At 55.4% G+C, this 67558-nt stretch overlaps 5 protein-coding genes and 1 pseudogene across 7 annotated transcripts; 4 read left to right on the top strand and 2 right to left on the bottom strand.

The window, feature by feature from the left end:
- The first annotated feature begins 1713 nt into the window (after positions 1 to 1713).
- Positions 1714 to 6651, top strand: ALDH3B2 (aldehyde dehydrogenase 3 family member B2). 3 transcript variants are annotated; one of them, XM_035722891.1, is made up of 10 exons: positions 1714 to 1828; positions 2353 to 2516; positions 3128 to 3238; positions 3439 to 3559; positions 3728 to 3813; positions 3935 to 4016; positions 4261 to 4647; positions 4985 to 5151; positions 5690 to 5789; positions 6062 to 6651. In XM_035722891.1, exons 3-10 carry the CDS (start codon positions 3209 to 3211, stop codon positions 6244 to 6246), a joined length of 1158 nt encoding a protein of 385 aa, XP_035578784.1. In that variant the 5' UTR covers positions 1714 to 1828; positions 2353 to 2516; positions 3128 to 3208; the 3' UTR covers positions 6247 to 6651. The 3 variants fall into 3 exon arrangements, with proteins under 3 accessions (XP_035578784.1, XP_035578782.1, XP_035578783.1); XM_035722889.1 differs by lacking the exon at positions 1714 to 1828 and having other exon boundaries at positions 2182 to 2516; XM_035722890.1 differs by lacking the exons at positions 1714 to 1828; positions 5690 to 5789 and having other exon boundaries at positions 2182 to 2516.
- Positions 6652 to 20652: 14001 nt separating this feature from the next.
- TBX10 (T-box transcription factor 10) lies at positions 20653 to 27166 on the top strand. The gene is given in 11 exon segments (XM_035723150.1): positions 20653 to 20659; positions 23242 to 23509; positions 23616 to 23680; positions 23683 to 23716; positions 24138 to 24309; positions 25577 to 25620; positions 25622 to 25697; positions 25699 to 25731; positions 26041 to 26138; positions 26338 to 26418; positions 26839 to 27166. Coding segments are annotated over 11 exon segments (1206 nt in total).
- Positions 27167 to 28776: 1610 nt separating this feature from the next.
- On the top strand, positions 28777 to 30833 carry NUDT8 (nudix hydrolase 8). The gene is made up of 4 exons (XM_027579921.1): positions 28777 to 29065; positions 29700 to 29832; positions 30365 to 30442; positions 30532 to 30833. The coding sequence occupies exons 1-4, from the start codon at positions 28872 to 28874 to the stop codon at positions 30757 to 30759; spliced, it is 633 nt and encodes a 210-aa protein (XP_027435722.1). The 5' UTR covers positions 28777 to 28871; the 3' UTR covers positions 30760 to 30833.
- A 1710-nt stretch (positions 30834 to 32543) lies between these two features.
- On the top strand, positions 32544 to 36776 carry LOC113915205 (annotated as a pseudogene).
- A 414-nt stretch (positions 36777 to 37190) lies between these two features.
- Positions 37191 to 42554, bottom strand: NDUFV1 (NADH:ubiquinone oxidoreductase core subunit V1). Its single transcript, XM_027581022.1, has 10 exons — positions 42355 to 42554; positions 41194 to 41276; positions 40949 to 41119; positions 40048 to 40231; positions 39135 to 39324; positions 38524 to 38736; positions 38175 to 38341; positions 37826 to 37907; positions 37452 to 37597; positions 37191 to 37350 (listed from the first exon to the last, which is right to left on the bottom strand). Exons 1-10 carry the CDS (start codon positions 42424 to 42426, stop codon positions 37264 to 37266), a joined length of 1395 nt encoding a protein of 464 aa, XP_027436823.1. The 5' UTR covers positions 42427 to 42554; the 3' UTR covers positions 37191 to 37263.
- Positions 42555 to 55083: 12529 nt separating this feature from the next.
- LOC113914398 (glutathione S-transferase P) lies at positions 55084 to 58306 on the bottom strand. Its single transcript, XM_027579557.2, has 7 exons — positions 58183 to 58306; positions 57804 to 57839; positions 57409 to 57515; positions 57202 to 57289; positions 56725 to 56828; positions 55533 to 55640; positions 55084 to 55354 (listed from the first exon to the last, which is right to left on the bottom strand). Coding segments are annotated over exons 1-7 (633 nt in total). The 5' UTR covers positions 58184 to 58306; the 3' UTR covers positions 55084 to 55165.
- Between the last annotated feature and the right edge of the window lie 9252 nt (positions 58307 to 67558).

Below are 67558 nucleotides of genomic sequence, written 5' to 3'. Positions count from 1 at the left end.
CGCACCCAGGCTCTCTGCAGTGGCAATGGCCCCTTCCTCTGCCCCAAGGATGTCTGTCGGACATATTCAGAGAGGGGAAATAAAGGACCCCTTGTGGTGTGCGGATGGAGGGGGTGGTGGACATGAAGAGCTGGTGCAGGGACCTGGGTGGGCCATAAAACTCTGCTGGCTGAGGGCTTCCTGGACAAGGCAGCATTTGCTGCCAGGATCTCACTGATATTTTATCGTGTAACCCCCTGGGGATTTTTCTCCTCAGATAACTCCCTGCCAGCCCCTGTCAGCACATCCAGAACAGCCTGGAATTCCCAGGCCTGTTCTCTGTCCGGCTGCAGCCAACCCCTGGCCCCGCCTGGGGAATGTTTTAGAGCCTTGAAGTAGGAGGCAGCTTCTGCTAAGTCGCCCCCCCCCGCCCAGGGCCACTCCACTGCCAGGCATGGGCCTGGGGGTCTGGTGGGCGCCGGGGGGACTGGCAGTGAGACGGGGGATAGGAGCAGAGTCAGTGCCTCTGGAAGCAGAATGTCAGGCAAAGAAGGCAAAAGGTGCAGCAAGGGATCCAGGGTCCGAGCCCACACTCGGGGTCTGTGGGGCCCGGGAGTCTCCGGAGTGAAATGGGCAGGGGGGGCGCAGGGCCAGGAGCCAGGCACCGGGGGCTGCCTCTGCTCAGGGAGGTAGGCACTGCCCTACTCTGGATGTGCCTGGATTTCACGTTCCACCTGTGACACACAGATCCTGGGAGCACCCTTGGAGGAACCCTCCCTCTGGGCCTGGGGGTGGGGGTGGGGACAGACCCCATCCTCTCTCAAGGAGCTCCTAGGCTGGGGAAGGAGGCAGCATGTGGACAGACTAGGACCAGCCAGGTGTCACCAGGGCTGTGATGGGGACGGCTGGGGAGTCGGGAGAGGAAAAGAGGGAGCTGCTTGGGAGGCAAAGCCGGAGCTGAGTCTTTGGTTTATGGTTGTAAAAGAGACACTTACTATTTTCTGCTTCTGAAAGTATTGCAGTCTCACTGTGGAACCTCTGGAAGCTAGAGAAAGACGCTACCAAGTCACTTAAAGAAGCACAGGGTACACACACTGGTGCAGGGCTCACCGCTGGTGGGGCGAGCAGCTGTGGGCCACATGGACTGGGACCCAAGCCACCATACAGCAGCCCCCCCGAGGAGGGTAAATCAGGTCCCCTCCCCCAGCACCGGGGGTAATAATCAGACCAGCTGGGTTTCCTGTCTAGCTTATGCTCCCTGGTGTGCCCACCGCCCACGGACTGAGCCCCAGTGCCCTGTGTGAAAGCTCTGCCTAGCTGTGCCTCGTTTCTCAAAACCTGGCTACATGCCAGCCCCAGCCCCTCTGTCCAGAACCCCGGCCCTCCAAGAGCCTGCCCCTGCCCCTCTCCCGCCGCAGCTGGAGCCTGCTGGTGGGGTCCTCACTGACCTCGAAGAGCCTGTGACCCACCGATCCGTTTGTGAATTGTTTTCAGTGTCATTGTTCCTCCATGTTTAGACCGCGAGGTCCGGGGGCGACTGGCCAAGTTGGCCATGTCACCTACATGGCCCAGGCCCAGCTGAAGCCTGCCCTGGTAAACAACCAGATCAGCAAGCCCTGGGTCTTTGCTCACCTGCAGTGGGCAGGCAAGGAGGCACCTTGGATGAGAAGCAGGAACCAGCTGGCCAGCTCCATCCCCTCTGGGCACGCCCCCGCCCAGCTCTGCTTTCCCTTTTATTGGGCAAGAGTGGGGCTGGGCCTGGGGATCTGGCCGTGGAAAAGCTGAGTCTGAGGTTGTCCCCAGACACTACCAGTGTGTGCACACTGAGGACACACCTCACCTGGGAAAGGTATGACTGAGCTGGGGCCAGGGTCTTGGGATGGACATCAGGACACCTGGGTGCCATAACTCATCCCAGACTCTTCCATTCTGGGCCTTATTCAGGGCTGAGGCCTTTGGCCCTAGAGAGGTACTAGGGAGCCACGGACAAAGTTAGAGCAGGGCTGATAGGACCGGGAGCTGTTTGAACCCCAGGCAGGGAGAGCTGGATGAAGGAGGGTGATGCTGGCCTTCCAGGCAGAGCTTCAGGGCAGTGCTCCGGGTGCTCCGGGTCAACTCTGGGGCTGAGGATGGGTGGTGCCAGTGGCCCACTCAGGCCTCCTCCTCCAGGAAGTGCTCAGAAGGAAATGGGAGGGACCCATGTGTTGGAGGGGTGCAGGGCCAGCTGTCCCCCGGCACTCTGGGGTTACACTCTGGGTTTACACGCGAGTCCTTGTAGCAGTGTCCGTGAGCCCATAGCAGTACAGCCAGGGGCGCGGGGGAGAATGCCCATGAAGGTGGAGAGCCCCGGCCCACGCTGCCCTCTCCCTGCAGGATGGACCCCCTTCGCGGACACCCTGCGGCGGCTGCGGGAGGCCTTCGGCTCAGGGCGGACGAGGCCAGCTGAGTTCCGGGCGGAGCAGCTCAAGGGCCTGGGCCGCTTCCTGCGGGACAACAAGCAGCTTCTGCAGGAGGCGCTGTGGCAGGACCTGCACAAGGTGGGCGGAGCTGAGGGGGCTGGGGAGGCGGGGGGGAGAGGACGGGGCTGGGGGCGGGGGCCGGAGGAGGGCGGAGCTGAGGGGGCTGGGGAGGCGGGGGGCGGGGCGGGGCTGGGGGCGGGCGGCGGGTGGAGGGCGGGTTGGGGGGGCTGGGGAGGCGGGGCTGGGGGGGACACGCGGAATGGGGGCCACAGCTTCCTCCCTGAGGGGGGCACCAAGCACCCGGCAAACCCCAGCCCCTGGGGGTGCCCCTAATTCATTCCTGTTTATTTCACAGACCCTTCCCTGGCATGCAGTGTGTGCCAGCCTTAACCCATCCAAACCTGTGAGGCACGGCCCCCATGTTACTGAGGGGGAAACTGAGGTGCATGGGGGTTAAGACACTTGCCCGAGGTCCCGCAGCTAGGAAGTGGCAGAGCGGGAGCTGGAGCCCAGGTCACCTGTCCTGGGGCCCTCCGCACTGCTCACTGTGCTGTTCCCAGGGGCCTGGCTGTGCTGCCTCTGGAGGCTGTCTCCATAACCCCGGGGCTGGGACTCTTGGGGATCCCAAGCACTAGATCCCCTCCCTGCCAGGGCCCAGGCCTGACCCCTGAATTCTCTCTCCGCTGCAGTCAGTCTTTGAGGCAGAGCTGTCCGAGCTCATCATATGCCAGAACGAGGTTGACCTGGCGCTCAAGAACCTACACACTTGGATGAAGGATGAGCCCGTGGCCAAGAGCCTGGTGAGCGGCTGCCGGGGGCGGGGGCAGGGCCCAGCAGCAGCTCCAGCCCAGGCCTCTTCACCACCTCCGACCCACCGCCAGTCTCTGACTTCCTTGGGACCCATTTCCTCATGAGGACTCCAGTCCTCCCCTCGAGGACCCTGGGGGTCAGCTTTGGGGTGATTCCCCCGCCACGCCTTACCACGCGTCCTGCACTACAGTTGGTGAAGCTGGACTCGATCTTCGTCCGGAAGGAGCCCTTGGGCCTCGTGCTCATCATCGCCCCCTGGAACTACCCTGTGTACCTGACCCTGGTGCCGCTAGTGGGTGCCCTTGCTGCAGGTGAGGAGAGAGTTCTGAGTCCCATGCCCAATAGCCCTTCCCAAAGGGGGCCCCCAGAATTCCATTTATGTGGTACCCCCAGTCTCTGGCACGTTCCTTGCATCTCTGCCCTGGGTGTGTGTGGGGGCACTGGCATCTCCCCCATGACATCCCCATCTGTCCCTGCAGGGAACTGCGTGGTGCTGAAGCCATCAGAATTAAGTAAGGGCACAGAGAAGGTCCTGGCTGAGGTCCTGCCCCAATACTTGGACCAGGTGAGGATGGCCCCACCCCATGAGCCCCCAGTGTCCCCCACCCCCCACCCCTGTCAGCTGGGGAGGGCCAGCTGTCCCCTGGGCCTGCAGTGTCCCTTGAACCACCTGCCCCGCCTTGCAGAGCTGCTTTGCCGTGGTCCTGGGAGGGCCCCAGGAAACCCAGCAGCTGCTGGAGCACAAGTTCGACTATGTCTTCTTCACTGGTGAGAGTCGCTTCAACCAGGGTGTGTGTTGGGGGGGGGAAAGGCTGTGGAGAGAGGAGCTGGTGACCAGCAGTGGTGAGCATCCCAGATGGCAGTCAGCCCCTGGGCCTTAGAGGGTGGAATGCTGGGGCAGCCGGGCCTGGGACAGATCCCGGCAGACAACGTACAATGGGCCAGAAGAGGTGGTGCCTGGACCATCCCACCAGGGCTGGTTGAACATGGGCAGTCAACTCCCATACCCCAGGGAACCCCCGAGTGGGCAGGATCGTCATGGCTGCCGCCGCCAAGCACCTGACACCCGTCACGCTGGAGCTGGGGGGCAAGAACCCCTGCTACGTGGACGACGACTGCGACCCCCAGACCGTGGCCAACCGCGTGGCCTGGTTCCGCTACTTCAACAGCGGCCAGACCTGCGTGGCCCCCGACTACGTCCTGTGCAGCCCGGACACGCAGGAGCGGCTGCTGCCCGCCCTGCAGAGGGCCATCACCCGCTTCTACGGCGAGGACCCCCGGAGCTCCCCGAGCCTGGGCCGCATCATCAGCGAGAAGCACTTCCGGCGGCTCCGGGGCCTGCTGGGCTGCGGCCGCGTGGTCATCGGCGGCCAGAGCGACGAGAGCGACCGCTACATCGGTGAGTCCGCCCTGCCGCCACCGTGGCCGCCCTGCCAAGGCCCTTCCGGGACGCGGGGCCCGCCTGGGCCGCGAGCCTGGGCCCCGCCCCCTCGGCGCCCCGCCCCCGCCCCTCGGCGCCCCGCCCCGAGGCTCCCTGAGCTGGACCACCGAGCCCAGCCTGGGCCCCTGCCTCCCTGACCTCCGCTCCACCTCGGCCCCCGCCGGGGCTGGAGAGCCCCTCACCGGCCTTCCCGGGGGCTGCGGGGATGCTCCCTTCCCCAGAAGGCCCCTGAGCCCTGCCCGTGCCCCCCCTCCCCTGCCCGGCCCCAGGGCTGAGCCGTCCCCTGTGCCCGCAGCCCCCACGGTGCTGGTGGACGTGCAGGAGACCGAGCCGGTGATGCAGGAGGAGATCTTCGGCCCCATCCTGCCCATCGTGAACGTGAGGAGCCTGGACGAGGCCATCGACTTCATCAACCGTCGGGAGAAGCCCCTGGCCCTGTATGCCTTCTCCAACAGCAATCAGGTGGGGGTGCTCCGGCAGGGCTGGGACAAGAGAGGGGCTGAAAAAGGTGCAGACCTGCGACCTTCCCTTTGACAGCCCACGGTGGGAGGGTTAGGGCAACATCATCCAGACAGCGGTTCCCTGAACAAGGACTCCTGCCAGAGGGGGCTTGGGCAAGGCCAAAAGACTGTCAGATGTGTGGCCGTGGCAGCTTCCACCAAGAGAAAAGGTGCCTTTTTCTACCCAGAGAGCCCGGTCTTCCTAAACCAAGCAAAGGCCCTGTATGGGCAAGCAGATGCCCCGGAGGGGGGAGGGGGCAGAGCCAAGCCAGGACCCGACAGGCAGAGCCAGGCTGGCCACGGTGGGGCCTGTGCCCTGCTGGTGCTGTCTCCCCTTCCTGCCACGGGCTCCTCTCTGTGTGGAAAGTGCTCACAGGGGAGACATCTCAGTAGAGGATGGGAACAGGGGAGGCTCCTCTGCTCCCCATGGAATGGGTGGGGACCCAAGTTCTCTTTACTGATGACCAGCCCACCACCGGGCCTCTCCCACCTCCCCCCAGGTAGTGACCCAGATGCTGGATCGGACCAGCAGCGGCATTTTTGGAGGCAACCAGGGCTTCATTCACCTGATTCTGCCGTCCCTGCCGCTGGGGGGAGTCGGTGAGCCCTGCCCTCCTCCACTCTCCAGCCCCCACCCCCGGGGTTGGTACTGCCACCCTGGAAGGGCCCAGTTTTGCCTTCACCCTCTGTTCTACCTTGATCCAGGCCCTGGGCCTCTAAAGGCCTCAGTTTACCTATCTGCAAAATGGCTTTTAGAGTGGCTTGGCTTTCCCTGAGCACCGCGCCAGCTGTGGGCTCCCGCCTGGGCAGTGAGCTGCTGCGAAGGCTGGCTGGGCTGCCAGCCTCAGGCCCTCACCTCCGTGCCCATGCAGGTAACAGTGGCATGGGAAGATACCGTGGCAAGTTCTCCTTCGACACCTTCTCCCACCACCGTGCCAGTCTGCTCTCTCCCTCCGGCCTGGAGAAGCTCAGTGAATTCTACTACCCGCCCTACACTGACAGCAGGCAGCAGCTGATAGGCTGGGCCTTGGGCTCCCACAGCTGCACCCTTCTCTGAGCTCCCCCTGCACCTGCAGCGTCCTAACGCCACCACCCCTTTGTCCTGCTACTGCCCAGGTGTTCAGTGGTCCCTGAAAGGTGGGGGTCCTGTCCGGGAGTGCAAAGATCCTGCTCTTGGGGCTTTGTCTCAACAGCTCCTGGCTGGGCAGGACCTCTGGGCCGCTGGTCCCGCCACTTTCAGGGCCAAAGTCCCCTCTGCAGCCCCCTGACAGACTCACTGACCCGACCCTCTGTTTGGATATGTCTGATGATGGAGCTCTTGTGGTTAGAAAGGACCCCTTGTGGGGCGCCTGGGTGGCTCAGTTGGTTAAGTGACTGCCTTCGGCTCACTCAGGTCATGATCCTGGAGTCCCGGGATCGAGTCCCGCATCGGGCTCCCTGCTCAGCGGGGAGTCTGCTTCTCCCTCTGAACCTCTTCCCTCTCATGCTCTCTACCTCTCATTCTCTCTCTCTCAGATAAATAAATAAAATCTTTAAAAAAAAAAAGAAAGGACCCCTTGTATCAGATCTATAATTAGGTTCCCAGAATACAGTGCCATGTCTTTTCTTTTTTTAATAGCAAGGGAGGGGATGGGGAGCCTGGGTGGGGAGGCAGCCCATGGGTGGGGGGCTGCTGGGGAGGGACCTAAGGTCGGGCTTGGGCCAAAACTGTAGTGCTGCCTGTGGCCACCGCCAACTCCAACTCCCTGACCTGGGCTGCTGTCAGGAGGACCCCCAAAATACAGAGCGATTTCTAGCAGCTCCATTCACACCTGGTTTGGGGAGCTGGGTTTGTCTGATCTGAAGTGATCTGATCTTGAGCCTGGATCTGGCTAATGGCTGATGTCACCCTAACGGGTGTCACTGGCAAGGACTCTGATGCCGTGGGTGGGTGGAATCAATAGGAGAGAGTGCAAAGTTTGATTAGTCATGTCTGCTATGGGCACAGGACGGGTCGTGCACACTGTGGACACGTCTTTTATCCTGCCGTGGGCTCCCAGAAGGAGGTCGTGGTGGGCAGAGTCTAAATCTAGCCACTTCACCTGACATATGGGGAAACTGAGGTCTAGAGACAGCACAGGGCTGAACTGAGTTTATACAGGAAAACAGAGCAGAGCTGAATGATGGGGGCTTTTCTGAGAAATAGGGAGGAGGAGGGATCAGTTAACAGATCTAGTCCACTACTCTTTCCCTAGTCCTCATTCTGAGAGCCCACTTCCAACCTCCCCTGCTCTTACTTCACGGAGAGCCTTGGGAAGACTCGGTTTGTGGCCTGAGATTGAGGAAAGAGGGGCAGTATGATGGTCCTGCTTCCCCGGGAACTGTGGGGGATGGTTGTCTCCAAAAGGGCACGGGGTGCACTCGAAGGACGTAGATAATAGGGACTTGCTGAGAGGCGCGAACACAGGATGCTCCATCTGGGTAATGGCACAGGCGCCTCCTCATAAGGCAGTACTAACGTCTAAGGCCATTTTTTTTCGGAGGACAGCTCTTCTCAGCGGAGACCTGTCAGCGTTCAGGAAGGACAGGCTCTGTTGATTATCACAAGGCTTGCTGATTGAATTTGGTAGAGGTTTCTACGTGTGCTACAATTCCTCTAAGTCAATGAAGGGGACAGAGACAGAGGCCAGCTGATCAGACTAGTGGAAAACAGAATGTGCACGGGCCCGGAGGAGAGGGAGGTTGGCAGCTTTAGAAACTCGACCCAGTTGTGCATTCCATACATGCTGGCTGCGGAAGGCAGCACAGTCGGGCGTGGGAGATGGACCGGGGGCGGCTATGCCAGACGGGGACCCCCACCTTCTCCCCTGTCTCGGTGGTGTGCGTTCCAATCCAGGTGTAGTGCGTTTCCGTGGGTCCGGCTTGCAGCAGGACAAGGGGATCCTGGGGGAGACTGAGTGGGTCCCCTTCACGCAGGGTGTGAACTAACTCACCCATTCCGACGGGGGCGTCCCACTCTAAACCCCAGCAGATAATTCCTCTCCCAGGCGCGATGCGGCTGGGTGCTCTCAGCAGCAGGGCACGTCGATCTTCGGTGACAGTCGGGGTGATGGCTGTCCCCCACTGCTTCTCTAGCTCCGCCGTGTTGGGGGCCTCACTGGGGGTTCCCAGTCTGGCATATGGGGCGATAGGCCCTACTGGTAGGTTATTTCAGTGCATCAAGACCTGGGACAGTACTTTAGTTCACCCAGCCGAGGTGGTTTCACCTGTTAATAATTTAATTTGCTGCTTTCAGGGGAGCCGCTGCCCCCCACTTTGGGCCGGAGGCACATCCACACCTTTGGGAGGCGCTGGGCAGTGCCCTCCGCCCCAGACACGCTGCTGACACAGTGTTAGTGCGTCGGCCGATTAAGGCCGGTGCCAAGTGCCAGCCCGGAGCCCCTTCTCTGCAAGCCTGGTGTTCCCACTTCCAGTCCTTTGCAGAAAAGGACCCCTGTGCCTTAGCGGTCCTGTGAATGAGTAATTACAAGGCAGTGAGGTTAGGGTCTAAGGAGATGCCGCCCAGAACCCAAGCACCCATCATCATCCTTATTATCAGGTATCATTGTTAACTTTTATTGAGGTGTAACACTCAATAAAATTGAGGGGCACCTGGGTGGCTCAGTCTGTTGAGCCTTTGCCTTCGGCTCAGGTCACGATCCCAGGACCCTGAGATCATGACCTGAGCCGAAAGCAGACGCTTCACTGACTGAGCCACCCAGGCGCCCTCCAGTAGTCTGTATTTTAAAAACCTACTTTCCTCCTTGCCTTCAGTCTCTGTGGCTGATGTTTTGGTTCTCTCCTGGGGTGTTCACATTTCAAGCCTGGCCGTTTTCCCAGCACACAGGGGACAGAGAAAGAATGCCAAGTTTTCTCCTAGGATTTTTGGGGCCACTGGGGTCATTTAAAAATTTTCTTGATGTGAGGGCTCAGACAAGCGGCACAACATTCTCCTCCTCATCTTCCTCCCTTTTGCAGAGATTCCACCTCTTAGCATCCGAGGCAGGCCGTCAGGGGGCCGGGTCTTCCCCTGGGGCAGCCTGCACCCTCCCAGCTCTGCAAACAGCATGCTGAGCTCCGCCCCCCACCCCAGCTCGTCTACTGGCCTAAGGCCCGCTGAGCAGGGGATGCCGCAGGTCCTTCTCCAACCTCAGCAAGTCCCGCTTCCCCACCGGACCTGCAGGCTCTGGCCCCGGCCCCGGACTTACAAACCTTACAAACGAGACGTGTCTTGGGTAGCAGCAAGACGGGTGGGTCCCCCCGCTGCCCGCCAAATCTTCAAAGTTTATAGAGAAAGAGGCCTTAACTGGGCACAGTCAAGAAGACCGTGCTGGTTTTCAACATCACGCCATCGTCCATCTCACAGCTATGTCCTCGGGGCAGCCTCTGGGAGCGGGAAAGGCAGGCCGAACCCACATTCCAAGGAGGGGGGGGCGGGGGGGCGGGGGGGGGTGAGGAGCCTCGGAGTGCCCGGGGCCGGTGCATGGCTCAGCCCGCAATCCCATTTTCCCATGACCTTCCCCAATAATGGATGGATGAGGTGATGGGCAGTTGGGTGACAGATGGGTGAACTGATGAGTGGGTAGGTGGCCCAGGTAGAAGGGCCTGGGTCTAAGAGATGCCTTCCCTCCCCACCCTTGCCCCAGGAAGTCATTTCCTCAAAATAAGCCCTGGACTGAGAAGGGAGGCCGAGGGATCGAGAAGCATCAGCGGGTCTCCGGGCCACAGTCCGGGCAGTGGGGCCGCCGAGCAGAGAACAGAAGAACCTGCTCGTTGAAGACTCTCAGGGGATTTTGCTGCCCTCACCACACAAATCTCATCCCCTTTGCCCTCTCGGCCATCGGTTGTTGGGGTTCAGATCGGGCACAAAGCCTCCAAGGGAAATGTGGCTCTGGGGGGCCGCTCTGGGGCGAGAGCAGCCCCAGAATGAGACTCTCGCTCGCCTCTAACTGGTGGAGCAGGGTCGCATGACTGCCTCCTGTCTGCCAAGAGTCTGCCTCCCACCTTCCACTTCTAACCTGGGGAGGTGGGTCCGAGAGAGGCCACAAGCACCCCCTATTCGCTCCACCCTTCCCAGGCCCCCCGTGTTCCTCTCTCGGGCATGGCTGCGCAGGCCCAGGCCAGAGACAGTGCCATCCAGACATGGAAAAAGTTTCGTCCTGCTGCTTATGACCCAGCAACGCAGAGCTGTTCAGAGAGCCCGGGACTTGTCCAGGCCTCAGCTCAGCTGTTCCCTCTGCCCAGGGCGCCCTTCCTCTACCTCAGCCCCACTGCCAGCTCCACTTGGGGTCTGCATCTCCCACCCTCTTGCAGCCGCTCCTCCACCTAGAGGGCCGGGTCCACATCGCTCCGGGCCACAGCGGTACCGGGTGCCCTGGGGCCTGTCCCTCGACTTCTCGGGGTCTACGTTCCTTTCTCTTCTACAACGGGGTCCCCACTTCCCTCTTAGAATTGGCGTGAGGGTTAAATGGGACCCCCACTCTGGGGCACAGTGGAACCCAGACTCCCGGGAGCTGCACCAGAGTCCTGTTGCGCCGAGGCTGAGCTGTGGTCCCAGGAGTAAGAGTACCCAAAACACTGAGCCATCCTTGGCCTCCGTCTCGTTCGCATCCGCTCGATGACCTCTCTTGGGGGCACGTGTTCTGGGCCCCTCGGAGGTCAGTACCCCTACCTTAGAAATACCCGCCAAGGCTCGGATCGGGGCAGGCTGGCTTTGGCCTCCCATGAATCTGTTAGAGACAACGTGGTGTTTTCCCCTCCCGAGGCACAGGTGGCACCACATGATCTCGTTAAAGGTCAGCTGTCAGGTGCACACGAGCCCTTTGCGGGCACTACGGTGTCCTCCTGGGCCCGCCCTCGCTGTGTGAAATCCGCGGACTAAGGTCCAGACCTCGCGGAAAGTAACCGCACGGCAGGACCATCGTCCGCTCGACGGCCCGTCAGGGAGTCACCCTGAGCAAACCGTGTGGGGTGGCCGGCTTCGCTTTCTGGCCTCAAAGTGCCTTCTCAGTTTGGGGGACACTTTACTGCTCCTCCCCCCGCCTCCAGCACCTGGGTCCCTTCAGGCTCAGGGGGCAACGTCAGGCCTCGGGGCTGGATCCGCGGTGGTAACAGGTCAGTCCAGAGTAGGTCGTTGAGAGAAGCCACACCGCGTCGTTCTCCCCCCGACAGGTTCTGACTCCTCTCTGGGCCTCTCTTTCCCCAGCTGTAGTGAAGAAGTGGGACCTGTTACCGCTCCCAGCGCCCCTGCCTTTGGCCAGGCCGAGGTCTGCGGTGCCCGTGCGGTGCCCGTGCGTTTGCCCAGCTCGCGACTGCCTCTTCATTCCCTCGCTCCTCCTAGGCCGGGAGAGAGCCTCACTCCCGTTCCACGGGCAGGAGCCAAGGCCCAGAGAAGGCACTGGATCTCCCCAAGTCACACAGCTCGTCAGGGATGGGTGTCAGAGCCAACCAGGGCCGGGGGCCCCCCCTCTGGCTCCTGGGGCTCAGAGGTGTGACCCAGCGCTGGCTGCAGGCTCCGGGGGAGCTGCAGAGACTCAGCGTCTGCACCATGCCCGTGCTGGCCAAGCCGGCGGCCCAAGCGGCCCGCCGCCACTACAAGGGCCGTGACCTCAACCTTCACCAGCACCTTCCTCACCTGGAGCGTCCTCGCTGCTGGGCGGCCCTGCCCAGGACTGAAGTCCGCGCCTCAGACCGGCCCCGTCAGCCACCAGCAGGCCACATCCTCTGCCCGAGATGCCCATTCTTCCCTTTCCGGTTCAGAAAAATCCAGACTGATGGCACCTTTTCCAGGAAGCCCGCTCTGACCTCAGCTGGTCAGGGGCTCCTGAGTTCCCCAGACCCAAGGTTCACCTCCGATCAGCCCCACAGGCTGTGTTTGCCTGTCTTGTACCCCCACCACCGTTCACACCTTCCTCTGGTAGGTATTCGCTGAGCCCCACCTCTGAGCCAGGCTTTGTCCAGCTCAGGTGAAAAAATGGGGAATAAGACAGAAGTGTTGTCCCCAGCCTGCTGGGGGAGATAGAGGAAGAACCCAGCAACCACAACCCAGGAGGCTAAATGTAGGGGTGGGGACAACATGAAGCATCTAACGTGGCCACGGGTAGCCAGGGAAGGCTTCTTGGAGGAGGTAGCATCTCAGCCAAGCCCCAAAGGGTGAGTAGAAGTTAACTAGGTAAAGAGAGGAGAGGAGATTCCAGGAAAGGGCCCAGCATGTGCGAAGGCCTTGAAGTGCGGCTGGAGTGAAAGCTGATGGGGCAGGCGGGCAGGCAGGTAGGGCTGGGCTGAGGATTTGGACTTGATGGGGCCAGTGGGGAGCCAGCGAGGGCCCTAAGCAGGGTAGGAACGGCCCTGGTAGAAGAGCCCTCGAGCTGCTCTGTCTCTCCTGCAGGGTCTTGGGGACGTCACTCCTGCGCGCAGCATGAGGCTGCCCTCTCATTAAACCCCTGTTCCCTAACTGAGACTGTGAAAGGGTTGATACCCCCTTCCTGTTCCTGCAGTGCCAGGGCCAACGTGGCCGATCCATACCAGGTGACAGGGGCTGGAGAGCTGAACCAGCTGCTGCGGCCCAAGGCTTCAGGCCAGCCTTCAACTTTGTCTTTGACCTGCACAACACCATGGCCAACACGGGCACCTGTCTTATCACGGAAGCCGCTCACAACATCTCTGTCAAGCACCTGGGCTACCACCTACAGGTGGCCCTGCCCCCCCAGAAGGCAGAGGGAGGGAGGGTGGGGAAGGGGTCATTTGAAATGGTGCCACTGCCTCTTGGATCCCCTTCTCTGGGCGTCAGTCCCTGGGGGGCCTGCCACCTGCAAGTCCACCAGGCTCTCTGGTCCCTTCCTTCCCTGCTTTCTGTCAGAGGGTGGAGAAGGCTGGGCTGGGGTGGGTGGTGCCCTGTGCGCCCTCCATGCTCTCCCCATGCCTCCCAGGTAGGCGTGGGGCTCTGCCCCACTCCTTCCAACCCCAGCAGAAGGTTTACTTACACCCTGGCCTCCATGGCCAAGGACAGAATGCGTGGGTTGTGACCTCAGGAAAAACGGATGAGGGGGCGGGGCCTAGAAGGGCGGGGCCGGGGCCTGGGGCCCTCTGGGGGCGCCAGCCTGACCCCTCCCCTCCCAGTCCCCAGTCCTGGAGCTGGGACCCCAGCCTCAGGGCGTGCTGCGGGCAGACCTATTCACCAGGATGAGGACCCTGTGGCCAAAGTCCTGGACTTTATCGAACTCTTCAGCCAGGCTGAGAGCTGTGGGGACTTGGGGCAAACTGAGGCCCAGAGAGGCGAGGGCCTGGCCCAGGGGCCATGGAGCCAGGTTCACGGGTGGGCTGGGAACCAGGCCTGCGTGGCCCCCACGGCCCACTCTGCCCTGGGCCTGGAGCCAGGGACAGGCTCACACACCCAGCCTTTGGCACAGGTGCGGCCTTTCCTGCTTGGGAGCTGGAAGCCAATAGAACCGTGGGCAGCGTGGACTTCCCACGTGCACTGAGGCTGGGGACCCGGCAGGCACCGTGCACCCTCAGCTGCCAGTGTGTGTGTTATGGTGGGGAGACTCCTGGGTCACAGCTTTGTTATCAGGGGAGACTGAGACCCAGAGGGAGGGACCTCAGGTGCCTCCCACAGAGTCATCAGGACCTGAGAATCAGGATCAGACAGGAGGCTGCCCCCCACACCCTGCCCCTACTGCCTCCCTGGAACCCCACAAGCAGGCCTGGCACTGAGGGTCACGGAGATCTGCACAGCACCTGCAAAGGGCAGGAGGGGGCCCCTCAGCAGCCTGGACAAGCCTCCCCCGGCCGCAGACGGAGGAGGGCAGGGATCTGGGGCAGCCACTGCCCAATTCACCTGCCTGGAGGCACAAATATGGAACCCTCTCTTTGTTTTCCAGTTAATTCCTCGAGCATCCCTCTGCACGTTAGGGAACCCAGCAAATCCTTCTTTCTGCAGGCCTCCTCTTCCTGAATGTTACAGGAATCCTGCTTCTACATCTGGCAGGGAGGAGATGGAGAAGAACGGGCAGCCCACCAGCTACCGCTCTGCCTGCTGCCACGTGGGGTCGCTGTCGAACAAGGTGCATACCCTCCGTGGCCTGTGTGTCCCGCAGTGTCCCCGCGGCGGGGCTGCCCACGCCGGGTGCCCAGCCCTAGCCTCCTTAATAACTGTTCCCCAAGACTCCCAACTGGCCTTGGGGTACGGGAGAGGCCTCAGAGGGGGCCACATGCTCTGTTGGCTCCAGCCCTCCCGCGTCCACCGCAGCAATCTGCTCCTGAGCCCCGTGAGCCGCCACAGCCCCCTCCTTCTAAGATGAGTTCTTGTGGGCCACGGGGTCCTCTCCTGCCGGCGGAACTCAAGTGGGGACCCCCGAGTATGAGAGATGAGCAAATGTAATACTGAGCTTCTGCAAAGATGGTTTTCTGTCCCAGGGCCCTCCACCTCCTTCCTCCATCAGCCCTGTCCGTCCCTGCGGGGACAGCAGGGTGGGCTCCGGCTCCCCGCCCCCCGCAGCAGAACACCCCCCACCCCCGCCATCGGAATGGCCAAGCCTAGGAGTGACCCAGCAGACAGACCTGCCACGTGCTGAGGGCACCGCAGAGCACTGGCCCAAAAGAAAAAGAAATATTGGAAAGGCTTTGACATTTCAAAAATTGTTTAAAGAACCAAAGTAACACTTGTAGGAAAAATCAGAACTTGGTTGGATTTTTTTGCTCTTCTTACAGCTTGTGTTTTATCTTGAGGTGTTCTCTGACTTGTAACAACATTGTGGTGGAGGGGGCACCATCTTTCTAGGGTTTAGGGCTGGGGCCCACTTCCTTACAGATGCTAAGCCATAACAGTTATTTTGAGTGATTTACACAATTATTTCTTTATTTTTATTTTTTATTTATTCATTTGAGAGAGAGAGAGCATGAGCGGGAGGGGCAGAGGGAGAGGGAGAGAGAGAGAGACTCAAGCAGACTCCATGCTGAGCGCAGGGCCCGACGTGGGGCTCGATCTCACGACCCTGAGGTCGTGACCTGAGCAGAAAACCAAGAGTTAGTCACTCAACTGATGGCCCCACCCAGGCGCCCCTGACTTCTTCCCTAATTTAAAAATTTGGTAAACTTTTGTATTATTATTATTATTTTTTTTACCAAGAGTAACCAAATTCCAGTTTATTATTAGGGTTACCCACAAGCCATGCACTGGCTTCTCTTGATTTCTAGGAAAAGATGTAGACACCACAGCTTAAAGTTTTGTCTTAGGACTTTCTCCAAATTGTCCTCACGTCTTCATCCACAACCCAGCCTGCTTCCTCTATCTTCTTGCATCCAAAACTATATAAACATTTTTTTAAAGCTCCTTTGCATATTCAATGACTTCTATAAAATTGCAGGCCTTTTTCTTATGAACTTCTACAAAGCCAAAATTTTCCCTTCATGTACTTAACTACATATTCTAATGTACACACTGGACTTTCTGATTATTCCTGTAAATTTTTGTCTTTTAGCCTCTTAATTAGAATTTGGAATCCTAACTCTCTAGGTCAATATAGTAGGTTATAGGTACCTGAAAATTTCAAAAGTACTTCTCATGGGTCTTTATCCAAGTTGTTGAAGAAGATGTTGAATGAGAGAAGGTCCAGGACTTCTGTGATCTCTCTCCAGGTTAAAACCAATCTTATCAGTACTTGGGTTTAACTTTTGAATCCACAATAAATAAATTCACTCAACTATTTTGCAGGGAAGAGATTGTTGTTTAGTAAATAGAGCAATGGCCTGAGATTCCTATGAACGTGATTCTGAAACAAACTTCGCCACTGACTTTGTCAAGTTAACTAACTTCTCTTGAACTTATTTGGAAAATGAGAGGGCTCCATTTCCAAAATTCAAGTATTCTATCATCCGGTTCATATTTCCCCACAAAAAGAGATAATATTGTACTATCTCTTTAAGTACCCATTTTCTGTCTCAAGAGACAGGGCAATAACATTTCTCTTTGGCCTAATTCAGCAGAAGTCCTACAACATGCTCAAGAACAGAGTCTAATTTCAATTCAGTCCACAAACATCTGTTAAGTGCATACTATGTCAAACATTATACAAAAGAGCCTCTAAAATAAATCACCAACAATAAAAAACAAAGTCAACTAGAAATAAATCCCGCATTGCCAGACTTTGGATCTGGGCCGCACTGTGGAAGCATGTCTCAGCCTCCTTTCCACGGACACTAGCCATTGCAGTTCCCACAGCATCAGTGTCTATGCATTTCATTAAAGGACTATGTCTTGTCCCTGAATTCTCTGAGATATTCTCTCATTCTTTTTTTTCTTTAAATTTTTTATTGTTTTATTGTTACGTTAATCACCATACATTACATCATTAGTTTTTGATGTAGTGTTCCATGATTCATTGTTTGTGCATAACAGTGAGCACCCAGTGCTCCATGCAGAACGTGCCCTCCTTAATACCTATCACTGGGCTAACCCATCCCCCCACCCCCCTCCCCTCTAGCACCCTCAGTTTGTTTCTCAGGGTCCATCGTCTCTCATGGTTCGTCTCCCCCTCCGATTTCCCCCCTTCATTCTTCCTCTCCTGCTATCTTCTTCTTCTTTTTTTTTCCTTAACATATATTGCATTATTTGTTTCAGAAGTACAGATCTGTGATTCAACCGTCTTGCACAATTCACAGCGCTCACCATAGCACATACCCTCCCCAATGTCTATCACCCAGCCACCCCATCCCTCCCACCCCCCCACCACTCCAAGTAAACTTTTATATTATATTTACTGTGTGTCAGACACAGTTTTAAGCACTACTAATGGTTTAATTTAAACCTCAGGATGATAGGAGAAGATACTGTAGTTCCTATTTTACCGTCGAGGAAGCTGAGGACCAGAGAGGTTAAGTGACTTGCTCAAGGTCACACAGCTTGCAAGGATTTGAACTCAGGCTTACTATCTGTGCCTTAACCACTAGGCTACACTTCCACAGTGACAACTGTCTTTCTTTCTTTTTTTTTTAAAGATTTTATTTATTTATTTGAGAAAGAGAGAATGAGAGACAGAGAGCATGAGAGGGAAGAGGGTCAGAGGGAGAAGCAGACTCCCCGCTGAGCAGGGAGCCTGATGTGGGACTCGATCCCGGGACTCCAGGATCATGACCTGAGCTGAAGGCAGTCGCTTAACCAACTGAGCCACCCAGGCGCCCCGTGACAACTGTCTTTCTAAGGTGACTTGTGTCTCCATTTCTAAACACAGGGTCTAGGGTAGAGGTCGGCCCCAGCAACCTTGGCCCTTGGCTCTCTTCCCATGACTGAGACTTCCAGCTACTGTCACCCAGTATGGCCATCTTCCAGATGTTCAGTGATGAGGATGTGCTCTATGAGGGGGAGTCCGCTGTGTACCCCGTGTTCATCACGAGGCCACCTACTATGAGAGGGGCATTGCCTCCCTCCAGACTAAGAAGCTCACATTCTCTGTGCCTGCCCTTACCCCCACCCTAGGTCCCTAACCCACGCCAGGCCTGCCCAGGCTCAGCCCTCCCACCTGAACAGTGGGTCCTGAGCCACAATCCGGAGCCCAGGACCCCTCTTTGCCACTTGCTGTATACCCTGTTCCTTGCCATGCCCCATACTTCCGTGCCTCAGTTTCCCATCTATAAAATGGAAGATGTCCAGGGGTTAATGGCTTTTGTCCTCTGTCCTGCATGGTCTCTCTGTGATCTCAGGATCTGGGGCAGGTCTGGCCCAGCATGGTCTTGGACATGCTGTGTGTCCCGGAGACAGCAGTGGCTGTCTCTGTACCCACGCTTGTCTATCAGTGCCCAGGGGGAAGATCCCACTTGGAGGAAAACTGTCCTGGAGAAAACAGAGGGGTCCCCCCAACCTGCCTTCACTCCCAGGGCCCGGGAGTCAGTCTGAGAGAGCAGAAGCTTGTGTCCATGTGCACGTGGGTGTGGGTGACCACGGGTGTGCCTGCCCAGGTGCTGTGTGTGTGTGTCAATGCACACACCTGTGTTTCCAAGACCAAAGTACCTTGGGCCGTCCTTCTGGGGGGATCTATATGTGGCTGGGCACAGCCCTGATGCGCGTTTCCAATGTGTAATGTGCCCAGTGACCATGGGGGCTCAGGGGGAGTCGGGCTGGGGAAGGGGGAGAGCTCAACAAGGCTTTCTGCACCCAGGACAGACCGCCCAGGTGCAGGGACAAGGGAAAAGGTGCCTTGGCTTGGGGTAGGGGAAGTCCTACCAGGGAGGCTGGATGGAACTCCTCAGTACCCCAGGAAGGAGCGGGCACAAGGTCTGCTGCTGGGGTCCCCTCAGTCCTGACCCAGGCACTCTGCAGGGGGTCCTTGCAGGCCAGACTGGACACAGCCTGACAGCTTCCACACCCACCTAAGCCTGACAAGGTGCCTGGGGGGCCCGGCGCTCCGTCCACGGGCGGCGTCACTCCCTGGCCCCTCTGCACCCTTGCCTGGCCCATCCATCTCCCCGCGGCCACAGCTGCCACGCGGCCTCCTGCTATTGAGCAGCAAGATGAGAAGGTGTGAAGGATATGGGGGCACCAGGGACGGGCTGGCAGGCAAGATGGATGAGGGGGCAGGGGGGCCAGCAGGCGCCTCGGGCAGGAAGGGCAGGCCAGCCGGGGAGGAGGCTGTGCAGAGAGGTGCACCTGTGTGCATAGTGTATGTGCAAGAGAGCTGTGTGTGCATGCACGCAGGAGCCTGTGCACGTGTGCACAGGGCATTGGGCCTTGAGTTCGTCTGTGTGCATGTGGGTTGGCGTGTCAGTGTGCTCACACACGTGTGGAGGGGGTGTTTTCCATCACACAGACCAAAGCTGAGTGCAAGTACACACACACACACACACACACACACACACATCAGTAGCCAGCAGAACCCCGGGCCGGCCCACTCCTGGGAGTCTAGGCTGATGGGGAGCCACCAGGGTTGGTGGGAATCTCCCAAGCCCCTCCATCATCTCTCCCCTCCGGCCACACCCCACTGCGTGGCCCCTGAGAGCCGTTGGGACCTTCACAAGCACAGAGAAGCCCCCTATCTTGCCCCAGTGCAAACAGCAAAGCTGGGCATGGGTCTAGGCCAGGGATCCACCCGCCTCTCCCAGCTCAGCTGGCAGGAACCTGGGGTATAGGAGACCGAAGCAGGCGGCATCCCTAAGCTGAAGGGAAGAGAGGTCGGCCCCCTGGTATGGGGCTCTGGGAGGAGCCGGGATGTCCTACTTGGAGAGAAGCAGCCCCTCCAACCCTCGGTCCCTCCATGGCCACTCTCAGGTATGGGCCTCTGCCCACCCCACATCCCCAGTAGAGGAGGTGTGTTGGAGGAGGGGGGTCTCACCTGCCTTGGGGACCCCAGCACAGCCTGAGGTGCTCTCACCTAGCACTGGCCTGGGGGCTCAAATACCCACTTCCAGAATGGGCTAGCTTGGAGTCCAGCCCGATAACCCTCCCTGGGCTGTATGGCAGGGATGAAATGGCCAAACAGCACTGTCAAGTGATAGCAACCAATTTGGGGGTGCCCCACCCCCCTGTGCCTTCCTGACTGGCGATCTGTGTGTCCCTGAATGGCCGGCCTGGACAGGAGGGGCAGCCTGGACAAAGTGCCTGGTCAGGCTGGGGAGAGCAGACAGACCAGTGACCTCTGACCTGGGCCAGGCTCCCACCCTGTGGGGACTATGTAGGCCCTGCCAATCAGGATAGGATCAGCTTACTGCTGTCTATCCCAGATAGAAGAGATTATGCACTTATTACAGTTGGGGAAACTGAGGCACGGGGACCGTCAAGAAGCCACCAGCTTTGCACAGCTTGTGGGTCGGAGCCATCAGGGGCTCTGCCTCTGCCACTGCTTGTCGACGCTGCCCCCTTGTGTTTCCTGCCCCAGTTGCCCAGGCCACGCCGCACCAGCAGCCCCAGGTCAGGGGTCGGGGTCAGGGTCCCCATGAGAGGGCAGCACCTCTGCCATCCAGCCCTCATGCTCCTGCAGCCTCCCCAGCCTCCCCAGCCTCCCCCAAGCCCTTTAGGCTCCGAACCCCTCCAGTCACCAGGCCAGGGCCCCTGCGGACCACCCAACAGGTCCTCAAGATGGGCCCCCACCCTGCGCCTGGGTCCATTGATCAGGAACGGCTGGGGGTCTCCTAGCTGGGGAAGGGAGGGAGCTGGGAGAGCGGACCGGGAGGGGGAGAGGAGGATTTGCAACGTCAGAGCCTCCCCACCTGCCCTCCTCCCACACAGCACCACGCCTGGAGCTGGACAAGCCCCGCCAGCCTCAGTCCAGTCTGAGCGCGGCTTGGAGAAGGGGCTCTGCCTCCCCCCAGAACCAGGGTCCCACCTGCAGAGACCAGGTGCCCAGCTCCAGTGGAGAATCAAGACCTGAGCGATCACTCTGAGGGAAGGACAGTCCTGCAGAACGGAGCCGCGCCGCTGAGCGGGGCTCCTCTAGGAGCCAACGTCCAGGCTGTCCCCATGGCAGGTACGGTGTAGGCAGCCAAGGTGGCCCCACGGCTGGGCTCAGGCTCTGGGGTGATGGGGAAGGGCAGGGATTGGTGTGGGGACCAAGGAAACCCCGCTGGACCCAGGTCCTGGGCCAGAGGGTGGGGCAGGGGCACCGCACGCTGAGGCCTCAGATCCCACCAGGGCAGGGCTGATGGGCTCACAGCCATCCAGGTACAAATATAGGGGGGCTGCCGGGCAGGGGTAATGAGTCATTCCTGGGAAGGGACGGCCTTTTCAGGCATGGGCGACCTTGGGCCTGTCCCCTCCCCTCTCTGGGCTTCACCCATTGAGTATCAAGTTTGTGGGGGTGGGGGAGGAGCTGGACAAGAAGCTTCTAACTTCCTCTCCTGACCTGCCTCCATGCTTGTGGGAAATTGTCAAATCCTGACCCCAAGGGATGCCTACTTTTAGAGGAACCAGGCAGAGAACAGGCCCCTCCCGAGTTCCTGAGGGCACTGAAGGGTGGCCTGTTGACCGAGGTGGGCAGAGGATGGGCTCGTCGAAGACTCGGGAGCCAGCGACCAGCCTGCAAAGGCCCCAGGCCCAGGGAAGCCCTGAGACTCTCCCTTAGGGACCAGCACCATGGATCCTGGAGCACTGGTTGCCTGGATGATGGGCCTGCCCCAGCAGGGCCTTTGAACAATGGACAGTTGCCCAGGTCTGACGGCCTGGTCCAGGTGCCGAGGGACCTCAGCCCCTGTAGCCTTCCTGCCCCTCTGGGGAATGGAGAGCTGATGTGGCCCCTCCTTCTCAGAGAGACCCACCCACTCCCAGACCCCAGAACTCCCAGGGGCTTTCGTGAGGGGCCACAGGCCAAGCCCCACGCTCAGATGAGGCACCTCCTGCGCACCGGCTCTGGCTAGGGTGCGGCTAGAAACTAATAGTCGGTGTTTCAGGACTTTTTTTTTCCTAGTTTTAATTTTAAAATTGTGGTAAAATGTACATAACATCAAAATTTCCATTTTAGCCATTTTTAGGTGTAGAGCTCAGGGGCATGAAGGACATCCACACTGTTGTGCACCCAGCACCACCATCCGTTAGAACCCTTGCCTCTTACAAAACTGAAACTCTGTCCCCATTAAATGCCCACTCGCCTCCCACTCCCTCTGCCCCTGGCAACCACCGTTCTCCTCCCTGCCTGTGAATCGGACGATTCATGGAATCACACAGGATTTGTCCTTTTGTGTCTGGCTTGTTTCACTTAGCGTAACGTCCTCAAGGTCCATCTATGTAATGGCACACTGCAGAATGTCCTTCCTTTTTGAGGGGGAGTAATATTCCGTTGTCTGGATAGGCCATAGTTTGCTCATCCATTCATGCATCAATGGACATTTGCGGTGCTTTCACCTTTTAGCTATTGGGAACAGTGCTGCTGTGAACACTGATGTACACCTCTCTGTTCAGGTCGCTGCCCCCCAGTTCCTTTTGTGCAATTCTCCATTTCTAGGTAAATGCCTAGAAGTGGAATTGCTGGATCATATGTCCGGTCATTCTGTTCTCTAGCAGCCGCACCATTTCCCATCCTGCCAGCAATGCACACAGGGCTCCAACTTCTCCACATCCTCACCGATACCTGCAGCGTATTTTTTGCTTTGTTTTTGGTTTTTGCTTTGTTTTTGGTAATAGCCCTCCTTGTGGGTGTAAAGTAGTATCTCATTGTAGTTAGGATTTTTTTTTTTTTAAGATTTTATTTACTTATTTGGCAGAGAGAGACACAGCGAGAGAGGCACCAGAAGCAGGGGGAGTGGGAGAGGGAGAAGCAGGCTTCCTGCGGAGCAGGGAGCCCGATGTGGGGCTCGATCCCAAGACCCTGGGGTCATGACCTGAGCCGAAGGCAGACACTTAACGACTGAGCCACCCAGGCGCCCCAGGATTTTTTTTTTTTTTAAGAATAGAAGGTGGCAAACTTTTGGCCAAGGCTTGTGCCAGGACCCTATATCAAAAACAGGAATTTTTAGGAAAAAGGGAGGCGGCCAGAGCAGAAAGATATTAGGATGGGCTGCTGGAGGCGGGTTTTGGGCAGGTTTTCGAGGTCAGACACGGGTGAGAGTCGGTGATTCCAGGGTCTCCTCTCGGCTCAGATCTCCTGGAGCGGCACCAGACAGCTGGGTCTCCGTGGAGCTAAGACGCTCCTCCCCAACCCCGCAACTTCACATAGCCTATCGTGCATAACAGGTGTCCTTTTTGAAGGGTCTGCTGTGCTCCAGGCACTGTAATCCATGGACCCTCTGAGGCAGGTATTAAAGACCCCGTGTGACAGATATGGAAACGGAGGATCCAGGGGGTGAAACAATTTGCTCAAAGCCATGAGGCCACTGGATGGCTCAAAGATTCCCTGGGGAACCAGACAGGCCCTGTCTCTGGCCTCCTCGAGCTTTAAGTCAGCATTTACCTCATGAAGTGATGTTCAGTCAGGGAGACTCTGGGAACACAGGCCTGGCAGTCAGGGAGGGCTTCCTGGAGGAAGAGGCACTTAAGTGCCGCCTGAAGGATGAGAGCTGGCTTGGTGGCAAAGGGGTGAGGCAAACAGGGGTCCACACTTTCATCCTCTCTCCCCAGGCTTCCTCTCTGCTGGCCTTGGGGTACTTGCGTCCTCAGAGCCCTACGCCCTGCCCATGACCAGCTCCAGCTGGGAGCCCCAGCTGGACTCCCCATTCCCATCAGGCCCTTCCACCGGCTCCACAGGAGCCCAAGTCATGGCCGAGCCCAGCAAGCAGGGCCCCAAGAACCCACGTGTGTCCAGTGTGACAGTTCAGCTGGAGATGAAGACTCTGTGGGAGGAATTCAACCAACTGGGCACAGAGATGATTGTCACCAAGGCCGGCAGGTGTGAGCAGCGGGCGTGTGTGTTATATGTGTGTGTGCGCGCGTGGCAGGGACAGGGGGCCGTGGCTGGAGCCGCATTTGGGCTGCTGAGCACCTCTCTCCTGCAGGAGGATGTTTCCCACCTTCCAGGTGAAGATCCTGGGCATGGACACACTGGCTGACTATGCCTTGCTCATGACTTCGTGCCTCTGGATGACAAAAGATACAGGTCTGGGCGGCTGGCCAGGGAAGCAGCTCAGAGAGCAGGGCCCGAGCCAGGAAGGAGACCCCTACCTGCACTCTGGGGGGAGCCAGGGGCCAGTCGGAGCAGCATCAGGGAGGCCTATCCTGGGGCAACAGTGGAAGCCTGAAGGCAGGGGGGACCCCAGCTCTGGGCAGCCAACAGTCTCAAGTGGGTAGCAGGCTAGCCTGGGCAGGCAGAGTGGGCTAGCCCAGTGCAGCCACAGGGAACTCAAGGCCGGAGAGCATTCTTGGGGTCTCCCGTTCCTCATGTGCAAGATGGGGATAGTGCATGGGCAGTAATGTTGAGGGATGGCCCCTTGGCCCCACCGGCCCTGGCTCCAGGTGGGGGCAGCAGATGAGTGCCATGGGGTACAGATGGGGCACCCCTGCACCTGCTCTGCCCCCAGGTACGCCTTTCACAGCTCAGCCTGGCTGGTGGCAGGCAAAGCAGACCCAGTCACGCCTGGTCGTGTGCACTTCCACCCGGACTCGCCGGCCAAGGGCGCGCAGTGGATGCGCCAGATTGTGTCCTTTGACAAGCTCAAGCTGACCAACAACCTGCTGGATGACAATGGCCACGTGAGGCGCCAGCCCCGCTGGGGAGGGGTTAAGCCAGGGCTGGGGACACTGGGGCCTGATCATAATGAAGCCTGGGACCAGGGCTAGCCATGTCGTTAATACCCAGGGCCCTTGGTGCCCAGCACCCCCACCCGCTACTGATGGCCAATGCTGGGGGCCAAGTTCACCTGGCCAGGGGTTGGACAGCAGAGGGGACTGTCCAAGCAGGTGGGTAAGTGGGCTGGAGGTGTGGGAATGTTCCAGCAAACACTGTCCTCCTTGTAGACAGTGTTTATGGAATGCCCACCACAGGCCAGGCCCATGGTGGGTGCAGGAACACAGCATTGTTTCCACTTTGTCAAACAGACAAAGATCCTACCTCCATGGGGGCTCACCTCCTGGGGTAGGGGGCAGATGGTAAGCAACGAATACAGAAGGCCCCGTGTGTAGTGTCTCAGATGGTGAAAAATACCAGGAGAAAAAGGAACTAGGGAGGGGGTGCTGAGACAGAGGTGAATTGTCCATTCAGGGGGGTTCTAGAAGCTGCTGAGGCAATATTTGAAGAGAGAGCTAAAGGAAATGGGGAAGGCGGCCTGTGCACACATAAGTGGGAGCTGTTGCAGGGGACAGAACAGCAAGTGCAAAGGCCCTGAGGCTGCAGAATGTTGGGCCAGTCAGTGTGGGGAAGTGCAAGGAGGCTCCCACGTGGCTGAAGTGGGGTGAGTAGGCAAGATGGTTGGAGAGACCCTGAGGCTGCCAGGGCTGATCTGCAGAGCCCATAGGCTGTGGAGAGGGCTCTGGCTTTTACTCTGTGCGGTGGCCACAGGAGGCTTTTGAGCAGGGGGTGACAGGTGTCAGGGAGGCCTATCCTGGGGCCACTGTGGAAACCTGATGGCAGGGGGGAGCCCAGCTCCCCCTCACCGGGGTTGCTGTGTGCAGAATGGACAGAGAAGCTGGGTGGAGGCAGGGAGACCGGCCAGGAGGTGGCTGAGGAAATCCAGGGGGACATGATGGTGATTAGGCGGAGTGGAGGTGGTGGGGTAGGAGAGGTGGTCAGCTGCTGGATATTTCTGAAGGTAAAGCTGACAGCGGGATGTGGATGTGAGAGAAGGCAGAGTGGCAAAAATACTCAGGGATAAAGGGGCCTTTGCCACAGAACCGTAGGCTCTCAAGGCCAGACTCGGCACCCCCATTATAAGAAAGGCAGTCTTCCCGCCCTGGAGAGGACTTAGCCTCGGGGAGGGTCTGCTGCTCCTCCCCTGCACACCGCCTTCTGCACCCCCTCCAGATCATTCTCAACTCCATGCACCGCTACCAGCCCCGGTTCCACGTGTCTTCGTGACCCACGCAAGGACAGTGAGCGCTACGCCCAGGAGAACTTCAAGTCCTTCATCTTCACGGAGACCCAGTTTCACGGCCGTGACAGCCTATCAGAACCACCGGGTGGGTTGGGCCACAGCTCACCGAGGCAGCTAGCTGCCAGCCCATTTCACAGGCACGGAGACTGAGGCCCAAGGCTCTGAGCTCCTACGTGCTCACGGAGCCCTGCCCTTCTCTCCTTCTCTAGGACTCAGCAGACCTCTGCCCTCGATCATTCCCCTGCCATCATGCCCAATGGCTCCCGGGCTGAGGTGCACAGGTCCCAGGGCTTCCTGATTGGGGTGTCCAGGGAAGATGGGGTGGCTGAATGTGGGGCCCCACAGCCTTTCCCTGGCTCAGGGCTGGCGCATAACCGTACTTTCTCCTCTGCAGATCACCCAGCTGAAAATCGCCAGCAACCCTTTTGCCAAGGGCTTTAGGGAGACTGACTCGGACTCCTGGTACTGTCTGGGCCCTGGCAGCTCCGCCCGGCTGCCCTAACCCAGCCCCTCACACCCCATCCCTGGGGCCTCACCTAAGGCCTTGGCTCCTGCCCTTCTCTGAGGGTCATGCCCACTGACTCGTCCTGGGGTCCCATTGCCTGACTGATCACGACCCTTGGCCTGGGCTCTCCCCTGGCCTCCTGCCTCCATTCCTGCTTGTTGCATCTTCAGGACTGTATCTCACGAGCCTGCTCAGCATCCCGGCCCGGAGTCACAGCAGCCTCAGCTCCTGCCTGCTGAAGGGCCCCGCAGAGCAGGAAAAAGGTTAGCCCCCCGGAGGACCAGAGCCTGCATGGTGGGCAGGAAGTGAGCTGACAGGGCCACAGGGCCTCCAGCAAGGGGCTTCAGCATGTTCAGCAAGCCCACCGGGCACCTGTGTGGACAAAGAGGAGGAGGCAGAGATTTCTGAGACAATGTGGGACTAAGGGCAGAGAGAACAGCACAGGGACAAGGTGCTAAGAGCTGGGGTGGGCGGTTCAGGTGGGCTCGCTGGAGGAGGTGGCTCCTGAGCCGGGCCTTGAAGAACTGGGAAGGGTTTAGATAATGAGAGGGGGTGGGGAAGAGGGAAGGGAGAGGGAAGAACAAGAGCAAAGGCTGACAAGGGGAGGGATGGGATGGGAGCAGGGAAGGACAAGGGAGGCTGAGGGTGTCAGGGAGGTCTGGCCTCCACTCGCCGTATCTCCCTCAGACCCAGCAAAGCTCTGGCCTCCAACTCCAGGACATCTGCCCGGATGCACCATCAGCTGCTGTCCCCCCCCGAGGCTCTGCTGGCCCCAGCCACCTACCAGCCCCTCAACTACCAGGGCCTATACCCTGGAGCCTCAAGTCCCCTCAGAATCCCAAGGGCCCGACCAACGCCATATCCCCTCCCCAATATTCAGGCTGACGGAGATCAGGAGGGCCTGCCCCTCCCAGCTAGGCTGGGGCTCCTGTCCCCCCACTGGCCTTGTGCTTGGGACTTGTCCAGGACCCTCAGTGATGACGAGGGCCCTGTGGACAGACTCCTCCTGCCCTGAACACTGCCCCCCTCCAGCCTTGCCTCTACAGAGGCCCTGTCCCCTTCCAAGGAGAGCGGGGCAGGTGGAAGCCTAGAGAGGGAGGCCACCTGTCCAGAATCACAGCAAGGCTGAGCAGGTGCCAGGCTTGGAAACGGCCATCTCCCCCTCAACTGTCCCCTTCTGCCTTGAGGGGGGACTCCTCCACACCCTGCTTTACCGCTCCCTTTCTCCCAACATTAAACCATTTGGCATGAGTAGTCAGAGCACTTCTGTCCCCGGGGCTGGGGGTGGAGGGACTCAGGAACACCCAGACCCCAGATAATGGGCTGCAGACCCCCAAATCTCTGCCCAGTGCCAGTGGTATCCCTTGGAGTACAGTGATGGCAAAGGTGCTGACACCAGCCAAGAGGCAGGGCTTTGAGTGAGGCTGCAGTTTCTGTTCCCCGCCTTATGTGTCCAGATGAAGACTGAAACTGCAGCTCAAAGAGGCACCTGCGCAAAGTCAATGCAAAGCATGGTGACACCTGCCATTCCACGTATAGGTGCCGTGTCCAAGAGCCGGGGTGGCCTGGTCCTGAGAAGCGGGGTCTGGAGGACGCAGAAACATGACAGGCAGTGACCACAACGGGCCCAGGCCAAGGTGGGGGGCGGGGGGGGGAGGGACCTGAGAATCCAATCAAGACTTGAGCAGGAGAGCTTCACAGAAAGGTGACATTCAAACAACACCTGAAGGAGTAGAAATTGCGAGGAGAAAGGGGCGGGAGGAGGGGAGACAAGCTCCCAGCGGTGGGAAAAGCAGGGCAAAGGCCTGGGGCTGGAACGGGTCGCTTGGAGCCGGATGGCGCGGCGTGCACCACGCACAGGAACCAGGAGAGGAGCCCGGAGGGGAACCCGGCTGGGCACTCCTCCCGCAGCCCCTGACGTCCCCGGCCTCCAGGAGGGGCGCCCCGTGGATCCCCGAAACGCGGACTCCGAACATCCTGGAGCACTTCACGTTAGGTCCTTAGGAAAGGGACGGGCACACGTGGGCGTGGAAGGACGCGGGGCCCGGCAAAGCCTCGAAGCCCGACACCCCGACTCCCGAACCCCGCCGTCCGAAGGGCCGGGTCCAGGGCGCCTGGGTGGCTCAGTCGTTAAGCGTCTGCCTTCGGCTCAGGTCATGATCCCAGGGTCCTGGGATCGAGCCCCGCATCGGGCTCCCTGCTCGGCGGGAAGCCTGCTTCTCCCTCTCCCACTCCCCCTGCTTGTGTTCCTGCTCTCGCTGTCTCTCTCTGTCAAATAAATAAATAAAATCGTAAAAAAAAAAAAGAAGAAGAAGAAGGGCCGGGTCCAGAAGCTGGACGCGCGCAAAGCGAGAAGCGCCACGGCCTCTGACGCACTCCCCCCACATCCCCAACGCCAGTTCCGCCCTCAGCCCAGGCCCGCCCCTCTGCCGGAACCCAAGTCATCGGGACTCGCCCCTTCCGGTCCCGCCCCACCAGCTGGAGGCGGGGCCTCTCCCTCAGGCCCCCCCCCGTTCCGCTGAGGCCCCGCCTCTTGTATAGGTTCCCCCCCCCCCTCAAGAGGCATAGCCAGCGCGGCTTCGGAGCCGCATGGGGCGGGGCGGGGCGACTGCTCCCGCGGCCCCGCCCAGCTTCCCAGGGGACGCGGAGTGCGAGTGCTGTCCTTCCCCTTCCCTCCGGAGGCCCGGCGCCCTCCGTGTCCCGGCTGCGCGGGGCCGGACATGCAGCCCGACTGCCTGTCAGCGGAGGGTGAGCGGCGCTGCCGGCGGCTGCTGGCTGGGGCCACGGCCCGGCTCCGCGCGCGCCCCGCGGCGGCCGCGGTACTGGTGCCGCTGTGCTCGGTTCGCGGGGTCCCGGCGCTGCTGTACACGCTGCGGTCCAGCCGCCTGGCCGGGAGCCACAAGGGTGACGTCAGGTACACCGGCAGGGAACTCCTGTCCCTGCTGGGAGGACCGGAGGGACCTGAGCAAGGCGCTTCGCCTCTCCGAGCCTGGGTTTCCGCCTCTGGGGAACGGGTCTGGGGAGAGCCGCGCCCCGCGTCCCTCCGCCCCGAGCCTGGTGCCGCGGGTGCTCCAGTCCGGTCGCCACGCCGGACCCCTCGAGTAGCGTCCCGCACCACCTCGGGCTGGGGACACCTCTCGGAGCTGTGCCCGCCTCTCTAAAAAGGCAAGACCCTGCCCCCTGCTGGCGACTCAGGGGAGATTCGGATCCTGGAGCAGAAGCAGCTCGCGGGGCGGGGCTGCCTGGCTTCCCGCCCTGGTCCCGCCCCCATCCTCCGGTGGAAACTAGGGACGCATTAGGGTCATAGCGCCACTGGGGCCACCATAGGCAAAACTTGCGTGTGTGAACTCCGGGGCCTCACTCTTACCCCTGTCGTTCAGGGGGGTAAACTGAGCCTGGAGAGGTCATGTGGCTTGCCCGAGGCCTCACTACACGCTAGAGACAGAGACAGAAGATGCTTAGGTGGGTGACTAGCCCTCTGCCACAGCTGTCACCCCCACCCACCAAGGCCCCAACAGACCAAGGACCAGGCTTCCTGTGCTTATCAGTTTCCCAGGAGGCAAATGTGACCCCACTGACCAGGATGTGGTGCACACAGCCCTAAGGGAGACCCACGAGGAGCTGGGCCTTACTGTGCCCGAGGAGCATGTGTGGGGTGTCCTGCGGCCTGTGCATGACAGGGTAAGGCTGCCAGACCCTGAGGCCACCATCAGGGACCAGGAGGATGGTAACAGCCTCTGGCAGGCAGACAGCATGGTGGAGCACCAGACACCTGCCTGGTGGTCCTGTTCCATTCCCACACAACCCAACAGGGAGGGGCCAGGGGTATCTTAGCTCCTTTTCACGGGGGATCCTGAGGCTCAGTTCTGGGGCTGGAGGTGGCCCCGGGGTAAGCCAGCTCTGCCCAGCTTGGTGGAGGAGGGTTGGGGAAAGCTTCACAGGGTAGGCAGGGATTGGATGATGAGTGGGAGATTTTAGGGGAGTAAAAGTAAGGGAAGGTTATCCTAAGTGGAGGAAGCAGTCTGCAAAGGCCAAGAGGGCTGGATGGCTCTAGCGAGTTTGAGCGCCCTGAGTTAGTCAGCGTGGCTGGAGAGGGCTCAAGGGCAGGGGCCTCCAATGCTGACAGGCTCTGGATGGCAAGGTGGGGTCTCCCTCTAGGCTCCCCTCCCCAAGGCCAGGCCTCCCCTGACTGCCTGTCACCCTCCTGCCCCAGCAAAAGGCCAGCGTGGTGCCAGTGCTTGCTGGCGTGGGCCCACTGGATCCCCAGAGTCTCAGGCCCAACCCTGAAGAGGTGAGTGGGGGGAGGGGGGGGTCAGCCAACCGGGGGAGGCTCTGTCCACAGCAGTCTTCCATCCGCCCTCTCACTGCCTCCTTCCACAGGTGGACGAGGTATTTGCACTCCCCCTGGCCCACCTGCTGCAGGCGCAGAACCAAGGGTATACCCACTTCTGCCAGCATGGCCACTTCAGCTACACGCTGCCTGTCTTCCTGCATGGGCCCCACCGTGTCTGGGGGCTCACGGCCATCATCACTGAGTTCACCCTGCAGCTACTGGCACCTGGCGCCTACCAACCCCGCCTGGCCAGCTCAGAGCGGCCCACAGTCTGAAGGCCTGGCCACAGGCAGCCCCTTCCTTCACCCTGCCGGGCCAGCTCCATTCACGGACTGAATAAAGAGCTTTTACCAATTCTGTGGCAGCTGTTATCTTCTGCATTGGGGCCTTGACTTTGGGCAGACCCCATGGGACAACTGGCCTCCTGGCTGGGGTGCCTCTGTCCCATCATGCTGTTACACACTGACCAGTGGGCACTTATTAAGTACAGGTACTTGGCTCTCACCACAGCCCTGAGGTGGGGCCAATGCTGGCCCTGGCCGGTGAGACCAGGGCTCAGAGAGAAGAGACACCTTGCCCAAGTTCACCCCAAGCTAGAACGTTTGCCAAGCCCTCTCTGACTCTAGAGGCCACACTCAGCCACTACTCAGCCAGTTCCTGCTCCCACCTCTGTGTCTAGCTGACCCCGTGCCAGGCTGCAGGAATCCAAAGAGGAGCCCCACTTGTTACTGCAAAGTTCCAACACGCCCAGCTCCTACCATGCACCAGGTACTGTGCTGGGGCCTTATCTTCAGATGCTGCCCTGGCCTCTGGGCGTGACAGTCTGGGGAAGACCTCAGAGCAGGTCCCACATGATCATGTGATTGTATATTAATTAATCACAGATAATAGTGGAACTATACATCAATTATGTGGACCAGAGAGAGATGGTAAGCAGTCTGACCTTGTCATGGTGGACTGGGCAATATTAGCCAGGACAGGGGATAGGAAACTCCACCCACTAGACGACTTTGCCAAAAGAGGATAAACACGAGATACACTACCTTCAGGCATGGCTGGATCCAGGGGCTCAGGGGCTTTCTCTTACTGTGCTTTCCACCGTGTCGGCCTCACTCTTGGAGAATCTCTACTCTGCAGGGGTGAGAGGTAAGGAGAGGGCAACAGCTGTAGGGTGGCACAGCACCAGTATCCCATCAACAGAAAACAGCTTTTCTCTCTGGCCGTTTAACCCAGAGTTGTACTTCGTTGGCCCTCCCTGAGCCTGTCACATGGCCTGCTCTAGTTGGAATTAATTGTTTGGCAGGGTCTGTGGGCAGAGAACTGGGGAGGAGGATGAACCTTCTAGACTGAGACTAGGGAAGGGGCAGTCCCCAAAGGACCAATGGGAAGAGAGAAGGGAAGGTTGAGTAGGTAAAAAACCAGCCAAGTTCCCCTGCAGAGTGACCTTGAAACCAACGGGGGGGGGGGGGCAAGAGCAGGCCAGATCAAAGGGCAAAGGAGGGAAGTTGGAACAGAAGGAGCAGTGTATGCACAAAGTTTGGGGTGTTTGAGGAAACAAGATTAGCAATGTGGGGGTAGGAAGGGGCTCCACCACTCAGGGGCCACCATGGGGTGTCAAGGGGACATGCTTCAGTGGTGGGTTAGGAACCTTTTCCAGGCTGGGAGAGGGGCAGACGGGTGTTGAAGTGATAAGGTTCGTGTTTTGTAAAGCTTGGGCTGCAAGAGGCCCGGATTGCAGACGCCCTCCTCCTTGGAGTCTCCTCCCGGGGCGCCCATCCCCGCTCCACAGGAGCCCTGTCACCTCACCTCCCGTGCGCCCCCTCCACACCTCCCGAAGTGTCCCCCCCCACCATCCACTCCCACACACCTCCCCACGCGCTCCCTCCCCCAGCATCCCTCCTGCCTCACCTACCCCTTCCTTCCCAGGCCCTTCCCATTGCCCCTCACACTTCCCACCCCTTGTGCCATCTCTGGCCCTCCAGACTCCTCACGTGGGAGCAGGGCGCGTGATGGTGGTAAAAATAACTCTGACAGTGTGTGAAGTGGGGGTGAGGGAAGTGGGCGGCTGAGCCCCTGCACTAAAGAAGGGACCCTCGGGGTTGAGGGCAGAGAGGTGCCAGCCTCCTGAGCCCCGCCCCTTCCCCCTCCCTCACGGGTTCTGGGAGGCCCTTTGCTCAGGCTGTTGCTCTTGAGGGTCACCCGAGTCTGGCTTATACTCAGCGAACCAAACCAGGTGGAGGAGCTCACAGAGCGGTGAGTACCCGCGGGCCTAACTACCAGCACCCCGGGGGCCTCCTTCAGGTTGGAGCCCCCCAGTTCTCCCCCACCCCACCTGCTTTGACGCTGCACTCTGTCCTCAGGTCCTGGCTGCCACCCAAGACCCCCCTCAGCGCCCTCAGGGATGCCTCTTCACCCTGGCTCCTTGGCCCGCTGCACTCCCCCCGTCTCCAGCCCGTGGGGGCTTCTCTGAGTCCCTGCCCCCATGTCCAAGCCCCCATGGCAGGCACTGCGGCCGTGAGCAGGGGGCGGCCACAGCGGGTGAGCATGCAGGAGCACATGGCCATTGATGTGAGCCCCGGCCCCATCCAGCCCATCCACCGCATTTCCGACTATTTCCCACACTTCTACCCCTTCGCTAAGCACACCCTGAGCACCCCAGAGCCACACCCTGCAGTGACCCCTGCCATACGCTCTGCACCCCAAGCCGCAGCCTGACCCAGAGCCAGAGGGAGGTTCAGACGACAGCCGTGAGTGGGGGCAGGGGAGCAGGGGGACACTCCTGGCCCGGCCTGGTCAGGGTAGGGCTTGGGGCATCCCAGGCATCCGACCGGGGAGGGGCAGGGCAGGAGCCATGGTGCCATTTGGGGGACGGGGCAGGGGTCGAGGTAGGAGCTGACCCTGCCTGCCACCTGCCATTAGCTGCCCTGGGAACACTCGAGTTCACGCTTCTTTTTGACGCAGACAACAGCGCCCTGCACTGCACGGCTCACCGTGCCAAGGTGAGGATGGGGGCGGGGGCCTATGGGCAAAGGGCCTGGGTCACAGGCCTGCCCCACATTCATTGTCTCTTCTCAGGGTCTCAAGCCACCTGCCTCGGGCTCTGTGGACGCCTGTGTCAAAGCCAATCTGCTGCCAGGGGCCAGCAAGGTGAGGGTGACACCCAGGCCCCTACTGATGCCCCTTGGCTGCACCCAGCCCGGAACACCCACCTGGCCCTGCCCTGCCCCTCCCCGCCAAAACCTGGACATGAGGCATGGAGCTCCCCATTGCTGGGATGTGCAATGGGGGGCCTACAGTGGGCCAGAGTGGGGCTCTGGGGCCCAAGGAGGCCCTGATCCACCCTACCTGGCCCACAGGCCAGCCAGCTGCGGACCTGCACAGTTCGGGGCACAAGGGGGCCTGTCTGGGAGGAGACACTCACTATCATGGCTTCACCCGCCAGGACGCTGGGCAAAAGACTGCGGTGAGGACCTGGCCTGGGCCACAAGGCGACAAGGCTGAGGTGGGGGGTGGGGGGAGGCTTGCCTGGCCAGGTCTGACCCGGGGGACCACCAGGCTGTGTGTGTGTGTGAGGACCCACGGCTGCGGTGACGGCGGCGGGCGCTTCCCCTGGGGGAGCTGAGGGTGTCCCTGAGGAAGCTGGTGCCCAGTCGAGCCAGGAGCTTCGATGTGTGTCTGGAGAAGCGGAAGCTGGTGAGTGGGGCTGGCTCAGGTTGGGGTGTGGGTACCAAGATCCTTGTGGTGGGGAAGCTGGAAAGGGGGGGAGCAAGGAGGGGGACCCTGGGCAATGTCTGCCCAAGGTGACCAGGCTCTCTGCCCTTTCAGACCAAGAGGCCCAAAAGCCTGGACACAGCCCGTGGCACGTCCCTGTATGAGGAGGTGGGTAGGACAGTAGGACCAAGCAGGGATGGGGGGGCAGGCCTGGGGGCCCAGGCTGAAGTGCGTCAGGCAGGGCCTGAGGTGGGCCGAGGGCGTGTGTCCAGGCCCAGGTGGGCTTGGGGAAACTGAGGCCATCTCTCTCACAGGCCCTAGCATTCATAGCCCCAGGGAACAGCCAGACCCCAGTGCCTGGGCAGAGAGGGTGACACCCCGGCCAGGGCAGCCCAGAGCAACTACTGGGTACTGGGACAAGCAAAGCCCTCAGAAGCAGACACACAAGCCAGGTGGAAGCAGAGGCTGAAACTGGTGGGCTCTGTCCCTGGCCCAAGTTGGGAGGGCAGGTCAAGGTCCAGGAGAGAATGGACAGCAGGTGGGGCTCCCTGGCTTCCAGGTCGATCCCTAGGGCATTGTGGGTACCACTTCTGGGGCTAGTAGCCCTAGACAGGCCCTTGTCAGGAGGCAGAGATGACTGCAGGGGGCCCTATGCCAAAGACCAGAGGCATGGCCAGAACCCCAACCCCACCCCCGGCTCAGCTGGGGCGAGGCACCTGCAAGGCTGAGGGCAGGCCCTCCCCAGCTCCTCTAGGACGGGAAGGGCCAGGTGCTGCTGTCTGCCCCCTGGTGGAGCCGCAAGTTGCTGCACCTGCCAATTAGCCAAGGCCAGGCTGGCAAGTCCCACCCAGGTGGGGCAGGCCCCCTGAGAGGCGGACTTCCTGTCCCAGCCCCGCAACACAGGAGCACCACTGCGCAAGGCTGGTGCTTATGGAATATTCTTTACTGAGAAGTGAATGTGAGCAAGGTGGTTAGGCTTTCTGTAAACTGAATCCTATGTTAAGTGTGGGAGAAGCACATTCTTTCTGGGCATCCTCCCCAAGTCCTTTGCATGCACCAGGGGCTGAGGGTGGCAAAGGCCATTCAGTCCCCTGGGCGGTGGGGGGTGAAGAGGGTGGGGTTTGTAACTTTAGTGACCTCTATGTCAGTCAGGTAGAGAACAGCCTCTTGGAGCTGCTTCTGTGACTGTAACTTTAGTGACCTCTATGTCAGTCAGGTAGAGAACAGCCTCTTGGAGCTGCTTCTGTGACACGGGGGAGAGTGGCAATGGGCGCTTAGTGAGAGGCCACTTAGGAAGCTCCTAGCATGTTTGTGCCCCTCAGACACCAGTGCCCTTCCCCTCCGTGACAAAGATGCACTGGGCTGACCAGTACCGTGGTCTGAGTAAGCCCCACCCCGTCGCAGGCCCTGGAGGGGCCGGCGGATCTGCAAGCTCCCGTCCAGTGCGCCAGGCCAGTGACTGTTTTTGGAAGCGGAATCGTGACATTAAATTGTTGGCCCCTGATTTTTCTGTAGCCAGCTCCAGTTGTCCCATGGGGGCTGACGGTGGTGGGCGGGCGGGCTCTGGCCCGCATCCGCTGACCACAGCCCACCCCTGCAGGAGGAGGGGGAGGCCGCAGGGGAGGAGAGCGGGCGCATCCTGCTGTCCCTGTGCTACGGCTCTCGGCAGGGCGGCCTGCGGGTGCGCGTGCTGCGCTGCGCCCACCTCGCCCCCACGGACGCCAACGGCTACTCGGACCCCTTTGTCCGCCTGTGAGTGTACACGGGTAGACAGGCAGGTGGGCAGCGGGGCTTCCCCAGAGCCCCCCCTCCAGGGCCACACCTAACCCGACCCCATCTTTCCCAACCAGTCTCCTGCATCCAAATCTGGGGAAGAGATCTAAATACAAGACCAGTGTTCGGAAGAAGACCCTGAACCCCGAGTTCAATGAGGTAGGCCAGGGTCAGGTGGAGGCAGTCCTAGCTGCTCTGGGGTTGGGGAGGTCGGTGTTCTGTCTCACTCAGAAAGCACAGGTCCCGTCCCCTAACCTGAGCAACTCACCTCCCTGAGCCTGTCTCTGAACCTGTAAAGGACTCAAGGCCCCCTCCTTCCTGCCTTTTTGCCCCCTTCCCCGCAGGAGTTCTTCTAGCAGGCCCGAGGGAGGAGCTGGCCCAGAAAACACTGCTGGTGTCTGTATGGGACTATGACCTGGGCACAGCTGACGACTTCATTGGTGAGAATGCGGGGGAGCGGGGTGAGGGACCCAACGGGCTCCCACATGGCTCCTAACCCGTCCCCCAACCCAGGCGGGGTACAGCTGAGTAGCCAGGCCGGCGGGGAACGCCAGCGGCACTGGTGTGAATGCCTGGGCTGCAGTGGACCGCCGACTGGAGCTGTGGCACCCGCTGGATGGCACGCCCCTCCAGCTCAACGACTAGAAGGGGTATCCGGCCTGGCCCTGCTCACCACCCTCCCCAAAACTGACCCGTAGGGCTGGGAGGACCTGGCGCTGCCCCACCCACTATGCCCAGCCCCATGTCAGTTTGCTTCCTTACCCCCCCTTTCAAACTCACCCCACTGCCAATCATGAAGCAAGAATAAACCTGCAAACCAGACCAGACAGAGTCTGTTCTTTTCCCTGCCCATCACCTCACAGGGCAGACTGGGCCCTGTTCTCCTTGCTCCCACCCTCCAGAAGCCCAGTCAGGGCCAGGCCCAGGTAGGGACCTCAGGCCACTGTTTTCCCCTGGTCACATTGGGAAAGCCCCCTGCCCCCACCGCCGCTGCCATCTGCACTGAGGGATGGGCGCTCAAGATGGTCTAGGGCAGACTGACCAACTGACCCACGGGAAGCCAAGGTGTGGATTCATGACATGACCTTGAGTTGACCTATCCCCACCCACAAGTGGGGTCCAAGCAGGGTATGGGAAGCCTCTAACTCTGTCTGGGAAATAGACTTCCATGAGTAATGGGCTACAGTGGCAGAGTAAAGAGCAAGGCCACGGAAAAGACACATCAGGAAAGTGGGCAGCAGTGACTTTATTGTCCTGCCATCTGGACAGATGGACATCAGCGCAAGGCAGCGGGCTCAGGAGGCAGCTTGCCTGGCCTGGTGCTGCAGGGCAAACCTCTGCATCCGCTCCTCAAGCTCCGGCCGAAAGTGGCGGATCAGGCCCTGGAGGCGAGTAGGAGACACGGTGAAGCAGAGTTGAAAATCCCAGTAGGCTAAGCCCTCAGCACACCCACCACAGTGCCCACAAGCAGGGCAGCGAGTACCTGCACGGGCCAAGCGGCTCCATCACCCAGGGCACAAATGGTGTGTCCCTCTATCTGTTTGCTGATCTCCCAGAGGGAGTCGATCTCGGCTGGCCGGGCATCCCCCTTCACAAAGCGGGCCATCACCTTGTTCATCCAGTCCACACCTGCAGCCACGGCAGCAAGAGAGGGCCCGATGATCCTCAGCCAGGCGCGGGGAATAGCACTCCAAGGGTGTGGGCCACTGGGAGGGTGGGGCCGAAAGAAGCTACGGCTGGCTGGGAACCAGCAGCTGTCCATTCAGTGTCCAGAGCCCACCCAACCTTTGCCCGTGTGCCTGACCTAGGCCTAGGGTGAGCCACAGAGAAAGCCCCCACCCCGCCTCGGGTGCTCACCCTCGCGGCATGGGGTGCACTGGCCACAGCTCTCGTGCTTGTAGAACTCAATAAGGCGGGCAATGGCTTTCACAACATCTGTCTGGGGTGACCAGAGACAGTGAGCAGGCCCCCCCAGGCCGGAGCCTCAGCCCCCCAGCAGCAACCCCCTGATTCCGGCAGCGTTCTGGCCACCTCCTCCCGCACCCCAGACTTCCGGCACTGCCCAGACCCCAACAGGCATTTTCTCGGGGATGATTTCTCTCCTCTCCCACTTGACTGTATCTCAGGTCAAAGGAACTGGGATCCAGGAGCTGGCAATGCCCCAGAGAGGGGTACTGACCGGGTGAGCAGCAGAGGCAGCCCTTACCGAGCGGTCCATGACAATCACAGCGGCCGTGCCCAGGCCCGTCTGCACCTGCACCAGCGCGTCAAAGTCCATGAGCACTGTCTCACACACCGACTTGGGGATCAGTGGTGTGGATGAGCCACCGGGGATCACAGCAAGGAGGTTGTCCCAGCCACCTATGACACCCCCTGGGACCACAGTCAGTCCCCAAAAGGATGGATGGTCAGGGTTGGGACCAGCACACCTGCCTAGTCCTGAGCCCAGGACCTCTGTCAGCCCCTGCGCAGAGCTGCCTCACGAGGCCCTCCCACCCTGGCTCTCTTCACCGACATCCTGCCCTGCTCCGGCCCTGGGTGGCCCCAGGCCTCACCGGCATGCTTTTCAATCAGTTCCTTCAGTGGTACAGACATCTCCTCCTCCACGGTACAAGGGTGGTTGACGTGGCCAGAGATATTGAACAGCTTGGTGCCCGAGTTGCGCTCACGACCAAAACTGGCAAACCATGCACCCCCACGGCGGCAGATGGTGGGGGACACAGCCACTGTCTCCACGTTGGCCACGGTTGTGGGGCAACCGAACACTCCTGTGGAGGAATGGGATGAGGGACTGGGGCCACCAGAGGGTGGGGACAGGGTGGATCAGGTTTCCCAGCAGTGGGGTCTGTCCTAGAGTCCTGCTCTGTGATCCAGCTCCCCTTCACCTTTCTGTCATTCCCATCCCCGATTAGACCCCAAACTCTAGCAGGCACTGCACCGCCTTTTCACCCCTCTCCCCCTAGTCCCTGGAGGGCTGGAGAGGAGCTGGGTGTCTGACATGGGGGCATGAGGGACTGCAGGCAGAGCCTCTATGTTGTTACCACCCTACTCTGGCCCCCAGTCCAGAAGGAACTCAGAAATTCCCTAAGAATGACCAGTGGGGACCTGAAGCCAGATGGGATTCCACAGGACACAGCAAAAGGCCCAGCATTGGGCCGGCTCTTACCCACGTCAGCAGGGAAAGGTGGCTTCAGGCGGGGCTTGCCCTGCTTGCCCTCGATGGACTCGATGAGTGCTGTCTCCTCCCCACAGATGTAGGCCCCAGCCCCACGCACAACAAACACATCAAAATCATAGCCAGAGCCGCAGGCGTTCTTGCCAATCAGACCAGCCTCATAGGCCTCTCGGATGGCCACCTGTGGGACAGAAGTGTGAGGGCACCACTCCCGCCAGCCCGGGAACACTGTGTGGTGGGGACAGGAACAGGCCCGGGAGCCCATGTTCACCAAAGTCCAGGAAAAAGCTCCCCTTGGACATGAGCAGAGGATGCTCTGAGAGAGGGGTGGGGATTTTTACAATGTGTGTGCTATTTTTGTGATAACAACACTTAACAAATTCTCCAACTACATGTATTTTTAAAAGAAAGGCTGAGGAAATCATGAAAATTTTAATAAGCAGTTTCCTACAGGTAGTGGATCTGTGGAAGATTTGTGTATGGGTACGGTTTCCTATCTTTCTAATGAGTGCTACTTCTGCAACAGAGGAAAAGACCCTTGAGGTTGGTTTTTAAATATGTAGCAATAACACTTATACATAATTGCTACTATATGCCAGGCACTGTCCCAGGTGCCCTTCCCGTACCCCTCCTCACTGTTAAGGCAAGAGCCTAATAGAATGGTGTGAGACTCTGGCCCTAGACCCATCATTGCAGGTGCCACCAAGCTCAGAATGGCTGAAATGACCCCTTGACCCTTCTGCAGGAAAAATGCCTGCAAGCCCACCCCTGCCCCAGGAGTCACAGAGCCCTGAAAGCCTCCCAAGTTGAGGCTTTGAAACATACAGAAAGAGCCTGGAGACAGCTCTGGGGGCCACCCACACTGAGCACCCTCCCCTCTGTGGAGACCCCTCCCCTTTCCCACCTGCAGATTGGAAGCCTCATTGTAGAATTCCCCTCGGATGTAGATGTAGGCAGCACGGGCGCCCATGGCCCGGCCCCCAACTAGGCAGCCTTCCACCAGCTTGTGGGGATCGTGGCGCATGATCTCCCGGTCCTTGCAGGTGCCTGGCTCCCCCTCGTCTGCATTCACAACTAGATACTTGGGCCTGTGGGTGCCAGCATATCAGTGAGGCTATAGGGCCACCAGGGCTGGGCCTTCAACTACACACCACCCCACTCCACCCAAGGAGGCCTCAAAGATGTCTCCTCTGATAGCCAATCCCTCCCTGTCCTCCCAGCATGTTCCCAGGGGCTCTGCTTGCTCACCATCAATGACAGAGAGCTCACTGCCTATTACATCTCTGGATGGCTATGACCACAGGAAAGGTCTTTGTTCTGCTCGGTCCAAATGTCCCCTTGTGCTTTCCTAAGAGCCCAGAATCTGCTCTTGGTCACACAGAACCTTCCTGAACCTCTGCCATGTCTCTGGGGTCAAAAGGAGGTAAAGTAGATGACGTATATCATTTGCTTTCTATGTGCCATCAATGTGAGGGCCAAAAGCTGTATGAATACTATCTATTTAATCCCTGCACAATATAATATCTACTTACAAAAAAGAAAACTGAGTTCAAAAAGACCAGGAGACTGCACAGAACTATATAATTAGAAGGCAGAATTGACCAATGCCTGAGTCAAAATCTTGTGTCGATTCTGCCACCCCTGAGGAAGACCAGACAGAACTAAGTCCCACCTACTTAAGCTCTGGTGACATTTTCCCATTCATTCAGTCTTAAGTTTCCAAGGAAACAGCCCCAAGGCCCAGGTAAGCCACAGCTACCTCCAAGGTTTCTCCTGCAACCCCATCTCTGCCTCCCTACACATACCTGCCATCTGAGGGTTTATTCATGAAGCTCCATTTGAGGCCAGTGGGGAAGCCAGCACCTCCACGGCCCCGCAAGCCGGATGTCTTGACCTCACCCAGGATCCAGTCAGGCCCCTTCAGCAAGATCTCCTTTGTCTTGTACCAGTCACCTCGACTCTGGGCACCTTTCAGCCTGGACAGAGTGGGAAAGGCATTGAAGGGGATGCTCCAGGACCACCCACCGAGCTAAGGACACCACCATCTCACCTCCAGTCATGGCGGCCATACAGGTTGGTGAAGATCCGGTCTTCATCCTTCAGCGAGCCAAATGAGGTTTTCTTGGGTGCTGTCTGAAGACACAAAGGGTCAGGAGTCCCAGGACAGTTCTGGGGCCATGAAGGGCCTGGCCATAAGTTACAGATTCTTGGGTCCCCCTGATTAGATGGGGCTGGGCTGAGGAGAGGTTAGGGGCCTAAGCCTCAGAACCCTTCATGGCATCATACTACTACCACCAGTTAGTAAGCACTTCCTGATTAGCAGGCATTAGGCTAAGCATCTGACATCCAAAACCCCATTTCACCCTCATAACCTTGAGACATGAATGATTTCCCCTGTTTTATAGAGGAGGAAACGGAGGCTAAGAACAAACAGAACTTATGGAGGGGCACACAACCAAAAGCAGGAGATGGAACTGCAACTCAGGTCTGTAGTCAAAGCCCACACCTGAACCACAGCACCATACTATCTCCCTTAGCCCAGTGTGAAGTGTCCATTCACTTGCCTGGCTATCCTGCTGGACCAGAACTTGGTCAGACCAGGGCCTTACATTACTAACTCTGCTGGAAACAAAGTGTGTTTACTGATGCAAAAGGAACGCTTCACTGGGGCTGGGATACAAGGCGATGGAGGGAGACGCACTTCAGATAAAACTGATGAGAAGTGGGGTCTGGAATTCCACATGACCCAGTGGCAAGCAAGCCAGGTGAGGGCTAAAGGTACCTGGCTTCCAGACTCCCATCCCCTTAAAAGTCATTACAGGGAGCAGAACGCTGGATGGGGCATCAGGAGACGCACAGCCTCCCCAAAGCTTGTTTTCTGCATCTGTAAAATGGGGTAGTGACACCTTTACCCTGCGTAAGGTTATGCCAAGGAAGGAACGAGACAAGGACGCTTTAACCTGCAAAATCTTCCGCTATGTCGCCCGGCTGTTAAACAGGGAAGCCAAGGAGCCGGAGGGCTGGGGAAGTCAGCCTTCCATTGGGACCCATTCCTCTCTACACCTAGACTGGAGCGGCAACCTTTCTGCTGGGCTGGGGAAATGAGGGTTCTCTAGAAGGCACTACAGACCGAAGAGACCGCGCGCGCAGAGGCACTGCAGCGAGACCGGGCCCTCGGACACCCCTGGTCGGGAGTCAGGCCGGGCCTCACCGTGTTGCCGCTGAAACGCACAGACACCCGAGCGGGAAGCGAACCGCTGAGCAGCCGCCGTGCCGCCAGCATCACGGGAGACAGTTCAGTCACCTCCCGCTGTCACCTTCACGGCCCCGAAGCGGAGGAACCGGCGCGCCGGGGACGCTAGGCGGCGCACAGGAAAAACGTCACGCGCCCTGGCCCCGGCTGCGCGCCCAAGCTGCCCTGCGCCTCTCTCGCCCCGCCCCCGGCCCCGCTTCCACAGAGGAGGAAGTCTGGCGTGGCTGCTGCTGGGAAATGTAGTCCCATCGACCTCGAGGCCCGCCCTCTACCCTCTGCAAGTAGGCGCTTAACCTCTCGCTCCTCTGCCCGGCCAGTTCACGTGTGCTCCCGGACCCCAGACTTTCTCTTCTTTTCTTTTCTTTTCACGTCCGTTTTATTTTAAACCCCAAGTAAACAAACGTGGCGTGACGCTTTCTGCTGGGTTCTGGTGTTTTCCACGTTCCACAGGTTCTGCATTTAATGTGCACCTGTTGTATGCACAAGTGTACGGCCCAAGGAGAAATCAGACTGGTTACGGCCCGATGACCGTCGTGACCGCGTTGTAATTATTCTGTCCTATTCCAAGCGTTTAGACTGATCTCTCCCCAGACCCACTCTGGGCACCCCCCCACCCCCCCACCCCCGGCTCAGGGAAGTATTGCTCAGTAGGGGCAGAGAGCAGGGACAGCTCGAGGCAGGCAGGGGATAGTTAGTGGAGGTCTTAGGTTGGGGTGAGGCGGAGAGAGTGGAGATGGTGGAGATGGTCGGTGAGTGGCACATCCTCTTGCCCGCGGTGCTAAGCTCTCCCAGCCAGTTCCGTCCTCAGCCCGTCAGTAGAGTCTGGCACTTGACACTCTTGCTTGAAATCTTGGGAGTGGCCCCTACTGCCTTCACAGCCAGCCCGCGGCCTAGCGTGTAAGGACTCGGCCTCTCCCCCCCGCAGAGTCATCAGGCCCAGACCACGGCACCCACGCAGCCCCTGCCCAGGACCCCCTCTTCTTGGGACTTCACTGTCCTCCCCTTACTCTGTGCTCCCCGGGCCTGAGGCGGTCATGCGTCCTTTGCTTTCTCTGGAAGTCTCAGAAGCCTGATTAACTCCTGTGTTTTCGGTTCGCTGGCACGCTTTGGCTGTGAGACGTTACCCTGGTCCCGTGACAAGCATGCCCTTTTCTTTCCGGCTACTCTGTTCTCTTGTCCTGTTGCTGCCCTTTTTTTTTTTTTTTTTGCTCTCCTGCTAGTTACAAACTCATCTGTTCTTATTTTCTCCAATACTCCCCACAGCAGCCTAGAACAGAGTTAACTTTATATGTGAGGAAAAAAATTGAGACCCATGGGGGTTTCATCTCTTGTCCATGGACATGAGGCTGCCTAGTGGTAGAGATGGAATCAAATCGAGGCCTTTCTTCCTTCCTGGAGTGCCCTGTCCCCACCCCCACCCCACCCCCACCGCAAAAGCACAGAACGACTAACACACGTGTGACACTCATTGCAGATGCCAGTGGTAGTCCCAAGAAAGGCACCAAATCTTCGGCACCTTGGCTGAGGTCTCAGAGTACCAGGTCCAGGGGCCCAGCAATTCTGGCCCCCAGCCAGCAGGCCCCCACTCCTGGGCAGGGAAAGAGATTGCCCAGACAGAGCTGGGGATTACACAACTAATCCGGGACTCCGACCTGAGTCCACGGATCCCTCCCTCTGGGGCAGGATGGAGCCAGAGGGTGGATTCCTCCCTCATCCCTGTCTAACTGGGTCAAGGGAACACAAGGCCATTGGGGATGGCTGGGCATGGGGCGATGGGAAACTGACAGCGAGGGGCAGGATCTCCTGTTCATCTAGTACCAGGCTCTGTGCCAAGCACTTGCCATGTGTCATCTCCTTAATCCTCCCACAACCCAGGGCGGAGGAAGGATGAGCCCCCGTTTTCAGAAGAGGACAGAATGTATTAGCAACGCTGAGGGGCTTGCCCAAGACAGCACAGCTGGCCGCCCGAACTCAGCCTGAGGCTTCCTGACCTCACCCAGTCCCCACCCATCCAGAGCGCCCCCTCGCCCACCAGCCTCCAGACCAGAAGCCACTGTGTCCAGCCAATTCTGCCTTCCAAATGCTCCTTGTTCCTGTGTTCTCCTGCCCGTCCCATGGCCATGACCGGTCAGTTTTCATCTGGAACTTTCTAAAGCATCCTTGAGGTTTCCCAGCCTCACCTCGCATCTCAGCTCTTCCGATTCCTTCTCTACACCATGGAATGAGTGGGATTAAATGTCAGATCCATTTTGTCTCTCCTTTGCCTGAGACCCTTGGTGGTTCCCTGGTGTCCTCAGGACAAAGCCCAAGCCCCCTGGCCTGGCATTCAAGATCAGATGCTGACCTCTCCAGTTCCAGCTCTACCCACACAAGCTGGATTTGCACCAGAGGATCCGTCTTCCTCCCGTTCCTCCTCCTCCTCCTGAGGAACCCTTTGAATGTCACCTTCCCGGAAAGTTTTCTTCTACCACTTGAGCAACTGTTGCCGCAGGTCCAGTGTGACAATGGCACAATCACATCTTCTCTCTTCTCCAACCCCCAGCACAGAGCTTCTCAAGGGAGGTGGTTACTCAATATTGTAATCCAATTTTGTATTTGGAAAAATGAAAAAAAAATCAGTATTTTTTTCCTTTGTTGGGAATTTAAGATATACAGAAAAAAAAAAAAAGTAGTAACATGTTTTCGCCACTCTGATTTAATCCCCATTATCATTTGTTTCCACTCTGTTTTCTAGGTGATATATAAACACTTCACAGTAACATATGCATCTACCGATCCTTAAAAATATAGACCTTAACAACAACAACACAAAAATCCTTCCACCCCTGAGCCAAATGCTATTGAATCCAATATTGTTTTCCAATCCTTTAAAGAAAAAAAAATGCCTTTACTTGTACATGAACTTCCAGCAGAAAAAAATATGAGCGTTTGGTGCTTTTTACTTGTAGTAATGATTTCTTGCTATGCCACGATTTTTCACCTTGCTTTTTTCATTCAACACTATATTTTGGAGAAGAGTCCATGTTGCTACAAACAGATTTAGAAACATGATTATCTACGGGTAACACCAGGGCTTCAAGGTTAAGGACCTGGATTCAAAATCCTGCTTTCACAACTCATGACCTGTGTGATTCTGTGACTGGTGCCTCAGTTCCCTCTAGGGGAAATTAGGATAACATACGCCCTAAAGGAGCATCTGCTAGGTTGGAGAACAGTATATGAGCAGTGCCAGACACACAGCAAATGCACAAGGATTGTTTAGCTACATGCCCTGGATTACAGATTAACTTGGAGAAGATCCACATCTTCGCAATATGGAGTCTCCCCACCCGGGAAATGTGATGTCACTCCTCATTTTCCAGATCTTTTAGGTTCTTCGCTAAACATTTAGAACTTTTTCTTAAAAAATTGTGCACATTGGGGGGTGGGGGGATGGGTTAGCCTGGTGATGGGTATTAAAGAGGGCACGTTCTGCGTGGAGCACTGGGTGTTATGCACAAACAATGAATCATGGAACACTACATCAAAAACTAATGTTGTAATGTATAGTGATTAACATAACAATAAAATTTTTAAAAAATTGTGCACATTTTTAAATATAGGAATTTTATGTGATGCCTTCTGTTTTTATGTTTTGTGATCCCTGTTTTAATAACATTTTCTAATTGGTTGTTGTTTGTGACTAGAGCACTATGGATTTGCCTTTATTAGTTTTTTTTCTTTTTAAAGATTTTATTTATTTATTTATTTGACAGAGAGAGACACAGCGAGAGAGGGAACAGAAGCAAGGGGAGTGGCAGAGGGAAGGGGAGAAGCAGGCCTCCCGTGGAGCAGGGAGCCCCGTGAGGGACTCGACCCCAGGACCCCGGGATCATGACCTGAACCGAAGGCAGACACCCAACCATCTGAGCCACCCAGGCACCCCTGCCTTTATTAGTTTTGATCTGGATCCCTTAATGGACTCCCCTATCATATAAAAGTTTGTCTGTCGAAGTTTTCCTGTTTTCTATGCCGATGGTCATCGTGTTGAAAAATAATGAGAGTCTACTATCTTGTAGATAGTAGGTGTCTAGTTTCTCTCTAATATTAGGTGACTAGTTTCCAATATTAGGCATCTAGTTTCTCTCTCTCTCTTTTTATTATTGAATTATAATTGACATACTCTAGTCTCTTTTTCTTCTTACGAAGAGCTTCGGAATAAGGTAATAGTAGCGGGCTTCCTTATATGGGACGTGGTTTGAACGCAAGTATGTAAAAACTTAATATTCAAGGGGCACCTGGGTGGCTCAGTTGGTTGAAAGACTGCCTTCGGCTCGGATCATGATCCTGGAGTCCCGGGATCGAGTCCCGCATCGGGCTCCCTGCTCAGCAGGGAGTCTGCTTCTCCCTCTGACCTCCCCCTTCTCATGTACCCTCTCTCTTTCATTCTCTCTCTCAAATAAATAAATAAAATCTTAAAAAAAACTTAATATTCAAGTCCCCAATTCCATTTGTTAGAATTGTTGTTTCTCCTTTTTGTGTCGCATGCTTTAGATTTCCTTAGGGCAGCCATTTTCCACTGGCTATTCAGACACGGAATTCCGGTGGAGGGTGTCTAGCTGCTTTCCCCCTAATGAGCGGTAGCTGCTTCTGAACAGAAAGGCAGAGGGGCTGCAGAAAAGTTATCGGTGATGCAGACGCCAAAGGAAATGGAATTGTAAACAATAATACCTGGAAACCTTTTCAGATAAAGCTGGAGCTTCGAAAGCTTCACAAGAGTATCTGTCTAGGCTTCTCTCCCAACACTGTTGCCTTCCTCTACAGTGGAATATCTTCTGCCCCAATCATTCGGAGGATCTTTCATGACACCTGCTGCATCCTGAGGAATTAACCTCCAAATAGCTTGCTAACAAACTCTGCTTATGGAGGGTCCGGCAATAAAATTTGAATTGCCCTCCTAGATCTGGATGTGGCTTGGTTGATTGCCCAGAGGCTCCTTGGAAATGTGCTTCCCCTCCCATTAGCAGGAAGAGAAAACTTCCAGAGGACTCTGATCCATTTCTTATCTCAAGATGGAGCATAAGTGTGACAACTGTCTTGGCACGACGCGCTGTAAGTATGAGGTTTGCTGAGGCTTTTCAAAGAGACCTTGATCATGCTAAGGAAACTCCTTTTCTTTATTTTTTTCTTTAAATTCTTTATTATGTTAATCACCATACATTACATCATTAGTTTTTGATGTAATGTTCCATGATTCATTGTTTGTGCATAACACCCAGTGCTCCATGAAGAACGTGCCCTCTTTAATACCCATCACCAGGCTAACCCATCCCCCCACCCCCTCCCCTCTAGAGCCCTCAGTTTGTTTTTCAGAGTCCATCATCTCTCACGGTTCGTCTCCCCTTCCAGTTTCCCCCCTTCACTCTTCCCCTCCTGCTATCTTCTTCTTCTTCTTTTTTTTCTTAACATATATTGCATTACTTGTTTCAGAAGTACAGATCTGTGATTCAACAATCTTGCACAATTCACAGCGCTCACCATAGAGGAAACTCCTTTTCAAGGCACAGTGTTATCACGAATGGGGTGCTCAGTTTCACTGAATGCTTCTTCTATATCTCAGATGGTCATATTGTTTTTCTTCTTTCTTCTTAATTAAGTCAATCTTTTTTCTAATCTATTAAACTATGGTTGACCTAAAGGGAAGGCAGAGTGAGGCAGCTAAGAGAACAGATTGAAGCCAGTTGGGACTAAATCTTGGGCTCTATTGCCTACCAGCTATGTGGCATTTGGCAAGCTCCTTGACTTCTCTGTACCTCATAGTATCATTGCGATGATTAAATGTTTTAATCTCGGGCGCCTGGGTGGCTCAGTTGGTTAAGCGGCTGCCTTCGGCTCAGGTCATGATCCTGGAGTCCCGGGATCGAGTCCCACATCGGGCTCCCTGCTCAGCAGGGAGCCTGCTTCTCCCTCTGACCCTCCTCCCTCTCGTGCTCTCTATCCCTCATTCTCTCTCTCTCAAATAAATAAATAAAATCTTAAAAAAATCAAAATAAATGTTTTAATCTCTGTAAAGCCTTACAACAGGGCCTGGCACATAGTAAATGCTATGTAAGTGTTTGCTGCTCTCGTTTTTTATTATTCCAGGGACAAACCTTTTGGTCATGCTGTATTATTCTTTCATTGTAATGTTGGATTGGTTTTCACTTCAGTGCCCATAAGGGCGGGTGGCCTATAGTTACATTTTCTCCAGGGGCTCTTGTCCAGTTCTATTAAAATGACATGATCACTTTCCACCTTTTCCTATTCATTGCAGGAGTTTGCTGAGGGTTAAAATGCTCCCTTCCTGAAGCATGGCTAGAATTCATGGTAAGACCAACTGGACTTGGGACCTCTGCTTAGGGCTGATCTGATCACGGTTTCCATTTCTTTTATGGTTGTTTCTTTCCTTGAGCCAATTTTGAACCATGTTTTTTGAGCCATATTTTAAAGGATATTTTCTTGATGGATTGTTCCTTTTTCTTTTTTTTTAAGATTTTATTTATTTATTTGTCAGAAAGAGAGCACAAGCAGGGGGAGTGGCAGGCAGAGGGAGAAGCAGGATCTCCGCTGAGCAAGGAGCGGGTTGTGGGACTCGATTCCAGGACCCTGGGCGACGACTGCCTTCGGCTCAGGTCGTGATCCCAGGGTCCTGGGATTGAGCCCCACGTCGGGTTCCTGGCTCGACGGGGAGCCTGCTTCTCACTCTCCCTCTGCCTGCTGCTCTGCCTACTTGTGCTCTCTCTGTCAAATTAATAAATAAAATCTTAAAAAAAATAAATTCTGAGTGCAAATCATTGAACTCTTTAATGAAGTATTGTAGAGAATAGATCATAATGGGTAAAAAAAGTGAAATATGGTGCTTCTTTATCATAATTTGCTAGAAGTTTTGCAATGTTGGTTTTGATTTCTTCTTTGACATGTGACAGTGTAAGAGAGATTTATAATACATAACTATTATAAATTAATATTGTTAACTATAAGCATTAGGGTCTTTCTGTCTCCTGGCTTTGTTATTTTTCATTGTATTGCTTTATAAAGAGAGACTGGTGTCTGTCCTGTCTGTTCTTTGTTATTTTTCATTGTATTGCTTTATAAAGAGAGACTGGTGTCTGTCCTGTCTGTTCTCTCTTTTCTTCTGGAATGTTCTAAAACGTTCTCTAAGCCATGATATATGGCTATTAGAGTAAATGTCCCAAGAGCAATTGAAAGGGTGGCACCTTCCCTGTCTTCCTGTTGCAGAATTTGAGATTTGTTGTTTCCAGCTCCCAAAATCCTTGTCCTCCCATCAGCTTTCACTTTATGAATGTAGGGGTCTATTATTTGGCACATAGAAGCTCTTTATGGTACTCCCTTCAGATGTCTCCAACTTTCATGCCAGATGGTGTGTTGTGCGCGCGCGCGCGCGCACATGTGTGTGTGTGTTGTTTTTTTGTGGTCTTTGTGGTTTTGGGGGTATTCTGAAAGATAGTGGGAACTCCAAGTCCAACATTATAAACTACAGGTCCTCCCTCACCCCATCAGATGTTGCAAATATTTCCTTCGAGTATATCACCGGATAATCTGATAAACAATAACCATCATTGGACAAGAGAAACCCTCAGTTTTGTTGTAGTAAAGTGCATTCATCTGGGGACCAAAATTCATCCCTAGCCCACGGTCATGAAGAAATCTCTTACTTTTTTACTGCTAATACTTTTTAAGTTTATTTATTTTAAATAATCTCTATATCCAAAGTGGGGCTCAAATCACAACTCCAAGATCAAGAGTCACATGCTCGGGCGCCTGGGTGGCTCAGTTGGTTGAGCGACTGCCGTCGGCTCAGGTCGTGATCCCAGAGTCCTGGGCTTGAGTCCCACATCGGGGTCCCAGCTCAGCGGGGAAACTGCTTCTCCCTCTGACCCTCTCCCCTCTCATGCTGTTTCTCTCTCTCTCTCTCAAATAAATAAATAAATAAAATCTTTAAAATAAAATTTAAAAAAAAAAGAGTCACATGCTCTTCTTGACCAAGCCCCTTTATCTGTTAATGTGTTATTTTTCTCATCACACGTAGGTGAACCCTACTGCAGAGTTTCTCGATCATGACACTGGACATTTGGGGCTGGATAATTCTTTGTTGTGGGCAGCTGTCCTGTCTGTGCATCATAGGATGTTTGGCACCTTCTCTAAAGTGCCAGAAGCACCCCACAAGTTGTGATGACGAAAATATCTCCAGACATTGCCAAATGTAACCTGGGGTACAAAATCACCCCCAGCTGAGAACCATTGATCTATTTGGATGTTATTGTTTTACATGGTGTGAGGTAAGGATCCAGTACTTTTTCTCAATATGACGTATCAGTTTTACTAATACTAAATCATTCTTCTTCTCAAACTTATTCACCATGCCACTGCTATTACATACTAACTTCCTATATGTGCGTGCATCTGTGGTTGTATGTGATAGACACTGACTATATACCGAACTCCTTTCCTCTTCCTGGGCACAGAGCCCCCTTGCATCCAAATGGGACAGATGTGAAGAGTGTCACTTCCAGGTCTGAACAGCAGAGAGCAGGTGTATCTTCATGACCTTCTCTTCGCCCGCCCTCCCCCTTCCATGAGATACCTTGTCAGAGTATGAATCTGGGGGTTGAATGGACTCACCTAGTTCTTTCTCAGGGTCTCACGTGATCACAGTCAGATGACAGTTGTGGTTGGCGCCATTTTGAAGGCATCTTCCCTCACTTGGTGGGACAAGGCTGGGAGAGGCGCTGGAGTCTGGAACAACCTGGCTGGCTGGCTGGCTAGCTGTCTCTCTCCTTCAGCACCCCCCTTCTACCCTCTCTTGTCTCTCCATGTGGGCTCTCCCTGTGGCAGCTGTAGGGTAGCTGGACCTTTTACACAATGACTGAAGTGAGTTGTCTCAAGAGAAACTGCAAAGCTGGGTGACCTTTTCTAACCCAGCCTGGGAAGCCCCACAGTGTCCCTTCCACTATGTTCTCTTCATCCTGGCCGCCTCAAGGAGGGCACAGAGATGGCCGAATGTCAAAGTATTTGTGGACAAGTTTCAAAATCACAAGATATCTGATGCAGCTCCAGATTCCTTATCCCTTGTGTGTGTGTGTGTGTGTGTTTCTCCCTCCGGAAGTTTGCAGGGTCTTCACGTTCTCTCCGGGGGCTCTGGGATTTTATGATCTCCTTCCTTTTTCATTCAATGTGTCTGGCACTCACTGTGCTTTTCAACTCAAAAGCCCCTCTTCTTCAGTCCTGGGAAAATGTATCGCATTATTCGTTTGATAATCTGCTCCTTACTATTTCTTTTCCCTACTCTCTACTCTCTCCCTCTCTCTGGACCTCCTGGAATAATACAGGTTTTCTTATCTTTCCAAGCTTTTATCCTTTTGTTCTATTTTCATATGTATTTTTCAACTTGATCTTGAGATTTTTCATTTCTATCACATTTTTAATTTTCAAGAGCTCCTTCTTTTTCTCTGAATGCTCTTTGTAAGAGCCTCCCTTTCTCATCTCCTGGATGTCATATCTTTTATTATCTCCCTGAAGATAATGATTAAAGCTTATCTGAAGGCTTCTGATGCAGCCTGTATGGTCTCTATTTTTTTCTGAGTTCCTTTTCTTTCCCCCCAGTTTATTATTGTCTCTCTTTTATGTTAGAGATTTCTCTGAACTAGCTGGAAATTATTTGTTGTCCTTTGATATTTTTCGTGTCAGGAGTGAGCAGGACAGTTGATGGAAGTTCTGGGTGACAGAGGGGCTCGTAAAGCTCACGGCAGGTTTATCAAACATAGACCCTGTCATTGGGGCCCCCCGGTGTCAGTGTCCACTTCTCCCATAGGACTCCTCCGCTCTCCCACCTGGGGTATGGACCTCTCTGCACATGCTCCAGAAGCTGGGCGGGAGGGCTGGGCATGTGGTCTCAAGGTTGAGTGTGGAGATCTTCCCTCAGGCTACCCAGCCCCACCCACTGAATATGGCCCAGTGAAGAGCCACCAACTTTATTATGCGACAACAGGTGCCTGAAAACCCACCCAGTTGGCACTGGGTGTTCTGGGGAAGGGCAAAGCAATGCTAGCCCGCTGAAGGCCATCAGCCCCGACTGTCTGGATTTTTCTGCAGCCGAGTCCTCTGGGCAAGGCATTCCAGGCTACCCCCAAGGCCCACTCTTAAACCTCTTTACCAACGACCCCAGTGCCAATCCCCCAGTCTTGCCTCTTCCAAGTTCCTGCGATCTCCTGGGGCCTTGGGACCCTTTCAGCAGGTCCTGTGGTAACCACGTGCCCTGGGGGTGGTGCTGTGTGGCACACCATCTCTGTCTTGTTTTCCGATGGGTGACTCAGACTCGTCCTCTGATGCCCCATGATCAAGCGTCCAGTCTCCCCCAGGGCTCAAAAGTGCGTCAGGAGCTGCTCCCAGAAAAGAGGATGTGAAGGCTCCTGTTCTCTCCCTGCAGGATGTTTCTCCACTTGAGTTTTAATCAGATGCCTGAGGAAGAGGTTTCCCTTGGGTGTGGCTGGGGTCACATGTCTCCAGAAAGATGAGACCCTTGGGTACACAACAGACCACGGCCAGACCACGTATGAAGGCAGAACTCTCACTCACAACCTGCAGCAATCTGCCCAGAAAACTAACCTCTTCTCTGCACTAACCAGCCAGGACACCGGCAGTCGTGGGTCACATTGGTGGGAGGTCAGACTGCTCTTTATAGGAATAATGCAGGCAGCCAGACAGTAAGCCTTGGAACGACCACCCAGAATGTCCAGGACTTGACTAATAAGTGAGAGCTTCCCTGGTTTTTATTCCTTTTCCTACTTAGGACCAACCAGAAAAAGCCAAATCTGCTCCCCAGAGCAGTGACACAGGACACCCCACTTTCCTGAGCCCACCCTCTGCTTCCCCAGGCTGGCGGCCCCCCGTCAGGGCGCACCTGAAGTCTTCTCTGTCTCCCCAGAAACCCTCCCACTCCTCTGCCTGCCCAGGCTCTGAGGAACACAAGCAGCAGCAGCCAACTCCCTTGCTAGCAAGTCTGAGTAAACAGCGCTGCGGACCCCATCTGCGGGTTTTTATTTTCACGGAGGACAGCTGGAACCGGCTATGAGGGGAAAGGCTCCCAGATGAGAGAGGAGGGAAATGCTGGTGTGGAAGAAGGCAGAGGAGAGACCAGTCTCCATCAGTCTGTGGGGGACAGGGCCTTTGGGATTCGGTGAATGAGACGTGCGAGAGGTATTTACTGCCTAGCAGTATTCAGAGCTAGCAGGCACTGCCTAGCTCTGAAATCTTCCTGTGCTCGCCCCCTGACCAGTGGCCAAATCACGGGGCCAGGGTCTTCAGGCCAGGCGCTGCCCCCAGGAGCAGCCCCCGTTGTGCCTACAGCCCTGGGATAGGGTTCATCCGTCTGTTCCACCTTGTCCTGGCCTGGAGCCCCATGTCCAGTCACCTCCCTCAGCCGGGGATCTTCCTCCACTCCCAAATGAGGGAATCGTCTGAGCTGCCCATCGCTGACCACTCTCAGGGTCTGGTCGGGGGGTCAGGGGGGCCTGGTCTTGGCGCAGGGAGAGTACTCCCACAACCCTCTCTCTCAACCCTTCCGCGATCACCTCCGGAGGCAGGACGAAGCTGGGAGGGGACCAGATGCCCTTAGCCGGAGAACAAAGGACGGACCAGACAGTATGCGTCAGATCATGCTGTAGTAATGGCAGCTCTAAACACTAGCACTTAGGGTAAAACCACACGGTCATTGTTCAACCACACCATGGGTCCGCCGCACACGAGTGGGGTCTCTGCTCCATGTTGTCCCTGTGCAGGGCGTGGCGACAGCGGGGGACAGTGTTGGGTTCTTGCCCTGGCAGCGGCCGGCATGGAAGTCTGGCCCATAGGGCCCCTCCCGACTGCAAGGGGGACAGGGAAGTGCCATTTTTCCGGCCGGCCAGTGAATGGTAGAGAAAGGTCTCTTGCAAAGAGGGCTGCACTCAGTTGCCCCAGGCCGCTCTGAGCCAGAGAAACCTGCTCCAGGCCTCCCCAGGCTCTCGAATGGCAGCCTAATCCACGGCGCCTGGGCCTCCGATGCAGCCAGTCTCCTGTGATGGGACACCCATGAACAAGCCTCCTACCACTGCAGACAGGCCGCCACCAACCTCCCAGGCTGTGTTGTTCCTCTTTGCCCGACTAACGTGGATGGTGAGGGAAGGCGGTGGCAGAGCCACCTGGACCACCCTGTGCCCGAAATGCAGGACAAAGCCAGGAGGGCCCCGCCTGAGCAGAAGTGACCAACCCTCTCGCCAACCCAGCCTGGGCTGCCCGGAGCTCCCGAGCTCCTGCACACACCCCTCTTCCCCCTGGGCCCCTCAGCTCCTGGGCTCTCCTGTCCCGCGCAGAGGCCCCGCGGCAGGTGGCCTGCTGAAACTAGAAAGCATGTTTATATGCGGGAGCCTTTCCTCCCTCCAGACTGTGGGCACCGCCAGGGCAGAAATCATACTTTTCTGTTTTTTTAATTTTTCTGTTTCTTTATTCCTACTCCTGGGGTTCACTAAACACAGCCTGGGTTGAGGGCTCTAAGGAGAAAGTCCGATGTGTTTTAGGATTCCAGCATCCCTAGCTGGCTGCCCCGTCCCTCCCCCGAACCTGACTGCTGAGGGTCTGAGAGCCCCTCCCCAAGAAATTTGACGCTCACAGCACTGCTTCTTGCTTAGAAATTTTATTCGTCCTGGAGAAAGGAAGGAAGGCAGCCCCCGCATCGCACGGGGGGTTCCACAAGCTCTCATTGTTTCCCGTTGCCGTTGATGGGGCGGTTCACGTGCTCGGGGGAGGCGAGGAAGGCCTTGAGCTTGGGCCGGGCGCTGAGGCGCATCACATAGGCGGAGAGCAGGGGCAAGGAGTCCAGGCAGCTGGGGTCCAGGACCTGGTGAATCAGCAGCAGGTCCAGCAGGTTGTTGTCGGTGAAGGAGATCTGCAGGACAGGGGGCCGGGGACTCAGCAGGTGGGGGCTGGGGGAGAGGGGGCCGGAGGTGTGCCCTAAGTCTTGCCTAGTTTTGGTGAGTAATGGGTTTCTGAGTCCCCTCTGTACCTGTTTTCCACCTTTAAGAAGAGGATGGTGCAGAAGGGGCAGGACAGGGCCAGATGCTCACCTGGTTGCCCACGATGAAGGCCTGGCCCCCCTCGTTCTGGGACAACAGCGTCTCAAAGGGCTTCAGGTACTCTGGTAGTGCCTTCAAGTACTCCTCCTTCCCTGCCTCCTGCCAGAAAGACACCGCTGTGTGTTACCCTCCTGACCCTCACACTGCTGCTTGCCCCAGCCCCTACCTCAGCCCGGAGATGCCCCTTTTGTTTGCCCCACTTCAGTGAATTGCCACCCACCCAGGCTGGGGCCCCCCCATGCTCCTCTGCTCATCGCCACCCCCTCCCCCCGCCCCAGCTACTGCCACATCCTATCCAGGTCAGCCGCTGATTCTTCTCTACCCACTCCCACCTTTCCATCTCTTCCATGATCTCCCTGGACTACTCCAAAAGCCTCGGAAGATCCTCCTAGGGGCGCCTGGGTGGCTCAGTTGGTTAAGCAACTGCCTTCAGCTCAGGTCATGATCCCGGAGTCCCAGGATCGAGTCCCGCATTGGGCTCCCTGCTCGGCGGGAAATGTGCTTCTCCCTCTGACCCTACCCGCTCTTGTGCTCCCTCTCTCAAATAAATAAATAAAATCTTTAAAAAAAATATATATCCCTCAAGACCCCACGTTCCGACACGGCCCCGTTTAGACTCCTCAGTGGCCCCCTACTGCCATCAGGGGAGTATCCAGCCAGATGGTTCAAGGTTCTCAGGACCTGGGCCTGCTTCCCCCCACCCCCAGCTCCAACCCCTGACTCTCTCCCTCTCTTTCTCGACAGGCACACACATGCCTTGCCTCTGCTAAATTGGTCCCAGGCCCCCAAATGTACTCAATGTCTTCATGCTTTGCGCCCCCGGAGGTGCCAGCACCCCTTGCCAGAGGCTGGCTACAGATCCTTCTCCTCCCCCTCCACCTGCTCTAGGAAGCCCTGCCCTCCACAGCCCAGGCAATCAGGCACACGTCTGGCTCGAGGTTTCCTGCCCTTGCAGGTCGTGCCACTGACCACTACTTGACTGGGTCCATCACCTGGCACTGAGGGCGAGAGCTAGGTCTCGACCGTAGCAGCTCCTGGTCCTCAGCCCAGAGCCCGACCTAGCCCGGGACACCCTGACTTGGAGGGAGGGTTGGGCCAGAGCCGCATGACGGAGGAGCAGGGCGAGAACACAGGAAGCCTTCCCTCGTTCTCCCCCGAGCCGGCCCCCGGCACCCGGACTCACGTAGTTAGTGTAGATGAGCATGACGTATTTGCAGCGAAGGTCCTCTACACCATCGTTCACCACATCCAGCAGGGCTGCCTCCCGATGGTCCTTCCCGTACAGCCCTGGGCAGCAGGAGAGCAAAATGCAGGACCGACACCTGACACGCTACTGACAGGCATGCGGCTGCCTGTGGGCACAGCCAGGGAGGCGGAAGGAGGACGGGGACAGAAGGGGCCAGTCCTGATGCCCAGTAAGTGCTCAGAACTCGGCGAGAGGCAGCATGGCAGAGTGCAAGAGCTGCAGGCAGACCTGGGCTTGGCTGTGGTCAGTTTACACAACCTCCTCATGCCTCCTCCCGCCTCCCTTCCATGGTGTCACCAGACAGCTTGACTTAAGCACAAGAGGGTCAGAGGGCAGGCACCAAGCAGAAGAGCGGGAATGCTGGCTGATGTTTGCCCACCCCTGCCCTGGGCCACCCGCAGCCTCAAGACTCACCAAGGGAGCGGCCCAGGTGTCGCAGGATGGCATTGGACTGGTACAGGGTGAGGTCTCCGTCCTGGAACTTGGGGAGCTGCCCGTACAGCTGGGGGGAGGGGGGACGTGGCAAAGGTCAGTAAGAGATGCTGAGCTCAGCTGCCCCCCACCCTAGTTTTGCCCCGCAAAGGCCCAGCACCTGCCCCCTGCCAGGGCGCAGTCACTCACACAGGAGGCCTTGAGCGGGCCCTGCAGCCAGCTCTCCTTGGTCACCACCTCCTCCTTCCAGCTCTGGCCCTGGTCAGCCAGCAGCATGCGCATGGCCTCGCAGCGCCCTGGGGGAGGGGGAGAACAGGGTGGTGGGACGTGTGCAGAGACCCCAGCCTCACAGCGCCCTGGGGAGGGGCCACGGGGGCAGGGACTGCTCTGGTGACCTCGCTGGACCCTGGGGAGGGGCCAGGCCTCAGTGAGCAGATTGGCTACTCCAGCCTTGGGAGCTCAGGGGCAAGGGAAGGAGGCCCAGGCTAGCATCCACGTGATGGAGGGGTGGGGTGGGGGTCTTGGGGTCTTGGGCTGCAGGCCCAACCTCTGCCTCCCCCAGTTCCCAGTGCCAGGGCCCCTACCTCGCACAGGAAAGTAGACAATGGTGTAGGGCGGCACTGCAGCAGACGGAGACAAGTTTGTTAGAGGCAGGATATCACGGAAGGCAGACAGCACCCATCTAGTCTCCCCGGGGTCCCACTTCCTGCTCTGCTCACTCCGGGACCCTAGGAGCAGGCCTGTGCGCTGGAAGGGCCCGACCCACCCCCCGCCGCGGGCCCCAACCGCGCGCTGCTGGCCTCGTGGGCCCCCTGGATCCCCATCCCGACGCAGGGATGGGAGAACCGGGGGAGTGCAGGGCCTTCCACGAACTCTGGCCCGAGGCAGGCGGTCCGGCCTCTAGCCGGGAGCTACCCGAGGCCCCTGGGAGCACCCCCGGGAGCCCGGGCGGCGGGGACTCACTGGTTGCAACGCGGGCGGAGGCGGCGGTGGCGACGGAGGTCGGCGGTGGCGACGGAGGTTGGCAGCACGGGAAGGCCGATCGTCCCGCCCTCCCCCGCCCCGCTCCGCGCCGCCCCGCTCCGCCCCGCCCCGCTCCGCCCCAGTGCTGATTCACGGTGCTCCGGAAGCCCCGCTGCCCCCTCCCCTCCCGAGCCTGAACCCCGCCGGCTGCCCTCCCCGCCCCCGGCACCCCTGCAGCAGGCCTGAAGAATGTGCGGAACTTCGGCCGGGCCCTGGTCGGCTCACTGGCAAGGGCTAGGGTACCAGTTGCCCAGTTTTCCGGAGACCTTAGTGTTTGCCCAATCCTGCTTCTTTCCCTGCTTGGTTGTCAGGCCTCAGAGGCACAAACCCTTTGTCCACCTTCAAAATAAAACAGGCAGTTATTTTACCAGCAAAGTGGGTTCATTCAGGAATAGCAAAGCAGTATCATTTGAGATAAGCAAGCTATGGTAAAGGTTTCTGGGGACAAATCTGACGATTTTGCCGTTTTTGCAATGACTGGGAAATGCGGATGAGAGCCTTATCTGTCCGAAGAAGAGAGGAAGAAAATAGAGTAAGAAACAACAGTGAGTCAAGTACACACCGACCCGGCCCACTCACCTTGGGAAAGCTATCTACCAGGCATCATCTGCTTCAAATACTGGAAAGCTTTACTTTCGGGTCACCCATCCGTGTGCAGGTGCAAATGGGCTTTGGTGCTTTCTTTAGATGTGACCTGTGAATCCTGGAGTGGATTCCCTGAAGTTCCGCGACACCAGAGCTGGCTAAGGGTACTTGGTAGGGTCCCCCACAGTGAGCTTGAAAAGAATCGTAGAGGTGTCTTTTTCAGTAGAGGAAAAAAATCTCTGTGTTGCAAGGTGCGAGGCTTAACATCTTCATCTCCAGGGAACGTGCTGGAAAGAGATTGCTCAACCCAAGTGTGGTGGTTTTCAATAGAAGCCATTAGGCCTTTATAGTATTGGGAAGTAGATCTCCTTTTACTAGCTGTGGATCAAAGGAGGTAGGGGCCAGGTGCACTGGACATCCTGTGACTATCTCAAAGGGTGAAAGTCTATGAGTTCCAAAAGGGACAGATCTGAGATTTAGAAGGACAAAGGGCAATGCTTTGGGCTAAGGTAGTGGAAGGGTCTTTACAAATTTTGCCAGTTGTGTCTTAATGATGCCCTAGTGTGTTGACTGGCCCCGAGGACTAAAGATAGCAAGCACAGTGAAAGCTATTGGGCTGGCCAAAGCACAAACCTGTCAGGACACCTGCCCAGTGAGGTAAGTGACTCTGACCACTATGAAGCATTGGAGGGCCCCCCGCTCCCCGGGTAGGAGTAACCTTTTTAAAATAGGATTTTAGCCACAAAGGAGGCCATAGCCTGTCTAAAAGGGAAGCTTCAGTCCAGTGAGAAAACAGGCAACCCATGACTAAAACATATTTATATCTATTAGATGGGGCAAGCCAAATAAAAATCCATTGACCAACATCAAAAACAAATGATGTAATATATGGTGATTAACATAACAATAAAAAATTTTTTAAAAATCCATTGACCAAACCGCAAATGGTCCATTTGGCAATTTTAAATGCCCAGGGGTGGTAAGGATGGACTTCCCAGCATTGTATTTTGGACAGGTGGGACGAGCAAGGTGAGCGTTTTGTGTGTGTGGGTTTATTAATATTTTCCTGCCAGTATTGGCTCCTACAGGCTATCGTTTTATCAATAGACCAACAATTTAATGCAGGTACAATGGTTAGCAATGGGAATTTTAGAGTCTCTGGCAGGACTGGATTGTATTTGGCTCAAGGCAGAGTCATCTCTTTTTATCAAACCAACAATTATTACATTCCCTATATTGTTTTCCCCTCTCTGGGGCTGGTTGTTGGGCATCTCCTGTCAATTTTTTCTAGATTGTCATCTGGAAGAGCATCCCTTTGGACCATGACAGAGGTTGAGCTCTTGGTTTCCTTGAGCATTTTTTTTAAAGATCTTATTTATTTATTTATTTGAGAGAGAGACAGAGAGAGAAAGCAAGAGCAGGGGGAGGGGCAAAGGGAGAAGGAGAAGCAGACTCCTCACTGAGCAGGGAGCCTGATGCGGGGCTTGATCGCAGGACCCTGAGATTCTGACCTGAGCCGAAGGGCGGACGCTTAACCAACTGAGCCACCCAGGCGCCCCTTCCTTGAGCACTTTTGATAGAAACATCAGCAAGGTGGTTTCCTTTGGCCTCCAGGGTGTTGGGTCTAGCTGCCCAGGAACCTTACTAACAACCAGAGCAGCTGCAAGCATGCAATATCTAATACATTTTGGATACAGGAGCCATTTAACATTTTATCCCCACTGGAGGTAAGGATACCTCATTGTTTCCATAATATTCCAAAGTCATGAGCAACCCTAAAACGTATCAGCTGTTGGTGTAAATGCTTGTGGTTTGCAAGCCAGAGGAAAGGCATGTAACCCAGCCTGTGGGGCTGAAGTGGCCAAAGACCAAGGTGCTACCCCATGACGTCAGAAAGAGTTGCAATAGCGCAGTGTTTACTGTTTTCATCCTTTAAATAAGAACCATCCGTAAACCACGAACAACTCTATGCTGGTTTGAGGAGTTTCTTGTCAATTGTCGTGGGGAGTCAAAAGGCTGATTTGTCAGCATCAAGCAGGGGTGAGGAGGTCTCATCAGTGAAAAGGGGGAGAGTAGCAGAGTTAAGGTTATTGCAGTGAGAAAGAGTTATGTGAGGAGCAGGTAGCAGGATGGTTTCATAGCAGGTGAGGTGACTGGCCAGAAGGTGTTGAGCATGAGGAGAATCGGAGGGCTTCTGATGCAGGGGGCACAGGACAGTTAGAGGGGACCCCAGGACTATTTCGGCAGTGACCTCAACTAGAAGGGCATCGGCAAGAATTGCTCGGAGGCGAGGGCATATTCTCGAGCCATGGGTCCAGCTCTTGGCTACCATACCCTATGAACCAGTGGGTCGATGGTTGTCCCGTGTTTTTGGGGGGAGCATTCCCTTCTTTCTTGCCTACAAAAAGGAAAAGAGGAAGGTGATAATCAGGACGGCCAAGGGCAGGGGGCTTTATTAAACTTTTCTTTAGGGGCTCCTGGCGGGCTCAGGATTGTGAGTTCGAACCCCACACTTGGCGTAGAGATTACTAAAAAATAAAAAATAAACTTAAAAAAAAAAAAAAACCTTCTCTTTAAAGTCTCAAAAGTGGCGTCATCCTGATCTTTCCAAACAATAGAATCAGGTTTTTTGTTTTGTTTTGTTTTTTTAGTAAAACACATAGGGAGCTGGGCAGTAAAAAGTTTGGAATACAATTTCAACAATAGCCAGCTAGCCTGAGAAAACCTTGCAGTTGGTGCTTAGTCTTGGATTTGGGGGAGTTCAGGATGCCATGAAGCCTATCGGGATCTAAATGCAGCCCCTGCTCCAAGATCGGGTGCCATAAATATTGAACCTGGGTTTGAGCAAACTGCAATTTTTCTTTGGAGAATTTACGTCCCTTTTGGCTTGAAGTCTTAACAGGTGGATGCTGTCTCCCTTTGAAGAGGTTTGAGAAGGAGAGCAGAGAAGCAAGTCATGTACATACTGTAACAAAGTAGAGTGTACAGAAAACTTCTATCCAAGTCAGCCTTTTAAGTTCTGTGAAAAGTAAGGACGTTCTGTGAAACCCTGGGGCGCTACTGTCCAGGTGTATTGTCTTCCTTCTCAAGTGACGGCAAAAAGAGATTGGCTGGCCTTATCCGCAGGGATGCTAAGGAAGGTGCCACAGAAATTGATCATAGTGAAAAATTTTCTTTCAGTGGGGATGAAAGCCACTAAAGTATGGGAATTAGGAACAACAGGGTGGTGAGAGATAACATTATCGGTTATGGCTCAGACCTCCATCCTTGGACAAACCTCCATTCTTGGCCACTGGGCTTTTTTTCTCAGATAAAACAGGAGTATTACAGGGACTAGTACAGGGGATAGTGAGGCCCTGAGCCTTATTTTATTATGGGCCTGATGTCTTGAAGGGACTTTTTTTACGTATAGGATAGATTCATTCTGGAGAGAGGTTTTGAGGGATCTATTTCAATCTTAATGGTGCACTGTGAATTCTGGCAATATCAGTTGAACGCTTGGCCCATAAGGAGGATGGTGACTGACCAGTGTCCTTGGAGTTTGCCCCAGTGCCGTCAGAGTTGGAGCAAATAAAAGATGTTGAAGGGTCATTTGATTCACCTGTTTGGCTACTTTGGTTGCTACTGTCAAATTCTAGAATCGTTTCCCTTTTTTGGGAGAAGGTAGTCCAGCCTAATGTTTTTCTAAGAGATCTTGCCCAGTAAGTGAATCAGGGTGGAGGAACTAAGGAGAGAGTGGTGGGTATCTCTTAGAGGATCTGAACAGAAGGGAATAGGCAGAGACAGAAACCTGATTAAGAGGGAGGATGGGGAAGAGTCCCTGCAGTTCCTCAGAGCCCATCATTGGGGATTGGGACCCTGGGAAGGCTGGCTATAGGGCTGAGGGGCTTGGAGTAGGTAAGCTTGTAGGAGTCCTTTCTCTGAGTGCCCTGACTCTCTGCAATAGTGGCAAACACCAGGAGGATTTTGGTTTTGTGTAGAGGCCTCTCCATTTGTTGAAGCTGAAAAGTAAGGATTTTCGTGGTCTTCGTTTTGGTCAAATCATCCATAGTGCAGTCAAGCTGATCTGCTAAATTAACTAGATCTGGAGTGGACGTGGTTTCCCTTTCCATCCTGGTCCTTTTAAAGAGAAGAGAATGATCCTAATTCAGCACGTTAATGAACAGAATTAGAAGCTACCCTTGGGGCGCCTGGGTGGCTCAGTCATTAAGCATCTGCCTTCGGCTCAGGTCATGATCCCAGGGTCCTGGGATCGAGCCCCGCATCGGGCTCCCTGCTCGGCGGGAGGCCTGCTTCTCCCTCTCCCACTCCCCCTGCTTGTGTTCCCTCTCTCGCTGTGTCTCTCTCTGTCAAATAAATAAAAATCTTAAAAAAAAAAAAAAAGCTACCCAAGTGGACTTGACAGCCAAAGGAAGACCAAAATTTTCCTTAAAAACAATCTGCAGTCAGTTGCAATAGTTATGAATAGATTCGTCAGGCTTTTGTGTGCAAGTCTGAATTTTGTCCCAATCAACAGACTTAGGTAAAGCTACTGTCATTGCTTGGTGGAAATTTCCAGAGAGTGTTCTAGCATCTTGCCAAAAGTTAGGGGTCTGTTTCTCTAAATCCCTTTTGGGATTTCCCATTGGGCAAGTTTCATCCAATGTTGGCCCTGACCCTCACCAACAAGCAAGTGGACTAACTGATACAAATCTGAGAAGCTAGGTGGGTGAGTTTGAATAATTATGTTAAATTCTTCAGCAAACCTATAGGGGTCCTTATTTACTTTGGGGAAATCTTTTTTTTTTTTTTTTAGTAAACTCTATGCCCAATAGGGCTTGAACTCATGACCCCAAGATTATGTTCTACTGACTGAGCCACCCGGGTGCCCCAGAGGAAATAGTTTTTAAATTGTATTTATTTATTTATTAATTCAAGTATAATTAACATACATTGTTATATTAGTTTCATGTGTACAATAGAATGATTCAACAATTCTATGCATTACTCAGGGCTCATCAAGAGATATGTACTCTTGGGCGCCTGGGTGGCTCAGTTGGTTAAGCGACTGCCTTCGGCTCAGGTCATGATCCTGGAGTCCCGGGATCGAGTCCCGCATCGGGCTCCCTGCTCGGCAGGGAGTCTGCTTCTCCCTCTGACCCTCTTCCCTCTTGTGTTCTCTATCTCTCATTCTCTCTCTCTCTCTCAAATAAATAAATAAAAGCTTAAAAAAGAGAGAGAGAGAGAGACGTACTCTTAATCCCCTTCACCTATTTCATCCATCCTGCCACCCACCTCCCTCTGGCAACCACCAGTTTGTTCTCTATATTTAAGAGTCTGTTTTTTTGTCTCTTTTTTCTTTCTTTCTTTCTTTTTAAGATTTTATTTATTTATTTGACAGAGAGACACAGTGAGAGAGAGGGAGCACAAGCAGGGGGAGCGGCAGGCAGAGGGAGAGGGAGAAGCAGGCTCTCCACTGAGCAAGGAGCCCAACTCGGGACTAGATCCCAGGACCCCGGGATCATGATCTGATCTGAAGGCAGACTGAGCCACCAGGTGCCCTGATTTCATTCTTTTTTGTGGCCAAGTAATATTCCATTGTATGTGTATACCACATTTTCTTTATCCATTCATCTATGGATTGACATTTAGGTTGCTTCCATATCTTGGTTACTGTAAATAATGCTGCAGTAAACACAGGGGTGCATATATCTTTTCAAAGTAGTGTTTCCATTTTCTTTGGGTAAATACACAGTAGTGGAATTACAGGATCATATGGTAATTCTATTTTTAATTTTTTGAGAAACCTTCATACTATTTTCCACAGTGGCTCACCAACTTGCATTCCCACCAATAGTATACTGAGGGTTTCTTTTTCTCCACATCCTCACAAGATTTGTTTTTTCGTGTGTTTTTGAGTTTAGCCATTCTGATCAGTTGTGAGGTAATATATCATTGTGTTTTGATTTGCATTTCCCTGATGATGAGTGATGTTGAGCATCTTTTCTTTTCATGTGTCTGTCGCCCATCTGTATGTCTTCTTTGGAAAAATGTCAACTCATGTCTTCTGCCCATTTTTAATTGGACTGTTTGTCTTTTTTTTGGCATTGAGTTTTATAAGTTCTTTTTTTTAAGATTTTTTTTTTTTTAATTTTGACAGAAGGAGCAAGAGAGCACAAGCAGGAGGAGTAGCAGAGGGAGAGGGAGAAGCAGACTCCCTGCTGAGCAGGGAGCTAGATGCCGGGCTCCATCCCAGGACCCTGGGATTATGACCTGAGCCAAAGGCAGACACTTAATGACTGAGCCACCCAGGCGCCCTGAGTTTTATAAGTTCTTTATGTATTTTGGATAACTCCTTAGCAGGTGTATCAGTTGCAAATATCTTCTGCCATTCAGTGGGCTCTCTTTTTGTTTTGTTGATGGTTTCCTTTGCTGTGCAAAACCGTTTTTATTTTGATGTAGTGCCATTAGTTTAATTTTGCTTTTATTTCCCTTGCCAAAGGAAACATATCTAGAAAAATGTTCTTATGGCTGATGTTAAAAAGATTATTACCAATGTTTTCTTCTAGAGATTTTATGGTTTTACGTCTCAATTTAGGTCTTTAATCTATTTTAAGTTTACTTTTTTGTGTATGGTATAAGAAAGTGGTCCAGTTTCGGGCACCTGGGTGGCTCAGATGGTTAAGCGTCTGCCTTCGGCTCAGGTCATGATCCCAGGGTCCTGGGATCGAATTCCGCATCAGGCTCCCTGCTCTTTGGGAGCCTGCTTCTCCCTCTGCTTCTCTCTCTCTCTCTCTCTCTCTCCCTCCCTCTCTCCCTCTGTCTCTCATGAATAAATAAATAAAATCTTTAAAAAAAAAGAAAAAAGAAAGTGGTGCAGTTTCATTCTTTGGCATGTTGCTGTCCAGTTTTCCCAACACCATTTTTTGAAGAGACTGCCTTTTTCCCATTGCATATTCTTGCCTCCTTTGAAAAGATTAATTGACCATATAATTGTAGGTTTATTTCTGGGCTCTCTATTCTGTTCCATTGATCTCTGTGTCTTTTTTTAGCCAGTACCATACTGTTTTGATTACTACAGCTTTGTAGTACATCTTGAAATCTGGAATTGTGATACCTCCAGTTTGGGTCTTCTTTTTCCAGGTTGCTTTGACTACTAAGGGTATTTTGTGGCTGCATACAAATTTTAATATTATCCTACTTCTGTGAAACATGCTGTTGGTGTTTTGACAGGGATTGCATTAAATCTGTAGATTGCTTTGGGTAGTACGGACACTTTAACAATATTTCATTTTTCCAATCCATGAGCATGGCAAGTCTTTCCGTTTGTTTGTGTCATCTTCAGTTTCTTTCATCAGTGTTTTACAGTTTCTGTGTGCAGGTCTTCACTTCCTTGGTTGTTTATTCCTAGGTATTTTGATATTTTTGGTGCAATTGTAAATGGTATTGTTTTCTTTCTCTTTCTCTCTTTTTTTTTTTGGATTGTTTTCTTTTTTTTCTTAGGGATTTTGTTTATTATTTGAGAGAGACAGAGAGAACACAGGGAGAGGGAGAGGGAGAAGCAGGCTCCCTGCTGAGCTGGGAGCCCAATGCAGGACTCAATCCCAGGAGCCTGGGGATCATGACCTGAGCCGAAGGCAGACGCCTAATGGACTGAGCCACCCAGGCGCCCCTTGGATTGTTTTCTTAATTGCTCTTTCTGTTACTTCGTTGTTGATGTGTAGAAATGCAACAGATTTCTGTATGTTGATTTTGAATCCTGCAATTTACTGAATTCATCTATCAGTTCTACTAGTTTTTGGTGGCGTCTTTAGGGTTTTCTATATATAGTATTATGTCATCTGCAAATAGTGAAAGTTTTATTCTTCCTTACCAATTTGGATGCCTTTTATTTCTTTTGCTTGTCTGATTGCTGTGGCTAGGACTTCCAGTACTATGTTGAATAAAAGTTGTAAGAGTGGACACCTTTGTCTTGTTCCTGATATGAGGGGGAAAGCTCTCAGTTTTTCACCATTGACTTTGAGAGCTATGATGGTTTCTCAGATATAGCCTTTATTATGTTGAGGTATGTTCTCTCTAACCTACTTTGTTGAGGGTTTTTATCATAAATGGATGTTTTACTTTGTCAAATGCTTTTTCTTCATCTATTGAAATGAACATATGGTTTTTATCCTTTCTCTTGTTGATGTGATGTATCATGTTGATTGATTTGTGAATATTGAACCCTTGCCTCCCTGGAATAAATCCCACTGGATCATGGTGAATGATTTTTTTAAAAAATATGTCACCGGATTTGGTTTCCTAATATTTTGTTGGAGATTTTTGCATCTATATTCATCAGAGATCCTGACCTATAGTTTTCTTCTTTTTTTAAATGTCTTTATCTGGTTTTGGTATCAGGGTAATGCTGACCTTGTAGAATGAATTTGCAAGTTTTCCTTCCTCTTCCATTTTACTTTGGGAAACTCTTTAATTATGACTTGCAATTCAGCTTTAATCCAGAGAACGTAAGAAATTTGGGGTTTAGCTGGATCCTTGGAAGACTTAACTTCAGCGGGACAGGTTTCAATAGGTTCAGAGAAGGAGAGGGAGTGGGGAAAGTTTTGGAGGAAAAGGGAAATTCAGTGAAAGGATTAGAATCAGGGAGGGGGCAGAGAGGAGGCAGGGTGAAGAGGAAATAGAGGAAAATGGCCCCAGAGGTGGGGCCTGAGCTCGAGGTGGGCTGTCACACCTCCAGAGACCAAGAAGATGC

This window comes from Zalophus californianus, chromosome 11, assembly GCF_009762305.2.
Source record: "Zalophus californianus isolate mZalCal1 chromosome 11, mZalCal1.pri.v2, whole genome shotgun sequence".
Lineage (NCBI taxonomy): Eukaryota > Metazoa > Chordata > Mammalia > Carnivora > Otariidae > Zalophus > Zalophus californianus.
The sequence above is the reverse complement of the archived record's forward strand: the minus strand, read 5'-3'. Positions and strand labels throughout refer to the sequence as shown.

Coding starts and splice junctions, on each gene's coding strand:
- ALDH3B2 (XM_035722889.1), top strand. CDS start 2,304: ATGCCCATGAAGGTGGAGAGCCCCGGCCCACGCTGCCCTCTCCCTGCA. Junction 3,239..3,438: donor AGCCCGTGGCCAAGAGCCTG/GTGAGCGGCTGC, acceptor CCTGCACTACAG/TTGGTGAAGCTGGACTCGAT. Junction 5,152..5,689: donor CCTTCTCCAACAGCAATCAG/GTGGGGGTGCTC, acceptor ACCTCCCCCCAG/GTAGTGACCCAGATGCTGGA.
- NUDT8 (XM_027579921.1), top strand. CDS start 28,872: ATGCAGCCCGACTGCCTGTCAGCGGAGGGTGAGCGGCGCTGCCGGCGG. Junction 29,833..30,364: donor TGCGGCCTGTGCATGACAGG/GTAAGGCTGCCA, acceptor CTCCTGCCCCAG/CAAAAGGCCAGCGTGGTGCC. Junction 30,443..30,531: donor TCAGGCCCAACCCTGAAGAG/GTGAGTGGGGGG, acceptor CTCCTTCCACAG/GTGGACGAGGTATTTGCACT.
- NDUFV1 (XM_027581022.1), bottom strand. CDS start 42,426: ATGCTGGCGGCACGGCGGCTGCTCAGCGGTTCGCTTCCCGCTCGGGTG. Junction 37,598..37,825: donor GTGCACCCCATGCCGCGAGG/GTGAGCACCCGA, acceptor CCGTGGCTGCAG/GTGTGGACTGGATGAACAAG. Junction 37,351..37,451: donor GAGCCGCTTGGCCCGTGCAG/GTACTCGCTGCC, acceptor ACTCGCCTCCAG/GGCCTGATCCGCCACTTTCG.
- LOC113914398 (XM_027579557.2), bottom strand. Junction 56,829..57,201: donor ACACCTGGGCCGCTCCCTTG/GTGAGTCTTGAG, acceptor CCTGCTGCCCAG/GGCTGTACGGGAAGGACCAT. Junction 55,641..56,724: donor TGCTCATCTACACTAACTAC/GTGAGTCCGGGT, acceptor TCTTTCTGGCAG/GAGGCAGGGAAGGAGGAGTA.